At 45.4% G+C, this 72,089-nt stretch overlaps 1 protein-coding gene and 2 long non-coding RNA genes across 18 annotated transcripts; 2 read left to right on the forward strand and 1 right to left on the reverse strand.

Moving 5' to 3' along the window:
- The first annotated feature begins 21,169 nt into the window (after window positions 1-21,169).
- LOC123119115 (uncharacterized) lies at window positions 21,170-31,465 on the forward strand. Of its 4 annotated transcripts, XR_006458431.1 has the most exons (6): window positions 21,180-21,387; window positions 25,490-25,579; window positions 26,011-26,183; window positions 26,368-26,431; window positions 26,521-26,767; window positions 31,111-31,465. It is a non-coding gene; the product is annotated as an uncharacterized lncRNA (long non-coding RNA). The 4 variants fall into 4 exon arrangements; XR_006458430.1 differs by lacking the exon at window positions 25,490-25,579 and having other exon boundaries at window positions 21,170-21,387; XR_006458432.1 differs by lacking the exon at window positions 25,490-25,579 and having other exon boundaries at window positions 21,170-21,387; window positions 26,368-26,402; window positions 26,496-26,767.
- LOC123119114 (uncharacterized) lies at window positions 27,705-30,931 on the reverse strand. 3 transcript variants are annotated; one of them, XM_044538805.1, is made up of 3 exons: window positions 30,733-30,930; window positions 27,941-29,915; window positions 27,705-27,843 (listed from the first exon to the last, which is right to left on the reverse strand). In XM_044538805.1, exon 2 carries the CDS (start codon window positions 29,890-29,892, stop codon window positions 27,955-27,957), a length of 1,938 nt encoding a protein of 645 aa, XP_044394740.1. In that variant the 5' UTR covers window positions 29,893-29,915; window positions 30,733-30,930; the 3' UTR covers window positions 27,705-27,843; window positions 27,941-27,954. The 3 variants fall into 3 exon arrangements, with proteins under 3 accessions (XP_044394740.1, XP_044394739.1, XP_044394738.1); XM_044538804.1 differs by adding an exon at window positions 30,596-30,661 and having other exon boundaries at window positions 27,749-29,915; window positions 30,733-30,931; XM_044538803.1 differs by having other exon boundaries at window positions 27,749-29,915.
- A 27,049-nt stretch (window positions 31,466-58,514) lies between the features above and the next one.
- LOC123119117 (uncharacterized) lies at window positions 58,515-62,346 on the forward strand. Of its 11 annotated transcripts, none has more exons than XR_006458439.1 (8): window positions 58,515-58,927; window positions 59,010-59,097; window positions 59,184-59,271; window positions 59,427-61,162; window positions 61,327-61,429; window positions 61,502-61,564; window positions 61,651-61,923; window positions 62,015-62,346. It is a non-coding gene; the product is annotated as an uncharacterized lncRNA (long non-coding RNA). The 11 variants fall into 11 exon arrangements; XR_006458442.1 differs by having other exon boundaries at window positions 61,082-61,162; XR_006458437.1 differs by having other exon boundaries at window positions 59,010-59,093.
- Window positions 62,347-72,089: the final 9,743 nt, after the last annotated feature.

Raw genomic sequence — 72,089 nt, forward strand, 5'->3', positions numbered from 1 at the left:
TAGTTTCATCCGTCATGACTCACCTTTTGTAGCAGCATATGTTGAAGCTGACAACGAGAAGGCACGACAGGAAGCTCTTGACCTATTAGATGAGGAGCGTGACATGGCGGCAGCCCGTTCGGCGATTTATCAGCAAGATCTGCGTCATTATCATAGCCGCCGGGTTAGAACCAGAACCTTTCAAGAAGGTGATTTGGTTCTTCGACTCATCCAGGATCAGACGGATATGCACAAGCTATCCCCCCCCTTGGGAGGGACCGTTTGTGGTCAGCAAGAATCTACACAACGGGTCATACTACCTAATCGATGTTAGAGAGCGCAAAGGCTCACGTAAATCGGAGGAGGAGACCAACCGGCCGTGGAATATTGCTCATCTTCGGCCCTACTATACTTGAGCCATAGGCTCTGCTTATGTACATGTTATGACAATGTATATATTATGATCAATATAATAAACCAGAACCTCAGCTAAAGCGGGGTATCTGTTGTTTTTCTTACATCATGTGTGGTTACATGGAGCTTTTATTTATAAAGCGGCGTCCGGTTTACACCTTGATTTAGCTTCTCAAAGCTTTATGATACATCACTTGGGGGCTTGGTCGTATCCGAACCATAGCTACACCTCTTGATCGGCGTATCCCACAGCATCACTTGGGGGCTTGGTCGTATTCGAACCATAGTCACACCTCTTGATCGGCTCAAAGCCAAATCAATCCAGGGCCAAAGAGAGTGTTGAAAAACAACAACTCAAACATAGGCACCCACTGAGCACAGCTCAAAATGTTACTTGGGGATTCTTTGTTGTCGAAATGGACAAAGAATCTACACTTGTAATAGGTTATCAAGCCATGGCTTGGAAGCCTGGTGTATACACCTAAGACCCCGGGTTAACCTGCCTATTTAAGTAAGTCACTCCGCCCAGGTAAACCTGGTATGACCCTTCGAACTTTGACAAGTTACTCTAAAATGAAGACCCGGAACTTGTCAACTTAAAACGATGATTGGTTAAGGATTGAGGACCATCTTAAAAGGCTTTGCAAAAATGGTTTAACTCAGTGGCCTGGCAGCCCATGAAAAGCCTCGAATTTGGGGCCTGGCAGCCCATGAAAAGCCTCGACTACAATAGGTTTTATTTGCCTTTTGCTAAGTTTTTCTTTGTTTTCATAAGATTTGTGATGTTTTCAAACCGGTGTTTATCAACCCGGTTAGGCTGTCAACTACAAGTTGTTAGTACACAATCAAATTATAATCCGGAGACTATCATCCCGGTCTGGTTTTGACTCAAAGTCACCAGTATAGAATAAACTGGTGTTTATGATAACCCAGAACGGTTTTATTATCAACCAACATCATATAACAGGAGTTACTTATACTCCATATTAGGGTTATGACCCTCACTACGAAGTTGGTCAGCCAACATTATGCCTAAAGGTCACAGGTATCATATATTTCCATATTTGGTTATCTTTTACAAACCTTGGTTCTAAACCTTGGTCATATATATATTTGGGTATCATGACCCGCCCGGTGGTAAACCGCCAGGGCGCTTTAAGCTTCTTATCTGCAGGAACAGCTTGAATAAATGGCTATGGATTATGAACTTAACCATGGCGAATTAACAAGCATCAGTCGCAGATAAACATGCACGAATGCATAACAGACCAAGTGTTTTAAACTAGCCTATTACAAGGCGTTTCAGTGCCCACAAGGATAATTGTTTTCTCAAAAATGTGTCGCGGCATGTAGAAGACTAAACCGGCCTCCAGATCATGATTCGTTACCAGCTTGGCTAGACGGCTGCGGATCGTCTCGCACCGGTTCAACTCCCTCCTCTCTACCCAGTGGCTGGAAGTCAATAGTTGCCCAGTCGATCCCAGTTAGAGCTTGGAATACAACTTCATCGCTTATAAGCGTGGACGGTTCAATGTCAGGGGCATAAGTGTGCTTACAGATTGGTGGGATAAGATTTTGCGCTTCTGGAATTGGTGCAGCAACCCGTCTGTTCTTATCATCATAACTCGCCTGATAGTACGAGAGATCCTCTTCTTCAACCAGTTGACAAGCCAATGGGCGTACTTCCCGGTTTATGATTCAGAGATCAACATTGCCAAATTCTGTTCGGTCTTCCTTCAAACTGGGATAGCCTTGGGCCGCTTCCACTGGATCAAAGTCAGGTACCCACGCTTTTGCCCGGGTTAATGCGGCCAAAGCGCCCGTTCTTGCGGCAGACTTTTTTAGCTCGTCTACCCGGGCAGGAAGCATAGATAACCTTTCTAATGTATCCTTGATCAAAGTGGGAGGAGGATTATTGTGTGAAGTAGTATAGATGATCCGCTGCGCACCAGTATACAGCTGCTCTATCAGAGTATAGGCCGCTTTCAATTTCTTCTATACATTAGAGCCCAGATGGCTAATACGAGTTCCTGCGCCATTGTACACATCAGTAAATCGGCAATACATGGGAAGATATGTTGAAAGTATTAAGGAAAAGATGTTTACCGAACACAGCAGCAGTCATGGCATGAATCTGCCACTTTACACCGGTTAGTTCGTCAACCATCGGTTTAAGAGCTGCTTCTGCGTTCTCGGCCCTTTTTATCAAAGAGGATTCTTCAATCTCCCAATCCGCCCGCTCCTTGTTGAAGCCCTCTTTAAGTTTCTCCATAGCGCCTAGAGCGCTGGTCAACTCTTGCTTAGCTTTGGAGGTTTCGGCTTGCTGGGATTTGAGGTTCTCCTGCAGATCAGCTGTTTGGCTTTCTTTCTTGCTCAGTTCAGCCTATAAAGAGACAGATATATAATGAGTTGACAGTACATATTTGAAGTACCAAGCACATAACAAGTTATGCCCTTGGTACTTGGGGGCTAATGCATATTTGCTCTTTATCCGAAATTTCTACAAGTCTCAAGCACAATACAAGTATTAAACTTGGCACTTGGGGGCTAATGTGTGTTTGCTCATAATTGCTTATATGGGAATTCTTCTACAAAGTCCCGGTTCATCTTTATAAAGTTAAACCAGCCCTTGGGGGCTACATCAGTGAAGTTAAGATGCATTGTTGCGAACATGAAATTATTACTAAAGTCCCGGTTTAGATTGGTATCTTAAACCGTCACTTGGGGGCTACTGGAAGTTGATAAGCTGCAATTGAATATAAGAGAGGAACACTTATGGAGTTACCTCATATCGCTCCTTCATCAAATTTACCAAACCGGCTTCATAGTGACGGCTGGTGTATAGACGGTTCAAGAAGCCGGAGTGAAGGTCTTGAGCATTCAGATGGGCATAATTTGACAAATCGGCGTTCCATTTGCCTTTGGCAATTGCAGAGAGCTCGTCTTTGGCAGTATGCTTTGACAAAGAGACAGGATTGCCAGGAGCGGTATGGCCAGTGCCAGTAATCATAATATCATCATCTTTGTCATCAGCAGCCGTTACTGGGGTTGGCGGTTTGTCAGTATTTTAAACCGGACTTGCCGGTCTGTCATCAGTTCGGACAGGGCTGGTTGGCTGGTCAGCATGGCTTGTGGTGTCAACTTCTATCTGCTCAGCAACAAAGTCATGATCTTGAGGCGGTGGGTCATTCAGTATGGCGTCAACGTTGGTTTCTTCAGGATCTGGAGTTTTTTCCGGTTCAACAGCCACGTCATCATCAGCCGGTTTATTCAATCAAGCCTTCTTGCTGGGTCTGGGCTTGGCGCTGAGAAAAATAAACATGAGGATCAGTACAAGTATATCAAAATAACAATCAAGGATAAAAATAAGTGTATGGCTCACCCAAGAACTGTTTTGAGGGGTGGAAGCTTTGTGGTTGACGACTCGCCAGAGGATGAGTGGGAAGTACCCTGATAATTTGAATCAGACGGGTTAAGAGGCTGACGAAAACAACCCGCTTTGGGGCATGAAGTGTCAAGGGGATAAGAGACCTCTGATCGGCGTTTCCGAACCGGAGTGTTCGGTAAACCGGCGGAGGTAACTACCTGGCCGCTGTGCCGGGTTGTGCGGCGAGCTTCGTGCTGCTGTGTCTTCAAAAGAAAGCTTGGATCCAAGTAAGCAAGGGGATGAGAAAATTTTACTTTCCGGTTTGCTCGACGGATTTTTTATGTTGGCAGAGGATCTGAATCGGAGGAAAGAATGGTTACCTCTACATCATCAGTGTGACTGCCTTCAGCGTCGTCCTGATAATAATCATTGTCAATGAGGTGTACGAAAAATGAACCAAGAGAGTCAAGTTCTACCTCTGATTCCGGGTTACCCACATCGTCATCAGCTGGTAGCTCGAAGGATGCAGTGGTCCTTTTCTTGCCAGGTTTCTTAACAACCTTGGTCTTTGGGCGAAGTGGCTTGGTCGGTTTGTCTTGCGGCTTTGCCGGTTTTTCTTGTGGTTTCTTGTTCTAGAACGGATCATTACCCTGTCAGAAGATAATCACAATTTCAGCAACTTCAGATAAAAAGACTATATGATTCTTACAGCTGGCGGTTTGTGGAAGGTGCAGAAAGGGAGCAGTCCGGTTTGGGCACAGATAGCCTCCGGTTCATTCAGCATCTTCTTTACAGCCTCAGTAACTTCCGCATCTGTAAGCTGAATGTCAATGTGTCGTTGAGCATCCTTCAAACTCCCTGTGTACTCACACATCAAACCAGAGCGCCGGCTTAAGGGCAGAATACTCCAGCTTATCCAGCAACGAGCAAGATCAACTCCTGTCAAATCGTTCGCCATGAAGGCTCTAAGCTTTGATAGTTGAGGAGCATAGTTGGCCCTTTCTTTTGCAGTCAACCTCTAAGGAAAAGGATGTATATTGCTAAGGCGTTCAGGGCGGTAACCCAGCAGGGGGTTTTCATCAGGTGGAGATGTATCCTTGCAATAAAACCAGGTCTGGTTCCACTCTTTGGGGTGACTGTGGAGCTTGGGATGAGGAAAAGTGACTTCCTTCCTTTTCTGAACCGCCATTCTGCCCAATTCAGTATTGGGTCCATCCGTGAATTCTGTGTGACGGTTTAAGTGAAAGAAATCCCTAAATAGTTCGACTGTAGGTTCCTCTTGTAGATAAGCTTCACAGAAGACTTGGAAGTGGCAGATGTTGGTCACAGAATTTGGACCAATGTCTTGAGGGCGCAACTGAAAATTGGCTAGTACATCTCGGAAAAATTTCGAACCGGGAGGGCAAAAACCTCGACCTAGATGATCAGAAAACACGACTACCTCTCCGTCCTTGGGTGTAGGGGGATTTTCCGGGCCAGGGACCCTCCAGTGGATGACGTCTTTCTCGGCTAAAGCGCCCGTTTTAACAAGATTGTTTAACTGCTCTTCGGTTACTCGAGAAGGAGCCCAATTGCATTCATAGACTTGCTTGGCCATGGCAGTGGAAATCTGAAACATGATTATTGCCTGTTTAAGATTTACAGTGGATAGCTATACAAGGGTATAAGGATATAAGCATATTGTTAAACCGGAGTTCGTTATTCGTAAACCGGTGTCTGACAATGGAAACAGTACAATGGTGAATGCAGTGGCGGTTCAACAGGGGACTAATGGTATCTACTGGGTCATCATTTTTCTATGAAGTTAAACCGCCTAATCTGGTATTGAAGATACAAGTTTAAAGATGCGTAAGTGAAGGAAAAACAAGTTTCACAGCTTGGCATGGTAATTTCAGATCTGCCGTGCGTTGGAAAATCAAAATAAATTCAGACCTAATTTCAAGAGTATGAACAGTTCAGCAAGATTCAGATGAGTTTTGTATAAAGGAACAGATCTAACAAAAAGGGGATTATGGCTACGGCCGCGTAAGAAATATCGGATCCAGCTAGCTGTTTGTGCTAATAAAAAGAACAGGAAAGAACAATGGCGGGCATTGGATAGACTCCGATGAACATTGAAACCCTAATGGTGGATCTGGAGCAAAGGAAAGAAGAACTCACTGATGATGAGGGAACAGCGGAGGAGTGCCGCACTTTTCTAGTCCAGTCAGGTTGATGCAGCGGCCGTCGCGGAGGCAGAAACGAAGGTCGACGGTGGCGGCGGAGCTCCAAAGGTCGGGCTGTGTGAGGAAGAAGATGAGGTGAAGAGATACGGGGGGGAATGGAAAGACACCCTGGCCCTATTTATAAAGGCAAAAAGATAACCGTCAGGCAGAAAAATCGAGGAGCCCAAAATTTGGGTATGAGGCGGAGTTGTCGCCTCGATTGTCGGAGGCTCATTAATGAAGGTGGGTTATACATAGTTTTAAATAACAGATGACGGCATGGCGGTTTACCATGATCCTGGAAGGTGATGTCACGACGGTTTACAAGATTATGTGAAGATGTTGAAGAAGAAATTTTCTTAAGTATTAAGGATTGACATGAACCAGTTCAAATCAATCTGGGGCCTAATGTTGGGGATATTACTACTGGGCGTAAACCGGCCAGGAGAGGCCGGGTTAACCCCATAAGTAGTTCATTATATCTGAAGCCCATGAAGACATACGGTGACGCTTTATGAAGGCCCAGGGCCCAAAGCCGGTTTAAGGCCTGTAGACATAAACCGACATTAATATGTAAACATGTGTTGTAAGATAGAAGGAGCAGAGACCGAGCCAGACACGTTTATGAGCCGGCCTCGGGATTCAGTAAACCGACGGGCGTCAACCCGTGTATATAAGGGGACGACCCGACGGCGGTTCAAGGGGGACAGAGCACAACTCGAGACTCGGGCAAAGCGTATTCGCTCCCTGGTCATCGAAACCCAAGCAATCCCACAACAACTGGATCGTAGGCTTTTACCTTCACCGCAAGGGGCTGAACCAGTATAAACTCTCTTGCATCCCTTGTCCGCTTTAACCCCTTTAAGTTAACCCATAGCGATGGCTCCACGACTAAATCCTTTCTCTAGGACATCAGCCGTGACAAAACCACGACAAATACCACAACTTAAAACAAAACAAAGGATTTGGCTTGCGGAATAAGCCGGAAACAAACATATGATAGAGATTTCTCCCAAAGTGTTCGTGATGAGGCCCCACGGGCACGACGTACAGCGGACGTCACGAATGACAAACAAGACGTCCCCGAATCGGCATAGCCAAGGATTCTTTAAGACACCTCGCGACCACTGTAAATCGACCATGAAAAGCGAACCACTAGACGTTGGACCCCAATCTCAAATCATACATCTGTCGAAAAGATATTCTAGGAGCTACTTGAATTCCCACCTATAAACTCCCGAAACTTTCTGGTTATGCAATCTGGTGTTGGGGATACAGGGGAAGCAATATATCTCACCCAAAGTAACAATCTCTACATCCAGCTGTATCCATCTGTCAACACATAACCAAGAAAACTCCGGAAATCGTGTACCTCAACCTTCGAAAAGCATCCGTTATATGAGTTATGGCAATACTCCCGAACTCCCGTCCCAGTATTGGGTGGCGTCGAGGTTATCTCACCAACAACTACATAAAAGAGATTTTCGATGTCGGCAAACTCAGGTATTCCAGAACTGCAACGATAAAATTGTGACAACAACACCTCGGAGCTCAACTCCCCGGGACACTGCCACAACCCCTAAATGTCAGGAGGCACCAAGAACAATGTTCTCGTCACAAGAATATCAGAATGATCCCAAGATACCCGCGTGATCCTAAATTTTTTTTAGTGAAATTTGAGGAGAGGAAAGTCAAAACATCTACGTCAGGAGACCTCACCAGAGCGACGAAGGGACAGAGGAGTAAAAACAATCCTACTCTCCGATATATATAATCCTAAGACTCAAAACATTTTGTTCTAGACTCAACAACGTCAGCGATTCAATCAAGCAGGGGGCTCCTAAGTCGGGGATGGCTCTGATTACCAACTTGTAACACCCACGATGCGGCTATATCTCCCACGTGTCGAGGCACGAGCTAGAGGCATAACCGCATGGTGGTTTTGTCGCAAGAAGGGTCATCTTCACACAATCCCATGTAATGAATAAGAATGGGATAAAGAGTTGGCTTACAATCGCCACATCACACAAAACATTAATTAAACATACATCATTCAGAGTACACACATAGTCCGACTACGGACGAATCCGAATAAAAGGAAGATAACCCCAAATTCTAGATCCCCGATCGTCCCAACTGGGCTCCACTACTGATCATCGGGAAACTTCAACTTCACCTGCAACTAACAATGCTATAAGAGTGGCTGAGCAAAAGCGGTAACTTAGCCAAACAACGGTTTGCTAGGAAGGAGGGTTAGAGGCTTGACATGGCAACATGGGAGGCATGATAACAAGTGGTAGGTAGCGCGACATAGCGATAGAGTGAACAACTAGCAAGCAAAGATAGAAGTGATTTCGAGGGTATGGTCATCTTGCCTGAGATCCCGCAAGGAAGAAGAATGAGTCCAAGAAGAAGACGAACAAACATAGTCGAACGGATCCTCACAAGCGCAACATAACCGGAACTATCGAGAAGAAGCACAACCGGAAAGAAGCAAACAACATGGTAAACAACCATCACATAATCATGGCATGATGCACAAACAAGTATGATGCATGTCCGGTTTAAAAGCATGGCAAAGTGCAACAAACAATACTACAAATTAAGTGGAGCTCAATATGCAACGAGTTAAATATCGACAAAACACCACATTCATTTATTTAGATCTCTCCCATTTATGTACCCAACAATATTAAATGTTGTTAAACATGGCAAGAGGTGAAGCATAAGTAAACTAACTATTTAAGGAAGTTTAAATGAGGCCGGAACAACAAATAACAATTCCGGAAAATCCTCATATGCATATTTCGAATTTGCTACTGTTCTGCCCTAAACACAATTTTAATGTTGTTAAACAGCAAAATAAAGTGCACCATGTTAAACTAGGCATTTTTCTACCCCATTTACATATAAGGTTTATTTAAAATGGAGCTACGGTTATTTAGTTATGGAATAAATCATTTTAACATGGCATTTATGCAAATTAAAGCAAACAGCAAGTTAAACATTTTTAACATGGATGAAAGTTGCATATTATGAAACTAGATGAAATTCTAAGCACTTTACATATTTAAAACATTTTAATCCGATGCACGGTTAGTGAGATATTAAATGCATGAACAAGAGGGTTTTTCTGTAAAACAGTAAACTTCTGGAAAAATTAGCTAAATCCGTCCAGGAAAAAAACATGAGTTGGCCCGAAACTGGCTGACCCAACAGGAACAGGGGGTCTTGCGGGCGATGCTCACATTGGCTGGATCTGGCTGGGCTGGCGGGGCAGATGCGGGTGAAGAGGCCGGCTTGGGGTCGCGATCGATGCAGCGGGACGCGGTCAACGCACGCGGGTGAGCACTCGTCCTCCTGCTCGAAGCAGAGGAAGCAGGGGGCGACGACTGTGGCCGGACTTGGCGACGGGGACGACGAGGCGAGGTGGAGTGCTGGATCTGGCGAGGGGAGGTCGGCACTGGCGCGCGGCCATGGCGGGGCATGCTCCTATGAACAAACGCAAAGAGCGAGAGAGTTTAGAGAGGAGAGATAGCGAGGAGAAACGGAAAGAAAGGCAAGGGCCAGGGGACGGCCTGATGGTTCGGCCGTCGGCGATGGCGAGGCGCTGGTCTGCTCCGGCGACGGTGGGGGTCCTGGAGGTGAGGCTCGGGCGAGCATAGCACGAGGCAGAGGCAAGAAACGGCAGGCGGCGGCGGATCCGGGTCGCGGGAAACGGCAGGGACGGATGGATCCACCTCGGATCTGGCGGGGCAGGGATCAATGGCGCGAATTGGGCTCCTCTTGTTCTTCCTGAAGAAAGAGAGAGAAACCGTGAGGTTAGGGAGAGAGAAGAACCAGGGGAAGAAGGAGAGGGAGGCGACGAGGAGCTGCAGAAGGGCCAGCCTTGGAGCACTGGGGCTCAGGGCGATGAGCATCAGGGAGGCAGGAGGCCTCGGCGCCGGGCATCCACGAGCTCGGGGGCTACTCAACGGCGGGAGGACGGAGATGACGAAGCAAGGCGACGGTGGAGCATCTGGGCACGGGGAAGCGGCCTGATGGTGCGGTAGTCGATGGCTGGCCTCGGGAGAAGCTCGTTTCCTTGGGTCGATGAGGAGGCAGGGACTCCAGGAGGTGCTCGCTGGTGATCCTTGACGGTGGCGGAAGGGCGGCAGCGCGGGAAGCAGAGGATGTTGCGGCTCGGGTGTGGAATGGATCGAGGGGGAAGGTGGAGGCCGGTTAGTTCGGCGCTGAAAACAAGGAAGAGTGGCGGCGGCCGAAAGGGAATGATGGGACAGGAGGCCTAGGTTTTAGGGTTGGACCTCTTATATAGCAAATGAAATTTAGGAAGGGGCTAGAATGACCTTCCGATTTAGATCGGACGCTCAAGATAATTAGGTTGGGGAAGTCTTGACGAAGATATTTTATAAATGTTTGGGGATGATCCGGACCCAACGGTAACGATAGTCCGGTTCGGGTTCGAGGCAGTTTCGGACACGGGCAAGGGGGCGATGCACTCTGCAAAGATACTCCGGTTTAGGCAAGAGGGAAAACGAGGAACAAAGTTGGTCTCGGAACGGTCAACAAAAGCAAGGGGGACGCGGCAACTACGAGCGGATGCAATTAAAAAAAAAACAATGACGACAACGAGTGCCGATGCAATGCGGATGATGACATGATGAATGCAGCAAATAAATGAATACACATGACGATAACGAAAAACATGAAAAGCGTCTGAAGCGTCGGTCTCAGGACGTCACAGGTGAGGAAGAAAGCCCCGGACCGGCAGTCGTGCTCGGACGCGAAGGTCGAGTTCAGGAGGGCGAGGAGCTTGAGAGAGGCCAACAGCGTCCTGTTATTGGAGATGTTAGAAGTAAGTAATCCGTCATCGTAGGTCGAAGTGCCCGTAGCCTCTTGTATGTATGTACTACACACACATGTGTCTGGGGATAACTTGAGCCTACTGACAGCCTAGATGGATATGTGGTGACCTGCCAGCAGCTTGTACTATATTTGAGATTTCCATGTTCCTCTTCTGCTCTGTAGAGACTCTCTAATTGTTTGCCGTGAAATGAAAGGGAAGGTCTACCTGTGTTCTTACGCTCGTCTAACTGAATTTGCTGCTGCAGCAAACTGAATTTGATGTTGAGTGTTGGAAACGAATGTTTTGGCAATGCTTCACGATGTATTGATCGGTGCATAGCGCACGTATATATGGAGTACAAGGTGGGCCACAACCTCAACTATACAATGACTAGGAGGTGGGCCGGGCTATACAATATACATGCACAAACCATATATTCAACACCCCCCGCAGTCGAAGCGTCGCCGAAGACGCAAAGACTGGACCTGAACTCCTCGAAAACAGAAGTAGGCAGTCCTTTTGTCATGACATCGGCAAACTGTTGCGCCGTCGGGACGTGGAGGACCCGGATGCGCCCAACGGCCACCTGCTCACGAACAAAGTGTATGTCGAGCTCAATATGCTTCGTTCGTCGATGGTGGACCGGGTTGTCGGAGAGGTACACGGCGGAGACGTTGTCGCAGTAGACGAGCGTGGCCTTGTGAACATCACAAAGCAACTCCTGGAGCAACTGACGAAGCCAAGAGCATTCAGCAACGGCGTTAGCCACTGCCCGATACTCTGCCTCGGCACTCGAGCGGGAGACGGTGTGGGCTATCGCTTGGAGGACCAAGAGTTCAGAGACGGCCCAAGGTAGACACAGTACCCCGAAGTGGAGCGCCGTGTGTCCGGGCAGCCAGCCCAGTCCGCATCAGAGTAGGCGACGAGGTCGGTGGAGGCGGAGGCCGTCAGTGTAAGTCCCATGGACGGGGTGCCACGTATGTAACGGAGGATACGCTTCACCAAGGTCCATTGAGAGTCACGCGGAGCATGCATGTGAAGGCAGACCTGCTGAACGGCATACTGCAAGTCGGGGCACGTCAGAGTGAGGTACTGCAAAGCACCCACAATGGAGCGATAGAAGGCCGTCTCGGATGCAGGAGAACCCTCCAGAGCGGAAACCTTGGCCTTGGTGTCGACAGGCGTGGGAGCGGGCTTGCAGTTAAGCATGCCGGCTCGATCGAGAAGCTCATGGGCGTAACGCTGCTGGTGCAGAAATAACCCATCTGGCCGTCGAACCACCTCAATGCCAAGGAAGTAGTGGAGGGGCCCCAAGTCCTTCAGGGCAAACTCGTCGCAAAGACGAGCAGTGAGCCGCTGGAGGAGCGCGACAGTGGATGCCGTCAGGATGATGTCGTTGACGTAGAGTAACAAGTAGGTCGTGTCAACCCCGTGATGGTACACGAAGAGGGACGCATTGGAGCGAGTCAATGTAAATCCGAGCGTCTGCAGGAATGCAGCGATGCGCCGGTACCAGGCCCGAGGCGCCTGCTTCAACCTGTAAAGGGAACGGGAGAGCAAGCACACATGGTCTGGATATGTGGCGTCGACGAAGCCAGTGGGCTGCTCACAGAACACCTGCTTAGCGAGGTGGCCGTGCAAGAAGGCGTCGGAGACATCCAACTGATGCACAGGCCAAGCTCGGGAGACGGCTAGCTGAAGCACGGTGCAGATCGTGCTCGGTTTAACAACCGGGGCAAAAGTGTCGGTGAAGTCCACGCCCGCACGTTGCCGAAAGCCTCGAAACACCCAGCGAGCTTTGTAGCGCTCGAGAGTGCCATCCGGACGAGTCTTTTGCCGAAAAACCCACTTGCCCGTGATGATGTTGGCACGAGGCGGCCGAGGGACAAGCTGCCAGGTGCAGTTCCGTTGGAGCGCGTCAAACTCTTCCTGCATCACAGCGTGCCAATGAGGATCCCGAAGGGCGGCTCGAGCTGACGATGGGAGAGGGGGCGGCTCGGGGACGGAAGCAGCGAGAAGATACTCATCGCTGGTGTACCGCGTACTCGGGCAGAAGGTGCCAGCCCGAGAGCGAGCCATCGGGCGGGGCAGCGAGTCCGGGTTGGCGACGGGCGAAGACGAAGAAGAGCCCGCCACCTCCGATGCCGCGGGCGAGGCCGCGGGCGAAGCTGCCGCGGGTGTGGTCGCAATCGAGGCCGCCTCGGACGAGGTGGCAGGCGAGGGCGCGGGGGCGCCGAGGAGGCCCGTGCGGCAGCCGGGGAGGCCGATGGCGGCACGGCCGTCGGGGTGGCCGAGGGCGCAGTGGGCGTCGCGGGCGCCGGGAGGGGTGCAGCCCCTAAGGCAGCCAGTCGGGGAGGAACCTGACCCGTGGCGCGGGGGGCACCCTCAAAGCCGGGAGGCGGCCCAAGAGAAGCACGCGAGAGGCCGTCACCGGGAGCGGGCAAAGCCGCAACATCCGAAGGTACCTGCTGAAACGGAAAAACCATCTCATCAAAGTAAACGTGTCTGGAAGTGATCACCCGGTGTGAGATAGGATCATAGCAGCGGTAGCCTTTGGTGTTGGGGGGATAGCCAAGAAAAATACATGCCACGGACCGTGGTGCGAGCTTATGAGGAGTAGTGGAAGCGATGCTAGCGTAGCACAGGCAACCGAAGATGCGGAGCTCGGCGTAGGAAGGTGGCGTGCCGAACAAAAGGTGATGAGGTGCAAAATTCCCGCGAGTGTGACAGGGACGGATGTTGAGGAGTAGTGATGCGGTGGCAAGCGCGTCGGGCCAAAAACGTGGTGGCACATTGGCGTGAAAGAGGAGGGTGCGGACGCAGTCATTAAGAGTGCGAAGCATGCGCTCAGCGCGGCCATTTTGTTCCGAAGTGTACGGGCAAGTGAGATGAAAAATCGTGCCGTGTGTGGCGAGAAGGTTGTGGATCGCAAGATTATCGAACTCCTTCCCGTTGTCTGTTTGCAACGCATGAATGGGTCGACCAAACTGCATGGAGACATAGGAGTAGAATGCGGTGAGAGTGGCAACAGAATCCGACTTTCGCCGCAACGGGAAGGTCCACACATAGTGCGAAAAATCATCAAGTATAACAAGATAATAAAGATAGCCCGTGTTACTTCCAACAGGAGAGGTCCAAACATCACTGTGAATTAACTCAAACGGGTATGATGCAACATGCGAGGAAGTGCTAAAGGGAAGACGAACATGTTTGCCGAGACGACAAGCATGACAAGTGTGATCGTCGATCTTATTACACGTGAATGAAAAACTCCAAAGAATATGACGAAGGGTGGCGGTGTTGGGATGACCAAGACGAGCATGCCAAAGGTCCACTCCGGCGGAAAGCGCCATGGGTGCAGCGACGGAGGAGGTGGATGAGTGGACCGGGTAGAGCTCGTCGGGGCTGTCACATCGGTGGAGCACCATCCGGGTACGGGCATCCTTAACAGAAAAGCCAAACATGTCAAATTCAACGGTGACAGGATTTTCACGTGTAAGAGAACGAACAGAAATAAGATTTTTAATGATGTCAGGTGAGACAAGTACGTTAGAAAGATATAATGGCATGGAGTTAGAAGGAAAAGCAGCATGGCCGACATGAGTAATAGGCATGGAGGAGCCGTCGCCCACGGTAATGCGACCAGCGGTGTGAACGGGGTGAGTGGTAAGAAGGTTACCGGGGTTGGCGGCCATGTGAGCCGTGGCTCCGGTGTCCATATACCAGTCGCACCGCCAGTGTACTGCTGTGGCGTGGGGGTGGTGTGAAGGGCCGCTAGCAGCGCGGGGTCCCAAGGCGCCGGCGGGAGGGCCGGGGCCGACGGCAGCGGCTGTGGCGGCGGCGCCGCGAACCCATCGGCCGAAGGCAGCCCATAGGCCGCAGAGGGGCCGTAGAGCGGCACCGGCGGATACGAATGAGGAGCCGCGTACAGAGCCTGATGAGATGCCAGGCGGGCGCCAAAGAAGCCGGGGACGGGGGCGCGCGGTATAGGCATGGAGTACGCGTGAACGACACCCGTCCAGGGGTTCTGGCCGGCCTGCCAGGGTGCCGGTGGGAGCTGCTACTGCAGCTGGCGCGGTGCCCCGCCGTGGGCAGCCGGCTGCTGGTGCTGCTGCTTGCGGCCACCTCAGCCGCGACGCCCGCCCCGGCGCTGCTGCTGCTCGGCGGGGGGCGACGGGGGGTGGGCCTGCGGCGGTGCTGGGTAGGGGAACCCGGGCGGCGGCGGTGCCTGGAAGGGGCCCGGGGCGGGCCACGGCGGGGAACCGGGGCGGTGGGCGGTGCACCGCCGCGGGTACCAGCGGTGTGGGCCGTGTGGGTGATGAAAGGGATGTTGGAGGCGGCGTTCCCGAAGTCTTCGTTCAGGCCGGCGATGAGGGTGCTGAGAAGAAGCTCATCGGAGACCTTCTCGCCGAGGTCACGAAGCTTGTCAACAAGCTTCTTGAGGCGCATGCAATAATCGTCAATAGACGAGTCGAGCTGCTGGCACCCAAAAAACTCGCCGTTGAAAGATCGTGGATGTCGCCTAGAGGGGGGGTGAATAGGCGCTTTAAAATAATTACGGTTTAGGCTTGAACAAATGCGGAATAAACCTAGCGGTTAATTTGTCAAGCACAAAACCTACAACAACTAGGCTCACCTATGTGCACCAACAACATATGCTAAGCAAGATAAACAACTAGGTGATAGCAAGATATATGACAAGAAACAATATGGCTATCACAAAGTAAAGTGCATAAGTAAAGGGCTCGGGTAAGAGATAACCGTGGCACGCGGAGACGACGATGTATCCCGAAGTTCACACCCTTGTGGATGCTAATCTCCGTTTGGAGCCGTGTGGAGGCACAATGCTCCCTAAGAAGCCACTAGGGCCACCGTAATCTCCTCACGCCCTCGCACAATGCAAGATGCCGTGATTCCACTAAGGGACCCTTGAGGGCGGTCACCGAACCCGTACAAATGGCAACCCTTGGGGGCGGTCACCGAACCCGTACACTTTGGCAACCCTTGGGGGCGGTCACCGGTACCCGTCAAATTGCTCAGGGCGATCTCCACAACCTAATTGGAGACCCCGATGCTTGCCCGGAGCTTTACACCACAATGATTGAGCTCCGAACACCACCAACCGTCTAGGGTGCCCAAGCACCCAAGAGGAACAAGCTCAAGGGCACCAAGCACCCAAGAGTAATAAGCTTCTCAACTTGTAACTTTCACGTATCACCGTGGAGAACTCAAACCGATGCACCAAATGCAATGGCAAGGGCACACGGAGTGCCCAAGTCCTTCTCTCTCAAATCCCACTGAAGCAACTAATGCTAGGGAGGAAAAAGAGAGGAAGAACAAGAAGGAGAACACCAAGAACTCCAAGATCTAGATCCAAGGGGTTCCCCTCACAAAGAGGAGAAAGTGATTGGTGGAAATGTGGATCTAGATCTCCTCTCTCTTTTCCCTCAAAAACTAGCAAGAATCCATGGAGGGATTGAGAGTTAGCAAGCTCGAAGAAGGTCAACAATGGGGGAAGAACACGAGCTCAAGAGATAAGATTCATTGGGGAAGAAGACCTCCTTATATAGTGGGGGGAACAATCCAACCGTTACCCCCACTTCAGCCCCGCAGAGAGCGGTACTACCGCTTGGCCAGCGGTACTACCGGTTGCCCCTACAAGCGGTACTACCGCTCCCCCTCGCGGTACTGCCGCTGGGCCTAGAGTGGTACTACCGCGGTGGCAGGGCGGTACTACCGCAAACGAGCGGTACTACGGCCCCCACTGCCGCGGCTAGTACCGTAAAACCCGACACGAAAACAGACCCCTCGAATCGAGGCGGTACTAGCACGAGACCGCAGCGGTACTATGGCTGGGGGCTACCAGCGGTACTACCGCTCCGGAGCGGTACTACCGCTCTAGAGCGGTACTACCGCTTGTAGCACTCAAGCGGTACTACCGCTCCGGCCCGCGGTACTACCGCTAGGAAACCAAAACTGCCATAACTTCTGCATATGAGCTCCGAATTGAGCAAACTCAAGCTTGTTGGATAGAGGAAGACGAGTAGCATCAAAACTGCGAGCTAACAAATAGAAGAGGCAGGGGAGGTATGCCAACAAATAGAGGAGTGAAACCTCCAACCGAGAAGAACCGGCATAACCTCCAACATCGAAAACATCATAGAAGATGCGAGTGAACTCCGTTTTCGATGAACTCGAGCTTGTCATCAAGATGACCATAAGCTCCAAAACTCACAAAGAGAAGAACCAAACAAGAACCAATAAAGATGATGCAAGGATGCAATGGTTTGAGCTCTCTACGAATGATACGATCAAGCTACTCATCGAGAGCCCCCCTTGATAGTACGTCAATCGATCCTATAATCCGGTCTCCCAACTACCATCATGAGACCGGTAAAATAGAAAACCTATCAAGGGCAAACCTTTGCCTTGCACATGGTCCACTTGAGCTAGATGATGACGATCTTGACTCCCTCAAGTTGGACCACCTTTCTTGGTTGCGTTGGCTCGATGAAGACTAGTTGATTGCTCCCCCATACTCCACTATGGGTGAGCCACTCTTCCGCACATCTTCACAAGTCCATTGTCACCACAATGGACGACAAGCTTCAAGCATTTGATCTCTTCATGATGCTTCACTTGAACTTGCACACCGCAACCTAACCCCACAAAGAACTCTCACGAAGATCATGGGTTAGTACACAAAGCGTAATTGACAATGCTTACCACACCATGGGATCGCTTGATCCCTCTCGGTACATCTTCTACGCTTTGTGAGTTGATCAAGTTGATTCACTCTTGACTTAGTCTTGATCAACCATGAATCTTTTCAACTCTCTTCATTTGGATGATGTCTTGAAGATATGCATGAATGATCACACAATCTTCTTCTCCAAGACATGCTTGCAATAAGCTCAACTCTCACATGACCAATCTTTGGATAATTCCTTAATAACACCTTGGTCACCACATAAACTCCTTGAAACCAACACATGAACTTCAAGAAATGCCTATGGACAAATCCTTCAAATATAACTCAAGGCAACCATTAGTCCATAGAGATTGTCATCAATTACCAAAACCAAACATGGGGGCACCGCATGTTCTTTCAGCCGTGCAAGAAAACCTTGCGTTGGAGCGCGTTGTCGGTGAAGAGGCCGTTGAGCTTAGTCCAAATGGCGTGAGCGTCATCGTCGACGGAGACCACTGTGTGGAAGAGGTCCTTCGAGATGGTGGTGTAGAACCAACGAATCAGAGTGGCGTCGATGGACGTCCACTCCTCATCGTCCTCCATGAAGCGGGAGTCCACGGAGCCATCGATGTGATCCGGGAGATTGTACTCACGGAACACAAGGGAGAAGTACGTCTTCCAGGCATAGTAGGTGGAGGTGAGGTGATCGAGGACGACGGGATCGGGGCCTTCGAACGGGTTGGTGCGGCGGCTGCGGGTGGTACCGGTGGAACCGTGGGAGGCCATGTCCGAGAGGGGGGTGCGGCGGCGCGTGGTGAGACGGTGCGGCAAGGGGGGTGGCGGCGCGGCTTGGGGCGGCGCTGCGGTGTGCAGGCGGAAGCGCGGGCGGCGGCGGCAAGGGTTAGGGTTAGGATTGCAGGCATGATACCTTGTTGGAAACGAATGTTTTGGCAATGCTTCACGATGTATCGATCGGTGCATAGCGCACGTATGGGAGTGACTAACGCGCGCGCGAGCGTGGGAGCGCTCGATTTCCGACCGGGCGAGTTGTTCCCGATTAAGTAACTGCATCCAGGACACATTATTGCTAATCAAGAAAAGGAGGGCCCACCCGGCCACCCCGTTAAAATCAGGGGGGGCGTGATTAATTGAGGGATGGAAAGATGGGTGAGCCCAGCCGGAATTTCAGGTGCGGTTGTAGATTACACGTGCATGCATGGCTGGGTTAGTTGCATTATCAAAGGAATAGTGGGGCCATCATTTGAATACATGGAAACAACGACTGTGGTTGATTTTGGAAAGAGATATCCGTGTCGGAAGCTGACTATGGTTGCACGAAGCGGATCGCTCGTCGCCAGGCTCGGCCGCGAAAGAGTCTTTTCGCGCACGTATATATGGAGTACAAGGTGGGCCACAACCTCAACCATACAATGACTAGGAGATGGGCCAGGCTATACAATATACATGCACAAACCATATATTCAACATTGAGCAACTGAATGTGGTGATGGTTGGGCTAGCGGCGCAGGGTTGTTTCTCCAGGAAAGAGCTGTCTTTTACAGTCCTCATGCTTCTTCCTCTTTTGGCAACCTCTATAATTACTGATTTTTCCTGCAATTTGGTGAATTTGCCAAGTCATTCTGTCACATAATCATTTCTCTCTTTCTGCTGTGTGTGTGTGTGTGATCAATTTAGTTTTTATTTCTTTTCCATGGTTCTATTCATTCATGCCTGACGCATATTCATTGGATTTGATGCCCATCGATTCACTCTGTTGATTAATGATAGCCCTTCTGCCCTGGAGGTATTCGACGAAACGCCCCGCCGCTTGTAAAACCTACCTCAAGCTGGTTTGTCTATCAAGCAATTTGATCCTTCGTGCGCCCACCCTAGCACAATTTCCTGACATTAGCTGATTGCTGTCTTTGAGCTCATTGGCTGTCCGTTTACAGCAATTCCCGCTTCTGTCGTAAGTTGGTTGCTACTTTCTCACCAACGTTTTTACTAACCAGCTTACATGTACATATGTCAATTTTTTTACTAGCCACCAGGTGCACCAGTTTGGCTGTAAGCTTCATTTCATGGTCGTGCGGATAGATAGTCAGCTGACAGACGCCTTCATAAATGCCCCAAGACACTACGCCGGATTACTCATTTGCTGACATCTTCACGGACGGGCGACTTTAGGCCCGTGAGTGGAGACTGGTTAATTAGCAAAGGGCTAAAGGACGACAACCTGAGGGGCTCACAGTCCATGGTGGAGAGGTCGAAGGTTGCTGGATCCATAGCTTGTGCGGTTCTTCTCTTCTCCCTTCACACCTTGGTCGCCTCCTCCCACTTTTGGGGAGCTCGCGGTCGATGACGAGAATGTCAGAGGCTGTCGGATCTAGGACAACGACGTTGTCGGCTTGTGCCAACTGTTGTACTTGGAATGTAGTACAACAGTTTGTACCTCCACTGACAAACCTGATACTCGTTGATGATTGTTTTAAGCACCACTGACCGAAGCCTACAAGTGTTGGGTAAACTAGCGTAGTGAGAGTCTAAATCTTCATCAAGAGTAAATTTTATTATGTCTCCTTGTCTCTTCTCCCCAACAACAGTTATCATGGCAGAATTACGAGCCAGTTCATATTTATGTGCCCTTATGAGTTCGAACTATCTTTTCACCTTTCGAGTGGAGTGGTTGTTTCAGGGGAGGAGGAGCTTACGGTCGGAGGGCGGTGGTGGCAGGAGCCTTCAAGGTTGCCGTCGCCGGAGAGAACCCGGCGTCGCAAACTATGGGCTGGCACTGTAACGGCGTCACACACATATAGGGATGTATAATCCATTCGTGTAAATTTTTCATGATGAAATGTATTTTACTAGGCCTAAAAAACCAAAATATTGAACTTTGGTAGTGAATAGTATGTGCGCTAAAAATTCATATTTCATGTTTTTTATAGATAACCTGGTAAACATAGTTGACCATGAAGCTTTAGAAACATTTAGTATACTCCCTCCGATCCATATTAATTGTCATTGATTTAGTACAAATTTCATATTAATTGTCGCTGATTTAGTACAAGTTTGTACTAAAATTGTATGAAATCAACAACAATTAAAATGGATCGGAGGGGTACATCTTTTTTCATTCTTTTTTATAAAAATTAATAAGCTTTAACAAAGGGTGGCATTTTTTTTAGGCAAACAAGGGCTTGATAATTTTTTTTATAGATGTTTTTGTTAGTGTCACAAGCTAGCTTGATACTCCCTCCGTCCCATATTGTAAGGCGTTTTTTGACAGTACACTAGTGTGAAAAAGCGTCTTACATTATGGGACGGAGGGAGTAATTTTTAGGCAAAACGGAGTAGCAGTGTTTCGTCGGTGAAAAAAATGGGTGTAACATTTGCGGGTGACATTTGTTGTTCAATTTGTTTTTTTTTTTGTGCACGCCAAAATGCTTAACCTTGTTACCTAAAAATTTGCAGGTAGCATTTGAATGTGACTGTGACCACATTGTTACCCCTAAAAAAATCAATTTTTTCTTGCGATTTTTTTCACATTTAAAAAATCATTTTCCGTGCTCAAGAGCAAGTGCACCTGGGAGCCGAATTGGATATCTCCAGTGAGCCGAATTGGAGCCGAATTGAGGCAAACTCCAGTGCTGGACCGGGTCAACAACTGGTCTGCTGGCGAACACAGAAAAGGCCGAACGCATAGATGGCCCAGCCCAACTACTGCTTGCCTGCGGAGGGGGATGCGCCGGCGGAGGTCTCCGGCGAGCGAGCGGAAACCATGGAACGGAGCGGCGGCGGCGGCTGCTGCCGAGGGCGTAGTTTTCCTCCACAGCTTCTCCTACCGTGGACGCGTCGCCAGGCCGAGACCCCACAGCGGCCGCCTCAGGTAATCCACCCCCGTGAGTTCCTCTGCTCTGCATCCATTCAGTTTTTGTTCGCTGGTGCCGTAGTTGGTGCGAGGAGTAGGGTTTGGTCAGGCCGTGTGGTAGGGGTACACGCGGGCAGGCAACCACGGTGGGGAATTTGGCCGGCGACCGACCTCTCTCAGATGCCAATGCTCCCGGTGATGTTAATTTGGCCCAAAATCAACCCGGAACATGTATGAATAGAAGTTATCTGCACGCACAACACACCCAAAGATGCTAGTATAAATTAGCCATGGCTCCCGGTGATACGGGGTCAGGGGCAAACATGTTATTGTTCCTCTTCAGTGTCAGAATAAAGGCCATGATAGCTGATTCGAATTATGGAAATTCTTCATTACAGCGACAGAATAGTGAATAAATTCGCTAGACTTGTGTGGTTCCCCATGGTTTAGAACAGAGAGATGGCTACCTTGTTCACGAATTATAAGTCACAGCTTCAAAATTTCACCATTCACCTCTTCGAACATGCATACAGTCACTCATTCGTTCGTTTAGTCATTTAAATCTTTTAGTATGCATCAAGTTGTAAACCGGTCAGAAAGTCATCATCTCAGCCTCGCAAACACAGACCAAGATTTGCTTCTGCTGCCACAGTGCCACGCACTAGGATTGAGGATGCAAGTAGCGAACTATGCCACATCGGAGGAACTATGCTAGTCAAGTAGATGAGCCAGCCTAGGATGTAGGGAGTGACAGAAGGCCACGTTTACTGGAGTTCTACAATTACACTTACTCATACAAGTTCTCTGAAAGCATTCTCATGCTTTTTCCATACCCATTGATAGTTTGCGCATTTGCAAACAAATTACGGCTCAATATACCTTTGCTTACTGATAAAAATCTTCGAAGGTTTCTCTGCCCAATATATCACTGACATGATAAAGAATTCAGTACATTGATCTCTGTTACAATTTTTTTGGTACAATGTTGCTATACTTGAAACATATATGTATATATATGGTCATTCAAAATAATTAGTTCTCATAACACAAACAGAAGATGACACCAACAAATTATGGTATGACAGGTTTCTCTGTCTAATTTCACCTGGGGGCAGAGAGCAATGATGCATTTCGCAGGGTGGAGAGATTGGGTTGACAAACTGGCACAACGATCGCAGGGCTTAGATCGAAGAAATTGTAGTTCAAGTCTGATTCCACATTTCTTTCTCCTTCCATGACCTTCACACCTTCACCACCACTGACATGGAAGGCCTTCTGTTGCTGTCACTCTGCAAGCACCACATTGCAAGCCTCATGATCTCAATCACTTCCTCCTTGTTGCATGAGCGCATATCTTGGCTGTTCTGGTCGATCATATCTTCCAGTTGAGAATTCATTGCCTTCTCTCGTAGTACCATAATGAGCTGAGCACCCTCATCGGGCTGAGAGTAGTCGATGTTCTTTCTTCCACTTAAGATTTCAATGACCACAATACCAAAACTGTAGACATCCACCTTCTCAGTGATTTTTGATGTCAGCCATTCTGGTGCCATGTATCCAGGTGTTCCTCTCATTCGTGTCACCACACGACTCTCATCCCTATCTATCAGTTTGGATAACCCAAAGTCTGCAACTTTGGCATTGAACTTATCATCTAAGAGGATATTCTGTGGTTTAATATCTAGATGAGCAATTCGCTGCCTGCACCCTTCGTGAAGGTAGTGTAAGCCCCTGGCAATATCAGTGATGATCCTACGCCTTATGCACCAACCAAGAGGGGCATTGTTACCCGATTTATTGGAATAGATCCACTTGTCCAGTGATCCTCCAGACATGTACTCAAAAACCAAGAGCCTGTTTCTTTTATCCGCACAGAACCCAATCATTTTAACCAGATTGATGTGATGGATGCTGCCAATTGTCTGAACTTCTGCAGAGAATTCTTTCTGTCTGTGAGCATGTCTGTCCAAAAGCTTTACTGCAACCCTCTCATCGCCAAGCTGTCCATCATAAACTGACCCAGATCCCCCTTCCCCTAGCTTTCTGCTGAAGTCATCTGTTGCTCCTCTCAGCAAGTCAAAAGTGAACCTTGTTGGCATTCCTGGCACTTCACAAAACTCTTCTTCATCATCATCTTTCCTTTGATTACGTATCCATCTAACGACAACAATGACAATACTAGAAAATACGACTGCGGCAGCACTAGCACCAGCTATTTTGTAAGTTACAGCCCCTTTTCTTTTCTTCGCAGAAGCAGATGAATTTTGAGGAGGCAATGAATGGTTGGTGTACACTTTCAGGTACGCTGTTGAGTCTGTCTCGTATCCCTGCATTGAGAGGACCTCAGAGACCAATAAACAAGATTCGCTGGGACCATTTAGGGAACTGTGAAATGCAGCCTTGCAAGAGCAATTTCTCGAGCAGGCTTGCTTGCAGCTCTCTTCATCACTTATTATCACAGCATCGGGGTCACTGAAGCTGAAGTAGGAAACATCAGAGAGAGCTACGAGCTGGTGATCTTGCTCAGCTGGAACAGAGTGACAAGAAGAAATTGGGCGCACTGGAATGCAGCCAAGGCCAGGATTCCAGATGTCAGCCTGCTTGAAGTATAAGGTATCACCGGCCCCAATCGGGCAGATGCACTGCCCATTCCTGCAGATCCCATACTCTCCACAGACAGTTGGGTACATGCAGTAATCTAGTTCGAAGATGTCCTGCACGAATGACCACTGCGAGTACCTTTGATTCCACTCATACAGCCTGAGATGTCCGTCAGACTCGAACCTCATGTACTGGAGTGAGCGCGCATGAGGCAGGTCGATCCCAGCGTTATTGATTGAGTCTGTAGGCAGGGAGGAGGTGGCAAAGACGGACATGCTCCCATTGAGGAGCGCGATGTATGTGTGTTCATCGTAGGTGAAATGTCCTGCTTGGTTGTATTCGTAGTAGATCTGGTGCTGTATTGACCCTACAGACGCGTGCAGACCATATTGATGGACGGCTAGATAGAACTGATTGCTGGCAGCAAAGCTGACGTTGTCGATGCTGGGCGTCAGCTTCATCCCTTCCATTAATGGCTGCCGGGGAAGCATAGTGTCAGTTGGGTGATCGAAGGACTGCCAGACTGGCAAGTTCTTGTGGTTGAAGAGAACCAGATTGCCGGACTCTGTGATTTTCATTCCGATGATGGATTGGCCGGAGGTGTTGGTTGACCAGACGAGACTGCCATCAGAATCCCGAAGAACCAAATCCCCGTCGGCGGTGAAGTTGAGGGTGGATCCGCGCTGGACTGGGCGGTCACGGTTGGCGGACCAAACAACCACAACATTATCGCGGTTCCAGGAGCCAGGTGCAAAGACACATATTGCAAAGAAGTACTTGTGGTAGTGGGAGTAGATCGTTGCAGCAAAGGATAGGTTATAACCTCCTGGGACGGAACGGAAGAGCACATACGAATCTGTGCTCCAGACAGTGGACAATTTGGCGGTCGTGTTGGAGGCTTGAGATGATGAACATGCAGCGAGGATTAGGAGCAAGAGCAGCGGTGCGAAATAGCTCCTGGAGCATGGAAGGAAGGAGCCCATATTCGTGCAGCGACAAAGGGCAAGCAAGTGATAACAAACAAAGCAGGGAGCTGGTCTGAGTAGCAGCAGCTGCTGATCAGCGAGGCAAGGAGGAGGGCTTTGGGTATGGCCAAGAGACAACTCTCAACTGCTCTTCTTGTACTCTTCTTAAGTTGACCGGCAGAGCTGTGCTGTCTTTTTTATGTTTTATGCTTTCAGTCATCTAATAGAACATATTTGTGTATGCGTGCATACTCTCAGAGTCCCAATCTCTGCCAAACAACTGCACTACGTACGTCCTTGAAAGGGTAAGATATGCACCTTTGGTGGATATGCACCTGTCTTTTTTATGTTGAGATGTATTTGTTCGGGCCATAAGCCCATAATGCTCTCAATTCTCATGATGATGACAGAGACACACACTTTGACTCCCGTGACTTCTCCACTTAATCGATGCCACGTCGTTGACATTGACCCTGTTAAATACCACTACTATTTATTAAGCGTAACCCCTGATGTGCAATACCCCTTACTATTTTTCTGTTTTACCCTTTCAGTCATCTAAATAGAACAGATTTGTGTACACGTGCATACTCTCAGAGTCCCAATCTCCGCCAAACAACCGCACTACATACGTCCTGGAAAGGGTAAGATCAGAATCATGCCTACATGACCTGCGATCTATGATTTTTGAAGTTTCCACGGTCTTACGGCACCAGCATGCTTTAGATTGCTATAAGGCTGGATTTCCCCATAGTGTCAATTATTTTTCAAAAGCTGGTCTTTTACCTTCGGTCGATATGCACCTGTCTTGTTGATATTGAGATGTATTTGTTCGGACTATTGTGCTCTCAATCCTCTTACGATGATGCTAGAGACACACACTTTGACACCTAGTGACTTCTCCACTGAATCAATGTCACATTGTTGACATTGACCCTGTTAGATATTTATTAAGTGTAACTCCTGATGTGTAATAGCTCTAGATCTGAATAGACATGGTGGGGTATGACAATAGCTTTGCACTGACCTTTTTTTGGACAGGTCATGTTCAAACCTTTTTTTGTCCTTTGAACAGGTCTTGTTCAAACCTTGTGCAAAATCAAGGCAGAAAAGCGTCCCAACAAAGTGTGGCAAAAGGGCAGGATCCGGAGAGGTGATCCCCGGTTTCTGTGCAATTTAAGGTTGCACATGACGGGAAGAGTAATTTGCTAAGGCCTAACAACCCACGTCCTCTTAAAAGCACTACAGGTCTATTATACGGTCTGTCCATTTTTAGCAGCTCAGCTAGAAGAAAAAACTTTACTCACTCCGATCCAGATTAATTGACGCTAGTTTAGTACAAAGTGTACAACTTTGTACTAGACCAGCGTCAATTAATATGGATCGGAGGGAGTATGTTTTTGCTGACAGCAACTTCTGCATGTGTGAGCAGACTGGTGCAGAGGCTGCATGCCCGTGGAGGATTTGGTAAACTTTTTGTGCAAAATTTGTAGCAGGTTTATTTTCTTTTCCTTTTCCTTTTTGGAACTGGGCATCACACCTGACTGGATTAAGCCACAGACCACTGAACCAGCACATAATTCAGATGATGAAGAAGAAGAACGAAACACAGAAAGATAGCTTCTGGGGAGATACCCGCCTTACAGAGCCTCAAGGAAAGTGTTGTTCATTCCCTTGCATTTTCTCATTCGTCTCGAGTCTTTTTCTGTGAACAGTCATTTGCTCACTCTTGTCCTCTCCAGGTGTAGCCTGCATCACGAAGCGCCGTTTCGCAGGGAAACAAACTATCTCTGGAGGAGAGCAGCCAAACAAAAAGCAAAAGCATCAGTGAGGTGAGCCATGATAAGCTTATAGTGTTAAAAAAGCAGCTTGTTCCTCCTACAAAAGCCAGATGTTTTTTTTTCGTGCCATCTACTTTTAGAACAGCTACGGCCGAGTCATAGATGGAAATAAACAGCGAACTTCCGTTCATGAACACATCTCAAGAAAAGTACATGGGTCTCCTAAAAAAATCACAGGGTCGGGGAATGATAAAGCTTTTCTGGCACTACCTCCTTGTCGCAGAAAAGAGCACTGGTGCCGGGCAATGGGACGATTGCGGGGAGCAGGGAGAATTCACCGGAAATGGCCTGACAGTGGCCAGGGTTGAGCTAGAATTGTTTTGGCCAAGTGCATAATATAAACATGCACATAACCCATGCAGGCTTGCATGCAATTTTTTTGTTTGTGCTGGTGCATTTTTCTTAGCCTAACATGGTGCATTTGCTAAGTTTAGGTCCTAATCAGTACTAATAAAAATTCTTGGCCTGGGTGCCTGTGCACCGGGGCCCACTCTGATTGGCCCCCGATGGTGGCGGTGCCCATGGCTACTCTCATAAAAAGGAGTGCACAGTCTATTAAGAAGAAATGCCTTCTGAAAAGCATATCTATTGCCAGTCAAGACCGTCCATCGTTCGAAACCAGAAAGATTTAAAACCTCATGTTTTTTCTCTATGGGTGGCAGCAGCTGCTCGATATCTGAGCAGAGACTGTGTGCCTTAGGAGGATTCAAGCATTCGATGCTTAGCAAACTTAACTTAGAAATTGCTCATGTTTCCTGGATGGCAACCGGCAAGCATCAGTGAAATCTCCAATTGCGAAGGCCTCACAGACAGTATAGTGTACATCGATCTTATGTGTCTCTCTTTTTTTTTGTTAAACACTGATTCGTCAAGAGAACAAAAAACGATATGATGAATAATGACAACAGCAGAGAAGATATTTGTGTCCAATTATTACAACACATGCTAGATTATTACATGGATATGGGTGGATTAAAAGATCCAGAGAGGGATGACAAAGCAATGGAAGGATCTGCAGATGCATCTGGTATGAAGTTCCTCCAGCGTAACAACAGGTCATCTCCAAGCTGTGAGCCATGAGCAACCAACATAAGCAAGGTAACCAGAAACAAAGAAATTAGCCTAAAATGACAAATATATAAGCCTAATTTCCAGTTTCCACACCGCTTAATTTGTCGTCAATCATGTCGAGGGAAATCGAAGGCGTACAGTATCTCAAGGCTGGGAGCAGTGCGTGTATTTATAAGCTCGATAATGTGCTCCCCTGCATCACCGAGCATCTTGTGCGCCATCTGCAGCCAGACAAAGGTGAGGAGCTCTCCTCCTCTGGCCAGCTGCGCTGCGTGCATCTCTGGCCGGGACTTCCCGGCGGTGTACACAATGAGCCTCACCCACATATCTCTTATTTCCTCTAGCGCTTCTCTGCACGTCGACGTCAACATGTCCTGAATCGCCTCGCCGCTGAGGAAGGCCTCCTTAAAACTTCGCAGAACGGCAGCCTTGTCGCTGTAGTTTGATCTTTCCTTAACAACCTTCCGCATTGCTTCTAGTGCTAGTTCCGGATTGCCGGCGGTGGCCTGCACCATGGAAGCTGGGTGTGCAACTACCAGGTAGAACATGTAGTTGGATAGTTTTCGGCAGACACCAGCCAGAGCAACCATGTCCTTATCCATGGTGCCAACGTGGCTCATGTATACCTCCGTGAAGATATGCAACCAGACTACGAAACCACTGAAATCGGCGACGCCCTCCATCATGCGATTCTTCAGGAACTGGCCGAGATGAGGCCAGTGTTGCTGGCTTGCACTGCTCGATCTATCCATGCCGCCATATGATGTGATCCACTTGGCAATACATTCTGTGATCTCCTTATCGACGGCCTCACACTTGGTATCTAACAGCTTGCTGATCCAAAGCACCTTGTCCTCGCCACCAGCTCCAAATGCTCGTGCCACCTTCCTGATCAGTCTCATCACACATCCTGGCAGGCTACTCGGCTTCTCCTCGCATCCCATGTAGCTCAGGAAGCTGTATTGCCCCATGCTGTTCGACCACAATGGCCTCTCCTCTGGCCATCCAATAATGTTGCTGGATACAAGAGTCCACGATATGTTGGCGAGCCAACGGCATTTCTGTTGGTCCTTCAACCAGGCCCAAGTCCAAGGTGACACCATCACCATCATTAGCACAGAACAAACTTCCAGCAACAGGACTCCGGTAAATAATATGTAGGTGATTAAAATGTCGACTCTGTTGTGCCGTCGCTTATCGCTGGTACAGAAGAGCACAAGAGCAACTGTAGCCGATACTTGAGAGATGCAGCGGAGCACAGTGACGCTCCTTGTCCGCAGCACCGCAGCCTTGGTGTAGAGATCATGATACATGATACCAAGTTCAACATTAACCAGCTTGGCCAACTGTGCTTCATTCAGTACGTGTCCTGCGAGAAAGATTGCTTCGAAGCCTTGTATCTGGTATGGCTTATGTCCAGCGAATAGATGTCGGATGCTCGGTGATGAATCCAGGGCAAAACGAACAATGCTAGAGTAGCTAGCATCCTGATTTAGGTTAGGCTTCTTTCCTCCTTCGCCTTTGAAGCCACTGATGATCCCGTACTTGAGAGCCAATGTCCTCTCCGCATACTTGATGATTCCAGCAACAAACAGAAATACGCCTGGAACAAGAAGCTGCACATTGCGCCAACCAGGTGACTTCCAAAAGACATACAGGGCTAGGACCACTTGGATTATCAAATTCAGCAAATGCCTTAACCACAAGTTGTTGTCCTCGATCGCAAAAGCAGTTATGGTGTCCTGTCCACCAAGATGAATGAGGAGGAAAGGAGCCCAGAAGAAGGCCAGCGGATGGTTTTCTGTTAGTGTGCCAGACTCTTGGGTGGTGTGCTCTTCATTCTTTGAGAGAAAACCCAAGGCATAAACTGCTACCATGTCTGCCCCGAGGTAAGCTATCCAGATGGTGCCTCTAAGGAGCGCGTTGCTGCTACGCTGCCGAAGGTTGCCGCCAGTACCAAACAAGAACATCTGTAGCATAAAGCTAAGAAGCACAAGTTGTTGGATCTCCCACTCATTAAATACTTCCAACAAGCTCTTCATCATTTGGATTTTTAGTCACCGAACCCCTGGGGTGAAAATAGTAAGTACATTAGTGTGGCTTTCACGAAATATGAAAATCGTATTCGCAAGTAATGAAGAGCCATATGCATGGTTGTTGTAGTTCTTAATAAAGAAATAAAAAAAATCAATTAGCATGCAGAACTAACCTATATCCCAAAGATGCAAGCATAACGCACTAAAACTTAAACTATCATAAGTTGTGGTATATGTCAACATTCTAAACCTTACTTTACCGTGTATCATATTTACATGAATAAAACACAGAAAGACTACTGATTTTTTGTCAAAGTACATGAGTTTAATGAACAAATAATTGTTATTCCATCCGATCCATGTTAGTTGTTGTTGATTTAGTACGAAGTTGTACTAAATCGGCGACAATTAATATGGAACGGTGGGAGTAATAAATATTGTCAGTAACTTCATAGTTGTTATGAATCTATTTGCACAAAATTCTACATATTTATCTAATATCACATAGAAATGCACTGATGACTCTATAATTGCCCATCTGAGGCAGCTGAAGTTCTGAAATTTAAAGCCACACATGCTGTTCTAATATTACATACGAATAGCCGGTTGGCTCGATACTTCTATCTGCTAGATGTGCAAAGCTCTTAGTTTTGTGCCTTATAAAAATTGATTGCATCATGTAATGCTTGGCCATCTGAAATGTGATACATACTTGTTTACTGAATAATTTTAACGGAAATACGCATACTCAGGCTTGGTCATTCCTAAATCCTGAATCCTGCACGGCAGTAGGACTTAAGAGTGCGACAACAGAAATGAGAATAACTAAGCCAAGATGAATGAGCATACCTTAGAACAGATGCGTGGATGCTTCTGCTACTTCAAGACAGATGCTGCAATATTTATTCCTCTCCTATTATGGCGTGTGGAAGAACCCCGTCAGCATAAATAAACTTATATAAGCCGAGAAGTGGCCATAGGTCTCTGTTTCTTTCTTCATAGAAGCAGCAGCCAGCAGAGGAGTAAACAAAGCACAAGATCTGGAGTAATGTCCCTTTGTACGTTACTTGCAATAGGAGCAAAGGATAAAGAACTAAAGGTGCGCCAAAGGGGAAAGAGCTAAACGTCTGCTTACTAATGCCTGCTCACTTTATTTTGGGCCATGCAGTTTTAATTACCATTTAACCTTGGCTTATTTAACATAGGTAATAACCAACTTGTTTCCAGCTGACATATTTCTTGCAGTAGCTGAGGAGTAAGATGGAAGCACTAGACCCAGAGGTACTTGCCCTCGAAGCCTTCGTCCAAGAAGATCAACCAGTGAATTGATACGCCACAGTCCTCCTTAGATCACATTTTTTGTAGGATATCCGAGATGGTCGATAGTCATTCTTTAAGAGGGGGGTCATTTACCCTAAAGGTATGCATCACTATTTCCTGGACATTCTGTTCGCCATGTTTCTGTGGATCAATTGTCTCTGTTCATTGATTGTTGTCCAAAGTTTACTTCCAGATTTGATTGGATTCAATGCTACACAAACAGCATGTTATTTTGCTTTGTATCGGACAATTTGACTAGCAATTAAGCACTATTTGGATGGTGGAAGGCAAGAATTCTATGTGGTGATGTGCATTAACTAAGCACCAATGATCAATGTGCATATATAAGTTGTCTCCTGATGGATTGGTTTTATAATGTTAAGTGGCCCAAGTCAAGTGGATCCAGTGAGTGGCATACTCAGAAACTCGGGAGGACAAAGAGGGCACATCCTAAACGGCGCACACCCCTCGTCCATGATGGGCCCAGCCCATTTTTGTTTTTTTTCTTTCAGAAAAAAACTGCTGCAAAACACGAACAGAGATGGGACCGAACCCGCGCCATGGGCGGTTCCCTGAAACACAATACCAACTCGCCCACTTCACATTATTTGATCAGACGCATATTCTTGCATCCTTTGTTCTTTCACTTTTTTTTCTTTTTCCATTTTTTCTTTCCTTTTTCAAAGTAGCGAGTTTTTCTTAAAAGTTGCTGAACATTTTGTCAATTTGATGAACCTTTTTTCAAATTCGCAAACTTTTTTTATACAGAAGATTTTCTTTTCAAATTCAATGACCTTTTTTAAATGCAATGAATTTTTCCAAGTATGATGAACTTTTTAAAATTCAATTAACTTTTTTTTAATTTGGATGAAGTTTTTTGAACGTTTTTTCAAATCCAGTGAACTTTTTTTCAAATTTGATGCAATTTTTTCAAATTCGATGATCTATTTCTAAAAATCGATGAAACTTTTTTCAAATTTATGTTTTTTTTCAAATTTGATGAACTTTTTTAAGTTTCTGAACTTTTTTTGAAAACCGATGAACTTTTTTCTAAACCGGTGAACTTATTTCTCCAAATTCAATGAACTTTTTTTCAATTTTCTTGTACTATTTTGTATTTCCTTAACTTTTTAAAATTTCATGAACTTTCATATCCGTGAACTTTTTCTCAAATGAGTGAACTTTTTTTAATACGTGAACCTTTTATTTTATAAACAAATTCATGAACTTCTTTTTATTGTCCGTGAGCTATTTTTTGGAACAGCGCGGATGGACTGTTTCTTAAGATTTTCGCGGTACTGTTGGTTAGTAGTATCGGGTAGCTCTGGTGGTTACCCTGCGCGCGTGGCAATTCAACGGCGCGAGTTCGATTACTCGCTGCAGCACGGGTGCTTCCTACAAAGAAAATCCCTAAAAAAAACGAAGAGAGTGAGAGGAATCGAACCTCCACTGGAGCTCAACAATGCTAGTGTCTTAGAGCATCTCCAACAGGCCCCCAGGCCCTTTTTTTAAAATCGGCCCAGTCGCGCTCTCAGAAGCCCAAATTTTGCCGCTTAGGGCCGAAATTGGCGCCGACGGACCCAGGCCGAACCCGGGGCGCTGATGGACGGCTGGGGGAACCAATTTGGAGTGAAAACTGATGGACCCGCCGAGTCAGCGACTGGGCGACGCCGGGAACCTTCATCGTCGTCCTCATCACCTCGGTTTCCCGCGGGAATCAATGCGAAGGCTGCCACCGGTCAGCCTTCCATTGATTCATGGGCGGCGCACGCGCCGCCGTGCGTCCCGTCCCCTCCCGCCATGTGTCCACACTGTTGCTGCCCGCTCGCCGCCCACTCGCCATTATAAAAGCCACCCTCCTCGCCGCTGGCCGCACACTCACCTCCCCACAGCCTCTCTCTCGCCGTCGACGCCCCTCTTTCCTTCACTGCTGACGCCTTCTTTCTCTCCCCATCTCGACGGTCGAGCGTTCCCCCGGCGACGGTGCGGCGGCCAACGGCTTCGGCCGCCGCGCACCTGAACGAGTGGGAGGTGCGCCGCCTCCACGAGGCGGACTAACCGGCGTCGCCCGACATGCGCGTGCCGGGCTCGTGGAGGCTCAGCGTGGGAGGATTCCCCGTGCACCTGCTGCCCGCCGGCACTGACCGCCGCGCCGAGATCGCAAGGATCCGGTCGGCGCTGCCAGAGCAAGCGCCGCAGCATGCGAGGTACGCCCCCGACAACACCAACCTGTGGACGGCATACTTCGAGCGCCGCCACGCCGACCAGCTCGCGTCGACGAACGACGCTCCGGCACCACGGGGGCGGCACCACTCCGACGGCCGCCGCCAGTGGTGGGGCGTCCCCGGGTGCATCCTCCATGCCGTCCTCGAGTACATCGAGGGCGGCAACTCGCCATGGATGGAGTACTCGGCGCCGTCCTTCTCACGCCGAAGCGGCAGCTCGTGGCTGCCGAGGCACATGGCAGGTGCCTCCTCGTCTTCCTCCGGCTCCCACTCCTCCGGCACCCCAACGCCGCTCGGTGCCATCAAGGCCGAGCCCCAAGAGACGTCGGACTAGAAAACGGCGACGCCGCCTGTCGTCGTCAAACAGGAGCACATCGACATGGCCGCCGACCTCGAGACCGGTCTGAAGTGGGCGCGGGACGACTACGTCTGGGAGAAAATGGAGCGCCAGCGCCGCGCCCTCGAGGAGATCGCTGCTCGGCGCCGCGGCCGGGACGAGGACGGCGTCATCATCCTTGATGACAGCGATGAGGAGGCGCCGGCGCCGTCCAACCCCGTCGGTGTCGGGCGACCCAGGACAGGACTGCAGCAAGGACCGCGGCGTCCAAGATGGCGATGGCGACGGCGGCGGCGACGACGCCGGCGGCGACTACACCGCCTTCTACCGCCTCCTCGGCATGCAGTAGGCTCGGGGTGGCGCCGGCAGCGTAGTTTTTTAGTTATGTCTTTTAAATTTGTACAAATGAATGAAAACCGCGTGAATTTGGTCCTAATTCGTGTCATTTTCGTCAAAATTTAGCCAAATTTTAATTTCAAATAACGGCGTCTGGGGCCAACTTGGGGCGGCGGCTGGGAACCCAACCGCCCCCACGGCGGAAATAGCGTGGGCTAGCCCCTAGGAGGCCTTATTTCAGTCCCTGGGGCGCCGAAGCGGTTGGAGATGCTCTTACAAGTGCGAGAGGTCGGCTATTATCTGTTTCTTTTTTTTGCGTTTTTTTGTTTTTGTTTTTATGTTTCTTTCTTTCTTTTATTTTTGTTTTAGAAAAATCACAATTTCAAAAAAAGTTCAATATATTCAATACTTTGGTCAGTTTTTTTAAATGTTCGAATTTTTTTGTCCAGGTTTCAGAAAACATTTCGTTCTTTTCAAAAATTATAAAATTTGTTTGTGATTTTCTATTTTTTTTCGCATTTTCAAATTTGTTCAAATTTTTAAATAAGTTTTGAAATTTCTCATTTGTTCCCATTTTTGAAAAAATTCGTGATTTTAAGAAATGTTCGCGTTTTCAAATTTGTTCAAATTTCCATTTTTTTTGGAGTTTCACATTTTTTCCCAGTTTTAAAAAATTGTTGGTGTTTTTCAAAAAATTGTTGGTTTTTTCAGAAAATGTTCACTGATTCTGAAAATGTTCACGTTTTCAACTTTTGTTCAGAAATTTTCAAAAAATGTTCCTGTTTTTAAAATTGTTCACATATTCAAAAAATTTGTTTGGAGTTTCAAAATTTGTTCGCGTTGTTAGACAAATGTTCGAACTTTGAAACATTACTTACCTTACAGAAAATCGTTTATAATTTCCAAGATTTGTTTGAATAAAATCAAAAAGTGTTAGAGTTCTGGCACTGTTGTTAGTTCTTACTCCCTCCGTTCCAAATTAGTTGACTCAGATTTGTCTAGATGCGGATATATCTAGACATGTTTTAGTGTTAGTTACATCCGTATCTAGATAAATCCAAGTCAACTAATTTGAAACGAAGGGAGTAGATATTAGCGTTGCAAATCAGTCACTTAGAATCATCAGCTCCCACAGCCCATGAGATGAGCATGGTGGCAGAAAACGGAGACTATTGGGCTGGGCTGGCCGCATGGGGGAGAAATTCTGTAATTCAGTTCTTACCGAAACATTGCTGTTTTGTAGCGAACTAACCGAGCCCAAGATAGTGTTATACTTCATCATAATATACACGAAAATAGAATAGTAACAACAAAATCCAGTTTGGTTCAGTTTTTCTTTTGTCAGTTTCGATATGCATGACCTTAAATAAAAGTGCCTAGTGCTAAAATGTGTGTATGCGCTCTCTGGCGTTGGTCAAGCTTAATTTTTTTGCGCAACATCTCCTTTAGACTATCGGATGTGTCAAGGTTTCCGCTCAAGTTTGATAGATTGCCCTTGCCCAGATTTGGTGTATTTACTTAAATCAAAGGAAGGTATAAGTGCCATCTTCAATGAATCTACAAAAAACCAAGAAAATATGATCAAACCCCATGCCCCTTCTGGCTATAACCTAATGATGTTGTAGGTCGTCTTGTGCAAACTCTAGACATAACTGATAAACATTCGGTGTACACGGACACGACCGAATGGCATTCCATGAGAACTGGCTGCAAAGTAATTCTGCTGTCGAGTCTGAGTTGTTTCCTTTTACTTCATGCGGCATCTAGAACAATTTGTATGCCGATTTCACAAAGAAAGCTCCTTTTGGATCCGAGTGTCATGCCCAAAAATTAGCCATATCACCACATACTGGAAAGTCATGTATTTCCCATGCACCTTGGAATGCCAGGTATTTCTCGTGCACCATCACGACATACTAGAATGGCAAGTATTTCCCACGCACCATCCAACCACAACTAGTCATTTACTAGCTCTCTGTTTCAAGTGCCGGACACTGGACTGATGCATTCGGATGCATAGTAGATCATCATGTTTTTCTTTGGAGTGATGGGCATTCGTCCTCCTGTGTGTGGTATCTACGAATTTCTTCGCACGTCCACCATACTGCCATCTTCGACAGGTTTGATCACGCCTACTTTGAGGAGTTGTACCCCTTTTAATTTACTTCTTCGAGTATATGGCATAGCTCTTTTGCCTGAGCTTACAACACATCAGTGTGCAGAAAGTACTTGGCCTTCAAAATGCTAAATTTCTTCAGAAACTTGAGTTTATCCCATCTTAGCCAAAGAATGTTTCTTGTTGTCCTCGTGCACCCACCAGTAGAGAGACACCATCGCGCTTATCTGATTACATAGGACATTGGTCAAATCAAAGCAAGACATAGCAGAAAATAGGGATAGCTTGACGCATGCTTTAACCAACACTTCTTTCCCAATCTTGGACAACCACTTCTACGTTCACCCACTTAGTGATATGCTACTATTGTGTTTTTGCTGAATATAATCGGCCATTTCCAAACATCTATAGTTTCACTACTGCGGGAATGCCTAGCAGTGACGGGTGGGAAAAGCCCCACAGTGGCGAGCGGGGCTCCCAGGGGCGCCCGCCACTGCTATAATGGCATCAGTGGCGGGCAGGCGCCCGCCATTGATAGTGTTTGTGCAGTGGCGGGCGTGCCCTGCTACCCGCCACTGTATTATATTGTTAGTTGTGGCGGGCTTTATAGGGTACCCGCCACAACTACTTGTTCAGTCGCGAGCACAAAAATCTGACAATTGATAGTACACAGCAGCCAATACACTAGGTCATACACATTACATTTAACATAACAATAATCTAAATTCAATACATTACACATTAGAGTACAACAACTTACCTCACATCGTTAGTACATATAGCCTTCTCAGCGAAGCCTTCGACATATTACATACATACAAGACCTCATAATAACAATAACACCATAAAACAATGAACTGGATAAAGATAATCAAACTCTTTATTCGTCCACTTGTCCACACGGTCTTGCATACTTCATAGTTGATTTTCTCTTTGCGGATGTAGTTGCGTAATGATTCTCTTCTTCTTCTTTAGCCATATATCCTTTATAGCAGTTGTTCTTGTAACCGTCCACTTGTTCCTTGCATATCTTCCATGAATCATAAGCTCATGGATTCCTCCCGGTGTACACCACATACCAGTTCCACTTCATCTACGAAGATAAATAAAGAAGCTAACAAGTAAATTTCATAGTTATCCAATCACAGGGCAAAGTCATATAATAATCTTCATAGCATCATAGACAATCCAAATGACCACGTTGCACTTCACTAGTAGTTCAGAAGCAAAAGTTTAGGTCCATCATAACAACTTAGAAATTAAGTTCACACGCATCAATCATACAGATCACATGAAGGCAGTGCACTAGTTGTTCAGAAGTAAATGTTCAGCTCCATCATGAGCTCTCCTCACATTCCATCATCTTCGTGATCTCGGCTTGGGTGGTCCTCGCAGCCTTGACGGCTACTCGCGCGCTTTCGGCGGCTGCTCGCGCACTCTCGGTGGCTGCTCTAGTGCTCTCAGTGGCTGTTCTAGCGGTTTCGGCTATGCTGCATCACTCTTGATGTATGCCTGAGCGCTCTTGGTGGCTGCTCGAGCACTCTCGACATAGGCGAGCACGATCTCCGTGTACCGAGCCACCCTCGTGACGATGTCTATGGCAGTAGGAGTTCCGTCTACGGGTGTACGAGTCCTAACGAGGCGTCTCAGCTTCTCCATCTAAATCGTATTAAACAAGTTGATATTTAGATAAAAAAACATTTTTTGAAACCAAATTGATGACAATTAAAAGACAAAACTCTTACGACAACAGTACTTCATATTTGTCCTTCGGGTTGACATTTCTCGCTCTTATGTTGGTACTTCGACCATCGGTGATGGTCGTTCTTCCCCCTCTCCTCCTGCTTTACCAAGGTACTAGAGGAAGAAGAGGGAGAGGAACGACCCTCTACGACAACAGTCGGTTAATCTCTCAAGTGGTTGTATAATGGTGTACACTCACTCACTGTATTTACGACTGTCGGTGATGGTCGTCCTTCATCTTCTCCTCCTGCCATACCAAAGTCCAAGAGGAAGAGAAGAAGAAGGACGACCCCTACGCCAATAGTCGGTGTCCTCCGCCATAGAAACAACTCTCATCTCACTTTGTGGATTAAGAGTAAGTATTGTCCATCCGAAGGAAAATACAATTAAGTAGTTTTTTCATAAAAAGTAATAAATTTACAGAGAAATTGGACATATTGAGTGCCGGAAATTAAGTGAAACGGAACTTAATCCATGTTTCGTGAAAACATTGGTACTCATTATGAATCCCTGCATCATGAAGAAAATATTGTACTATATGTTGATCTAAATGTACTGCATAGTACTCTAGCACAAGCACTCAAATTTAAGACATCTACTTACGAACATTCAAGGGTACATCATATAACTACACTAGAGAACAACTAAAATCGGGCATGTACAGAGAGAAGGGAGGTGTGCTTACCAGGCTGGAGTCGTACGACGGTCAGGACGGGGTTGTGGACGATGGTGGAGGCGTCGGCAGACGGCGAGTTCGACGGACACGCGGACGACGTTGGATGCGGAGGAAGGCGCGCGCGATAGTGACAGGGAAGTAGTTGGAGGTAGCGTTTCACGGTGAGGCCGACGAACTTCGAGGCGGTGATGGACGACGCGTCCAACGGGGAAGATTGGGTCCGTGGCGCCGTTCGAGGCTGTGGACCACGACCTCGCCGGTGGCGACGGATGACGCCATGACGCTGGCGATGGCGGTGAAGCAAGAGAGACAGAGGGGAGAAAGGAGATGTGTGTCCGAATGGATCTGACTGGCTATGGGTGGGCGGGGGGTGGATAAGGTTATGTATAACAGTCGTGGGGGACGTATAGTGCCTGCCACAACTATATATGAGTGGTAGGTGGCAGTGTGACAAAACATAGCTGTGGCAATCGCACAACAGAACCCGCCACTGCAGACTCTGATAAAATTTGAAACCGGTTGGCGCGTGGGTACCCAAATATAGCTGTGGGGGACGCTCAGAAGAGCCCGCCATTGTTTTGCGTTTAGCTGTGGCTGGCGCAACTACGTGCCCGCCACTGCTGCTTTTCGCTCATGAAGAAATTAGAAAGCGTATAGCTGTGGCGGGTCCCCAAAAGTGCCCGCCACTGTTACGTGTGTAGCTGTGGCGAGCGGCTCTTAGGACCCGCCATTGCTTGTTTTCCAAAATAGCTATGGCGGGTGTGCTGCCGTGCCCGCTACTTATTTGAGTTCGCCTGTAAGGCTTTTCGTAGTGTTTGCCTCGGGCACTCATACAAACTAAGGATATTTTTGAAATGGTATCCAATCTTTTCTCCCACTTTCACTAGTATTAGAATCATCCACAAAGAGTAAATGGTGGAAAGTAAGTGCATGTGGCGCCACCCTAACACCCTCCAACCTTCCATCATCTTCTACACCAAGTAACAAGCAGGAAAACACCTTGCTGCAAATCAAAAATGTGTACAGGGAAATGGGACCCACCCTTGTCGTAGACCTCTACCCGAAATCACAACCTCTGTTAAGCCTCCATTAAGCTTGAACCAATACTTCACACTATCACAACATTTCACAATCCAAGCTATCCACCTTTCACGAAAACTGACTTCCCTCGTCATTTCCTCCAAGAAATGCCATTTCATCCAGTCATGTGCCTTGCTCATATAAAGTTTTAAGGCGGCTTACCCAATCCTCTCATGTCACTTATTCTGCATATAATGAGTTACGTCATAACCAAGGAGGGTATTATCTGTCATTAGGCTGTCGGGAACAAAACCACTTTTATTTGGAGAAATATGATCAGGCAAGATGATATTTAGTCGGTTAGACAACACCTTGGGTATGAGCTTATACAAGACACTACAAATAATTACTCAAGCATACCTTTGACTAAGGGTGTTTTACCTTTGGGATTAGGGTAGCCCGCATGTCATTCCATGTCTTGCGCATAGCACCACCACTAAGTGGATTGCAAGAACCTCCTCCACCACACGTGGTTAGACAATATTCCAGTGATGTTTACAAAACATAGACTACATACATATAGAGCCAGTGCCTTGAGATTACCAATCCCCTTAAGTCTTCTTTATCTTTAAGCAAAAATGTCATTCATTTCTTGTGTGACTCAAGCTTTACTTGGGGGGGGGGGGGGGGGGGGGTTGATCTCGTTTGTAAACATTCAATTGCAGTGGGAGTAAAATAGGATGAAAATAATTAGTAATCATCGTCGCCATCTTCTTCTCTCCCTCCACCACCACTCCGTCATCTCGTCATAGTCTCTTTATCTTATTTCCCCTCCTCTGTGAGGCATAAGCAAGGAACTATTTAAAGTTCCTACCACCCTTTTGTGACTAGTGAACATGGGCTCGCTGCCCCAAGGTTCCTAGGAATCCCTTGCCACGTCACCTACACTGCCTCCCATGCATTCAACTTCTCTCTCCCATGCAGTTGTCACCACTTCTCGATATCTCTTATCCTCCAATCACCCGGATTTCAAAAGAAAATAGTGAGCCCCCACAACCATCCTCCCTCTTATCTTCTCCTTTAGGTTGACTATGATTTAAGTGTTTTGGATCTCCATTCGGCACCCTAAAGAAAGAAACTCTAACACCAATTCTTTATAGAAACAACTCGGTCGAGTTATTCTCTTATGTAGCAACTACTGTCATGAGTTCAAGACTATTTTTTCTACACATAAACAAACCACAGAAAAAGCCCAGATCTTGCAACCCACATACCTCCAATGCTTACTTAAACTTATCCATGTACTCTTGGGGCTGAGCCACCACACCTTCTTTCTCCCATGCACACAAGACATTATTGAAAGCACCGACACAAATTCAAGTCAGATCATAGTGATGTCGAATTATCCTGAACAACGTCCATGTCGCCTCCTTTTCATCCATCTTTGGCTACCGATAAATACCAGCAAATCACCACCTAAAGCTACCCATCTCTATAATTTATACTTTAGAATGATATTTATTTACACCTGCTCCAGGTTTACTGAACTCTGCTAGAAAAGAGCCAGCTCTCCACTCTGGCTAACACAATCCTTTGCCACTATATTTGTTAAACCAAGTTTTTGCCCCAAAAGTTCCAACCACTAGCTTCGCCTCCATCTTTGTATTAGACAGAAAAAGAACATCCGGGTCCTCCCTCTTCCAGACATCCAGAAGAAATGGATTGTCGGGTCATTCCCTAAACTCTCGCAATTCTCCTTTATCCTTGTTCCCAGTTTATTTTTCAAGTAGCACCATTCTTCTATTCATTTTCTATTAGATTGAATCAATATCCATCGTCAATCCCTTCGAAGGACTTGAGACCTCCTTTTCATCCTCCCGATTCTCTTTCTCTTTCTCATTATTTTTCCACATTAGGGCATCACTTCCTATCCTACTGCCCTTCTTTGAATCTTACTAGTATTTTTCAACGAACCATTTCCACCTTTATCCAACTCCACTGACTTTGGTGGTATGAACCTCATAGCACTATTTTACTCCTTGTCCTCCACCGGCTGCAGCTTTATAGTACGCTGCCTCTCATGGTGGCCAATCACCCCACAACTATAACAAAAATTCGGCTGGACTTCATACTCAAATGACACTACCTGTCCCGCATCCTCATTATTCTCGTCCTTCTCCTTCTATTCTATTCTTGTTTGCTTATCATCCTCTTCATGCAAAAACATGTCTCTTCCCAGCGGTTCGGTGATATGAATATGTTTTCGCACACCGAGCACTGGTCCATATGTTCTGCCATCTTCGTCCACGTCAACCATCAAGGCCTCCTCCACCTCAGATCTGTCCCTTTCCCCGCTCCACATTCATCGTACCCATTGGTAAGTTCCACACACACACACAAAGAGAGAGAGAGAGATAACTCCATCTCTTATCTCTTCTAAAGATTTGCTCACGTCCAAATCCCTCATGACTAACATTTACTAATTAAGAGTCCATGACCCCTCATCGAAAGCCTCCAATAACCCGATGCCTGCCTATGTGAAGAGGAACAAGTTCTTGCCTGCATTGCATCCTTTTGATGGGCAACCAAACCTTTTCCACGGTGTACGCCATTATGTCAGCTGACGCCAACATATCGGACACTAAATCTTTTAGTGTCTGCATATCATTCTACTTCAACAGAACTTCATTCCTCCTCCATATCAATTTGCTTCTTCCCAGGTGTCAACAAGGCCATCTTCTCAACCCCATGTATCATGAACTAATCTAGGACAAACATAAATACCAGGATGGCTAGGGATGTGTGGCGTATGATTTCATGCCGTCTAGGGAAATTTCATGCCGTCTAGGGGAACATGAAATGCTCATGGAGTTGAAGGGCTCTATAAGAAAACCCATTTTACAGTTTCAAGGGGAACTAGGGTTTTCAGGATCATTTAGAAAATGACCTAGAACCTAGAGTTGGAGAGTGGGTGGGTAGGAATTGCAAAGACGGTCTTGGAGCAAAGGGAGAGGGAAAAAAGTGGCAAGAGATCACCATAAGTCTCCGCTAGAAGAAACCTGCTTCGCTAGGGAAACCATGGTGCCAGGATCCTACATCTGTTGCCTTGTTTTATGAGGGGCAATCGATGAGGGACTTACCACATAAGTTATGATGGGGATGAAGATGTTCCGAAACAATTCCTTCCTAATTACCATCCCATCCCATGCTACAAAAACGGTGGAAGCTAGACTCTTAACTCCCATACCAAATTCCCAAAAAGCTACCAAATCTTTAGTAAGTTCTGCTTCCTTCCAACCAAACAAGTAGTTAGTGATGCTATAATAAATCTAAATCATGGGAGATATACGACTTGATTCCTCTGTACATTTTGCCCACTTTTATTTAGAACATGTACTTGTCCTTTTTCTGACCCTTACAAAATTTCCAGAGGCATTTCCTCCTAATTAATCAGATGAATAAGCTAGGATTATAGATGTCGAAGTATTGAAATGAGAAATGTCATGTCTTTTGATATACACTTTTTCAATAATAAAGGTCAAATTCATCTATAAAATATTGAGAACTATATGTACATGACTAAAATATAACCACCCCCTTTATAAACTTTGTTTTTTTATGCTACAAGTAAGTTGTCAAAAAAATATTTGAAGCTGTATCCAAACAGTACTTGCACTTTATACGCAAACTTTTCCTTTCTTTCATATTTTTCTCAAAGAAGGTTGCTGCAATTTGGCTAAGCTTCTACTTGCTCTAGGTGTTTGTTCTAAGCTCTTATGTCCTTCTGTAGGTGTTAGTAGGTTACTTTTGCATCAATGAAGATTACCTACAAAACATGACACTTTAAGTTTCTGCACCTTGCAGCTAGCTGCTTCATCATCACCTTGGCTATGATGACCTCATTGCTTATTGCTGTTGGAACATGTGTTTAGAGCGCAACAATGGGATCTGTATAATAATTGTTTCACAGTGCATATGGTGACTGCATCATGTACTTTGCTTTCCTTTAGGAGGCTTGTGATTTACGACAATGGCAAGTCTCTTCTGATGCCTTATTCATGTACTTTGCTTCCTTATTCTGACAAAATGGGCACCGGTCCCACCAATGATACAAAGAAATCGTTGTATCAACTTCAACTTCTTTCAAACTCCTCGTAAACAAGTTTCCTCTAGTCCAGGTTGCAAGATTTTTTTTTATGATACTGACCATTAGGCATACTCTTTACAGAAGATAAACATAATTTTCCTTTTCCTCTATACCTCCATCTTTTCATCTTATCAGTTTTGATACTTTCGTGAACACAAAATCAATTAGCTAGGTAATTCAACTCTAATGTGTCTATGAGTATTTATAAGTTGCCCCATGTGATATGAGGGTGCAAACCTACAAGTTGATATGTAGGGGAACGCAGCAGAAAAAAAAATCCGACCTACGCACCAGCCCAGGACCACTATGGAGACTGCATACAAGGTTTGATCTTTTTCGTTACCGACTCGTAGCGCAGCGGGAAGTAGAGTCGATGACGATCGGCGGTGCAGATCCCCGCAGCTAGGATTTACAACCTCCCAACCGCGAGGATGTATACCCTCATCTGCTCCTCAGATAGCCCTCCGGGAGGTGGTCGAACAGCCCCCCGGACGGTGTCGCGGACAGCCCTTCGGGAGGACCTTCGAAACTCGAACGGTCACTCGGACAGCCCTTCGGGAGGACCTTCGAAACTCGGACGGTCACACGGACAGCCCTTCGGGAGGCACTCACCAACTAAGACCGAAACTACGATCTCTCTACAGAGTTGCACACATACGGTGTCATCTATCCGGCAGGGCTTCGCCGTCTAGAACTAGTTCCTGCCGGAACCCAGACAACCTTACGGCTCTACGAAACTCTTTTCGTGGGAGGGAGAGAAGAAGCCAGATAATGCATGGCATGTGTATGAGAGCAAGGGATTAGTGTGGAGGGCTGCCCCTCCACCTCTATTTATAGGAAATCCCAAGGGGTAGGGTAGTTTCACAAAAAACCCAAAATGCACATGAATGAAGTCCTTCCACAAGGACCTAGGAGTGAAACCAAGGAACAAGAGGGTCCCCAAGGGGGGATACCCCATGTGGCCGGCCACACCCCCATGAGGGGCCCAAAAAATGGCTCCTATCCATCCATGTCATCCCCAAGATCTTTTGGAGCAAAGCCCCAAAAGGTGGCTTTCCATAAAGTAACCATAAAGCTGATTTTCACTATTCACGACGACATTTTTCAGCGTCTGATCGAACTGAAAATATTTATGTGGGCTAAGAACATTTCCAGTACCCACTAAAATGATTTTCAACGCGTTCCGAAACAATTCCGGTTTTAGTGATTTTCATCTGCGAAACGCATCTGAAGTGGCTCCGGCAGCTCCGGAACATTTCCGGTTTTTATCTCAGAAAATTCCAAAAAGCTTTCAGAATGATTCTGGCATCCTCCAAGAATTATCAGGCATGTGCCGAAACCAATTTGACTTAATGGTGTATCCCGAAACAACTTTTCGGTATCATCGAAACTTATCCGATGACCTCTCTCTGCGGTACGATTCCGCTGTCCGAAACTTTTCGGTGTCCGAAACTTTTTCGGTGATTTTCTCTCAGACTCCATGTCTAGTATTCAGCAGATAGATGACCCTTAAGCGTGTGACCCTATAGGTTCGGTGAAGTATAGACATGACCCGGAACCCCTTCCGATCAATGATCAACATCGGAGCCGTGGACACCCATATTGACCCCTATATCCACACGAATAAATATTCGAGTGAACCTCCAGTTGCCGTGTGCTATTCCTGTTGCTTCGCGATATGTTACAAATACCCGAGGTGAGACATGTTGGCATTCCCGTGGATCAACAACTTGTCCACTATGCTAGTTACCTCGTTACCGGTATTGTTCTCTTTTCTCGTTATCGTGTTCCGGCATCCCCGTGATCAAATCACAAAGTGTCTGGCCAGACGATGATGGATACCGTAACACCGAGAGGGCCCAGAGATATCTCTCCATCGTCGGAGGAGCAAATCCCAATCTTGAGCTATCAAGTTACTTGACACACTTTTCCATGAACCCGTAAGCCGCCGTAATAGCCACCCATTTACGGATGACGTTTAACAAACCCCAAAGTTCATGAAGCAAGCATGAAGAAACTCGATACTCTCATGGTCTTAGGAATCATGCAAACGTTAACCATCTCTGTGTTATGTACCAATAAACTTGTGACGAATGAATCTCATAGCATAACATCAATCCTGGTCGATTCAACACAAATGTTCTCTTAACATTGTGCCCTCAAAGTTGCTGGCATAGACATGCCCATGACCAGGAAAACAGAATCATCATGCAACACTTGAGCTAGTCTTAGAGGCGAGACTAGGAATACTTCTTACCGTTTATTATTCCACACGTGCATTTGAGTCTTCCTCCGAGCCTCGTGGATATTGCAGACTCGAGAATCATTGCAGTTATAGCATGGAACATAAACATAATTATGAACTCGGAGATAAATAATATCATTTATTATTGCCTCTAGGGCATATCTCCTACAGACTCCCACTTGCACTAGAGTCAATAATCTAGCTTATGCTAATGCACTTCACACCTGTGGCACACCGGTGTAAATATGCTTCGCTTGTGGTATAGCCTGATGTCCAATGGATCTGACGACTTCAGTTCCGTGTGTATCTTTGCATGTCCTCGCGTTTTCACGTTTTCACAAAATTCATATTTTGTGTGGACTTGGCTTTGTATGTATGTGAATCACAGGTCGAACCTGGATTCCTCAGACTGAGTTATGGAGCAACTACCTGCGGTAGTGTCCCATTGTCAAAAGCCATCTTGGAACTATACTAAGTTCATGAATGAACTATATGATTCAACATCTTCTTTGTCGCTTCTAAAGCGTCAACATACTTAGCCCTTGTTATAGAATTCGCCACAGTAACTAGTTTGAACAAATTCCAACTAACTGTGCCACCACATTGTGTGTTACACAAAACCCTTAATTTAAATCGAAAATCGCATGGAGAAAAGATGAAGACTCTATCGATGTAACATTTTACAACGAACTCTTCATGATCTCTGCTTGCGAGAAAACCATGTCATCAGTACTTACTCTAGTACTCTGTGACATCTTTCACTGTTGTCCCATGATCAGTAATTTGATCACTTTGGTATCCATACTCGCAACACCTTGGGAGTATCGGACATATCTGGTTGTTTTACATACCATGGAATACATGATTAATCCAAACACAAAAGTGTGTGGAATCTGCATCATGTATTTTACTCATCAGTGTTTTGGGACACCGAGTCTTGCAAAAACTCTTTCCATGTGACTTTGGCAAGAATCACTCCTTGGCGTTTTAAATGCTAAAAGGTTTTAGCATCTTGTCAATATGTATTCATTGCTTAGCCCCATTAGGTAAATCTATCTGCATAGATCATCATGGCTAATATTGAGGCTATTTAGCCTAAGCACTTCATCGAAAAACTATTTTCAAATGAAGTCCTAATTTGTGTCAAGAAATTTATTTCCAATTACCAATGTGCCAAGCACATAAGGTTTTTAGAAATATTATTACGCTCCCACTTACTTTCTTGAATTACAAGCATCTTCGTTACCCATTGATGAAGTCAAAACCCCTTTAACCATTTCATCAAAACACGAAGATTCCAACTCCATTTTGCTCTCTTCTGTCTATTGCTGGAACTCTGAAGTTTGCATACCTACTAGCATCCTCTGGATTGACAAATTACTTTGGACTGTATCATAGACAAGTCCTAGCTTTCATTTCCATCAGATGGAAATCCTTTTATCATCCATGTTTCATATCTCATGATTGAAATATGTATTAATTGCTAGTTCAACCCGAACCGACTTTAAGCATCGCTACGATGAAAACAACCTCATCGTATTATTTCAACAAGTCGAGCTTTATGGATAAAACATTTTATCCGTATCAGTTTTAAGTTCCATAAATATTCGTTAGACTCTAAGTCTTCCGAAAGGTGTATCAAGGTTTTAATCTTGAATCACTTATATGGAAACTAACTCGGGTTGTATTGGCATTTAGCCAATTCCGGAGTCAGGGCCCATCAACGCTTCCTTGTGTATCGTAGGTATAATGTTGTCTAACAACAATATCTCGTTTGCGCACCTGAGAGGTTTGCACGAGCCTTGCCTACGTGGTTCAGCTGCAAGTTCGACCGAAGTTCATACATTTTATTGTAGAGACTTCTGTATCAGTCGCAGTAGGAAACTCTGGAATTTCTTCCAAGGTCTCTTTCCTTTGATCTGATGAAGATACTGTTTATCTCGTCGAGTTGCACTATTCTCCCACTCACCTTTTAGAAAGAACCATTCTCTTTAAAAGCACACCGTTTCGCGGCAAAACTATTTGCCTCGGTATAGTGAGGGAGGAATACCCAACATTTTGGTATAACCTACAAAGTAGCACTTGTCTGATTTGGAATAGGTTTGTAACCTTTTACACAAGCCCCATATTCCAAATGTTAAGAAAAGATATAACATGGTTGGGCGTACCATACCATGGCTTCATTTCAACAGACCCGATGTAGCTCTTTTCAGTGTAAAAGCCGCAGTCTCTAAAGCATCACTTTAAAAGGGATAATGGCAAATTTATTTATGTCATCTTTGACCTTACCATGTCATAAATGGTTTGATTACATCTCCACGGACTTTCCACTTGCAGTGGTGTTCCGGGAGGTGCAAGTTATGAAACCCCTTTCACAACTCATCAGACATTCGCTAAACATGTAACTCAAATATTCCTTTGTGCAATCAAATTGCAGAAATATAATTTTCTTGTTACAATAACTTCTACTTCATTTTTGAGAACCTTTCGAATGATTTCAAAAGATCCAGACTTACGTCTCATCAAGTAAATATCCATATATCTACTTGAGTCATTTTTGAAGATAAATAAATCCACCACTAACAACACTTATCGGACTACACACATCAAATGTATGATCACTAATAAGTTTGTTGTTCGTTCCTTATGGCCTGTGAACGGTATTTTAGTCACTTCACTTTTCGGAGGAAAGTTGCAAGTGTCAGATGATTCAAAATCAAAAAGACTTCAAAATCCATCATAATGGAATTTTCCATGCGGGTTTCTCCAATGTGACCAAATGTAGTGCCACACTTGTGTGGTATTCTTTTAGTCTTGCGACATTTAGCGTCAGTGTTATGGATGTATCATATTATCCTCAATATTCATAACATACGTCCCATCGATGATGGAAGTATGGCCCTTCTGTTATTCGTAATACTTAACAACAATTGTTGTTTTTATGAACAACTCTTTTGCAACAAACATTGTGCAATGGGCTAGAGTGTATGAAACTCTAAAATGAATTATGAAAGTAAACCCAGAGGTATTGTATTATTATCAATATTCATAACATACATCTCATTCATAATGAAAGTATGGCCCTTGTGTTATTCATAACATCGAACATAAAAAGTTCTCTTATGAACAACCTTCTTGCAAGATACCTTATGCAATGGGATAGAGTTTGTAAAACTCTAAATGAATTATGAAAAAAAATACAGACGGCAATACACCGATGGAAGGTATAGTAACATTTACTATGTTCCCTGTGTATACCTTAATCTCATTTCTAGCTAGTCTTTCAGGCCATAGTAGTTCTTACATCGAGTTGCAACAGAATGCAATCGAGCGGGCATTTTTGTGATGAACTCACAATAACCAAGAATTAGTGATTAACATGTTTAACCATAATTCGCAAGAACTATATCTTTGACCAGCCTTCTATACATCAAAAACTTGTATGACATTCATACATGAGCTGGATATTCCGGTCTTCTTTCCTTTTGCCTTTATACTTCTAACAGTTTAACTTTTAGTACTTCTCCTACTCTCAGAAGAAGCACCCAACTTAAGAGTGGCATTAGCCCCGGACTTCCTAGGCGTATAAGTCATACTAACACCCTTTGGACACTTCCTTTCTCTTTAAGTTGTTGTTTTATTCACCTTTCATTATATGACAGGCGTTCTTCTGGATCCCTTTCCCAACAGTCAAATGCATAGTAAACACTTTTACTAATACTTGCAAACAAACATTGCTTTGTTTGTATCTGAAAATGATTTTCAGTTCCATGAATATAATATAACTATCCCAACTTTCAAAGTTTGGGTTTCATGGAAGCAAACATATTCCACTTGACCGTAACAGAATTCTAGCTTTTGGATCGAAGGACGAGAGTCACATGATCCATAGCATTAGCGGGAGGATACGGAAAGCATGCGATAGGACAAAGTCCTTCTCGACACTTTTGAGGACAATCCTCATATTACGTTACCAATCGTAAAGTTTTAACCAGATATTTAACAGCTATTCAATTTTAATAGGGAAGGTGGAAATGCGAGCCATTATTCTACAACTATTATGCAAGAAACACTTAGACAGTGTTCATAATTAATTGCACTGAGAATTAAACATGTTAATTCAACAGTGCGCTCCCACTCAAATCAATATCCCTCACAATTAATTTTGAGTGATACAAGATCCAGACTTCAATTCATCGCCATAGAATCATCATCTCATAACGAGAATTTTAATCGGTAGGCCAACTTGCCGATCACATCTCTATGTGACTCTTGCTCATCTTTCGATGCGTGTGTTCCGAGCTCAGGACGATCCTGCCATGAACGTCAAGACAACCAAGTGATCTTGCTGCGAGGTCTGACCTCACCCGCCTCACACTTCTCTAATCGTTCGTACCCATGCATCCATGGCGCACCCCAAAAAGATAGGTGCCGTGACGGTGCTACACTTGGGAGAACACTAACTACTTGATATTTTAAGTGAGAGATCACCCTAATAAAAGCGACTACCGCGCAATCAAGAAGGGTGCATCATAAGGGATAAACATCTCAGGCAATTCATAATAGCATGATATGGTAGCCCTTTCTGACGGAGAAGTATTTCATTTCTTCGTCTTCGGCATTCGCGTCGGTGTTCACCTTCGCGAAGATTGCCACCACCTTGTCGATGCACCAGATAATATTGCTATCTCTATAGCTAACAAAATAATGCATTACAACAAGGTTGACACGCAGGTCATTAAAGTGCAATCATATGGCTCCAGCCATCATGTCGAATCATGACACGCAGGTCATGTTAATCAAATTACATCATATAGTCATCTCATACATAATCGAATTAGTATGAGCACTGCTATACCACATCACATGCACATCCTGCAAAACCTAGTTAGACGCCTCTAATAGGTTTATGCAAAATTTTATTTTACGTGGCTTCTAAGGTTTTGACTTAAACCGCAGCTACCAACGTTTTATCATCAAGTATGATTATTCAGGTTGCTAGATTAACATCTCGGGGTGTATGAAACACGGGATAGTTAAATCTCGAGCCCCATACTAAACTTCGTCATACGCATGACCCCCGTGCAGATCATATCTGCAATGCCCTTTCATCTGCGAATTTCATCTTTCTTTTGACTACGGCAGAACCCAAAGAACTGATAGCACTTCCATGATCAATCAGGATCACGGATTGCCAGAACTTTGTCAAATTCCACCATGCTGTCTCGAGATTGAGCAAACGCAAATTCTAGGGAAGCAACAAGAACCTCGGGTAACAGATTTCATCTGTCACCCGCATAAATAATTTTCAGCAATAGATCTCATCTACTACAAAATTATATTATGCAATACCCATACATCTCTATATATTCTAGATCGCAACCTACATCTACGCATAGCACGGCTCATGATGCTACTGTAGGGGAACGCAGTAGAAAAAAAAATTCCGACCTACGCACCAGCCCAGGACCACTATGGAGACTGCATACAAGGTTTGATCTTTTTCGTTACCGACTCGTAGCGCAGCGGGAAGTAGAGTCGATGACGATCAGCGGTGCAGATCCCCGCAGCTAGTATTTACAACCTCCCAACCGCGAGGATGTATACCCTCATCTGCTCCTCAGATAGCCCTCCGGGAGGTGGTCGAACAGCCCCCCGGACGGTGTCGCGGACAGCCCTTCGGGAGGACCTTCGAAACTCGAACGGTCACTCGGACAGCCCTTCGGGAGGACCTTCGAAACTCGGACGGTCACACGGACAGCCCTTCGGGAGGCACTCACGAACTAAGACCGAAACTACGATCTCTCTACAGAGTTGCACACATACGGTGTCATCTATCCGGCAGGGCTTCGCCGTCCAGAACTAGTTCCTGCCGGAACCCAGACAACCTTACGGCTCTACGAAACTCTTTTCATGGGAGGGAGAGAAGAAGCCAGATAATGCATGGCATGTGTATGAGAGCAAGGGATTAGTGTGGAGGGCTGCCCCTCCACCTCTATTTATAGGAAATCCCAAGGGGGTAGAGTAGTTTCACAAAAAACCCAAAATGCACATGAATGAAGTCCTTCCACAAGGACCTAGGAGTGAAACCAAGGAACAAGAGGGTCCCCAAGGGGGGATACCCCATGTGGCCGGCCACACCCCCATGAGGGGCCCAAAAAATGGCTCCTATCCATCCATGTCATCCCCAAGATCTTTTGGAGCAAAGCCCCAAAAGGTGGCTTTCCATAAAGTAACCATAAAGCTGATTTTCACTATTCACGACGACATTTTTCAGCGTCTGATCGAACTGAAAATATTTATGTGGGCTAAGAACATTTCCAGTACCCACTAAAATGATTTTCAACGTGTTCCGAAACAATTCCGGTTTTAGTGATTTTCATCTGCGAAACGCATCTGAAGTGGCTCCGGCAGCTCCGGAACATTTCCGGTTTTTATCTCAGAAAATTCCAAAAAGCTTCTAGAATGATTCTGGCATCCTCCAAGAATTATCAGGCATGTGCCGAAACCAATTTGACTTAATGGTGTATCCCGAAACAACTTTTCGGTATCATCGAAACTTATCCGATGACCTCTCTCTGCGGTACGATTCCGCTGTCCGAAACTTTTCGGTGTCCGAAACTTTTTCGGTGATTTTCTCTCAGACTCCCTGTCTAGTATTCAGCAGATAGATGACCCTTAAGCGTGTGACCCTATAGGTTCGGTGAAGTATAGACATGACCCGGAACCCCTTTCGATCAATGATCAACATCGGAGCCGTGGACACCCATATTGACCCCTATACCCACACGAATAAATATTCGAGTGAACCTCCAGTTGCCGTGTGCTATTCCTGTTGCTTCGTGATATGTTACAAATACCCGAGGTGAGACATGTTGGCATTCCCGTGGATCAACAACTTGTCCACTATGCTAGTTACCTCGTTACCGGTATTGTTCTCTTTTCTCGTTATCGTGTTCCGGCATCCCCGTGATCAAATCACAAAGTGTCTGGCCAGACGATGATGGATACCGTAACACCGAGAGGGCCCAGAGATATCTCTCCATCGTCGGAGGAGCAAATCCCAATCTTGAGCTATCAAGTTACTTGACACACTTTTTCATGAACCCGTAAGCCGCCGTAATAGCCACCCATTTACGGATGACGTTTAACAAACCCCAAAGTTCATGAAGCAAGCATGAAGAAACTCGATACTCTCATGGTCTAAGGAATCATGCAAACGTTAACCATCTCTGTGTTATGTACCAATAAACTTGTGACGAATGAATCTCATAGCATAACATCAATCCGGGTCGATTCAACACAAATGTTCTCTTAACATTGTGCCCTCAAAGTTGCTGGCATAGACATGCCCATGACCAGGAAAACAGAATCATCATGCAACACTTGAGCTAGTCTTAGAGGCCAAACTAGGAATACTTCTTACCGTTTATTATTCCACACGTGCATTTGAGTCTTCCTCCGAGCCTCGTGGATATTGCAGACTCGAGAATCATTGCAGTTATAGCATGGAACATAAACATAATTATGAACTCGGAGATAAATAATATCATTTATTATTGCCTCTAGGGCATATCTCCTACATGATACACAATGTGTAATGATCAAATTTCAAATCACAGGGATCTAGAAGGAAGAGTATTCCTAGTTTTCTTCTCTAGCTTCAATTCCCTGGAATTTGCCATAATTTCAACTTGAAATGCCGCATCAACGGACGTACTTCTTTCCTGATATATGTCAAACACATGGTAAACAAGTTTCATCTAGTTCATTGTGCTAGATTTTTGTTGTTATTGATACTGAGAAGCAAGCACACTTTTTACCCAAGCTAACATCGAAGCTTATGTTCCTCCATATCTCCACATTTGTTCTGACTAATTTTGATGCTTTCATGAACACTAAATCTACTAGCTAGGTGTTGCAACTTTAGCTGTCAACAATTGTGCCTTGTGTCATGTCAGATTAGAGGCAAACCTAGAAGTTGATAGAAATCATAATATGATGAAAATTTTAACTCACAAGGATCTAGAGAAAATAGTATTCAATTATACTTCTCTGATTTCAATGCCTTTCAATTTTCCAGAAGTAATCCGACCATAAGTACAAATTACAACCATGGAGTTTGCAGTAGTCAAAATCTGTCATGGTAGTAAGGGCAACTCACAAGCGCCGACGCATTTTGTCCACCCGCGTCCATTTGGGTCCACACAGAAAAAACACAACCCAACGCGCCGACCCAAATGGCCTGGTGTCTGTTTTGCTGTCGCTTGGACCCATATCCAGCCCAAATTTGGGTTGGATTTGCACCCTTGTGAACATGCAGTGGACGCCCGTGGCGTCTTCGCTTTGTCCTCCCCTGGCCCGACACACATGCCATTCTTCCCACTCCCCAACATCCTGGCCTCTTCACCATCGCCACCGCCACCCAACTTTCGGCCTCTTTGCCATTGCCCTAGCCCCCGCTGCCGCATCCACCGACGGTCGCACCGCCACCACACCCACCAGTGCCCACTCTGTTGATGCCATGGCCGCCTTTTTCCGCCGATGAAGTAGTACAAGGACCGCCTACCTAGGATCGTTGGCAGCCCTCGGCATACCAACACTACTTCCATGGTCACCATCGCAGGACGCAAGTTTTTATAGCCCTGCAGCCTGAATGTGACAAGTAAGAGGCCACTCACCGGCTGCGGCTCATCCACTCCCACGTCCATCGCGGCCCACAAGGTGTTCGGCGGTTTCTCTGGCCAGGTCGAGGCTCGTCCATGCCCGACGCTGTCTAGTAAGGTATCGATTCATCACTCCGAAGGATCATGACGGATAGCTCAGATGAGTTTTTTACAATAACACCACATGTTCATCATGGTCCAACGATGATGACGCTGTGGTTTCTCCTGTCATTGTCAATGAGCACATTTCAAGGAAACGACCATTGTTTAGGGGATTGATCCCGGGCCATGCTCCAGGGTTGAATCGTATCAGAGAAAACGACCATGTCCTACTCTATAAGATTATTTCGATTTCACAGACCCACCATTCGCTAACAAACATTTTTGACGATACTTCTAGAGGGCGAGACCATTGTTCAGCCGTATTAAGAAGGGATTGATTTATTTGTTTATTAATGTGCAATTTGATTTAGTTGTTATTTGTTTTTGAATGACAATTCAAACAAAAAAAGACAGGCGGACAAAATGGTTCACCCTGTTGGGTTTGTTACCTAGGAAAGCGTGGATAGGGGCGGACGCCTGCCTTTCCGGGACACAAACGCACACAAAGCGGACAAAATCTGCGTCCGTTTATCCGTTTGGGTCGGTGCGTTGGAGTTGCCCTAAGAAAGATGTGTTCATGTAGAAGTGTATCTAGAGCTTGGGACTTGCCCTTAAATGACCAAAATAATTTATTGTGGCACATTGCTGGCCCGAAAGCGGGAAATGGCCTACTTGTTTCAAGAGAGCTTTGTTGGGCTTCTGAGTGCTCTATAACCAAACAATTAGTTGGCGATGCTCCAATATCTCTTAACCAAACGATTGTTTAAATTAATTACCTCCAATCAGAACAATTAGTTCCAACCAAACAATTAGTTCGTGATGCTCCAATATCTCTAACTCATGGGAGATTTACCACTTGATTCCTTTGTATATTTTGCCCACTTTTATTTAAAACGTTTACTTGTCCTTTTTCTGATCCTTACAGAATTTCTAGAGGCTTTTCCTTCTAATGAACCAGATGAATAAGGATTATGGAAGTGAAAGTACTGAAATGAGAAATGCGATGTCCTTCGATATGTTCTTTTTCATTACTAAATGCCAAATTCATCTATAAGAAAATTGAGAACTATATGTACATGACAAAAAATATCTTTCACACCTTTACAGAAAACATTTCCATGCTGCAAGTAAGTTTTCAAAAATATCCATTGTATCCAAACTGTACATACACTCTACACACAATTCACCTCAACTTCGCCTTTCTTTCACAGGTTTTTCAAATAAGGTTGCTGCAATTTGAGTAAGCTTCTACCTTCTCTAGGAGACATGACACTTTAATTTTCTGCACATTGCAGCTAGCTTCTGCATCATCGCCTTTGTTGTGATGACCTCATTGCTTATACGTCTTGGAATATTTGTTTAGAGCGCAAGGACCTGTAAATAATTGTTTCAAGGTGCATATTGTGATTTGAAGGACCCTTGTTGGTATAAGGAAGTATAAGCTTGCCTTTAGGAGGCTAGTGATTGATGACAATGGCCAATCTCTTCTGGTGCCTTATTCTATAAATATTTCTAGCATGTACTTTGCTTCCTTCTTCCAAAAAAAGTGGGCACTGTTACCGCTAATATCTTCTGATGCTTTGTTCCTACAAATTGTTCTATCGATAGGTGAACTTCTTTCAAAGTCCTAGTAAACAAGTTTCCTCTAGTTCTGGGTGCAAGATTTTTCTTGTGATGATACTGACCATTAGGCGTACTCTTTACTGAAGACAACATGTAATTATTCTGTTCATGTATATCTCCATTTTTTTATCTTATCAGTTCTCATAATTTCGAGAACACAAAATCTAGCTAGATATTTCAACTCTTAGTTGTCTATGCACATTTACGAGTTGCATCATGTGATATGGGAGTGCAAACCTAGAAGATGCAGAACATGTAATGATGAAATTTTAACTCAGAAGGATCTAGAGGGAAGAGTATTCCTAGTTTTCTTCACTAGCTTTATGACGAGGGTCAAGATGCTCTGTCTAAAACAATTCACTATAAGTCCCAACCCCTCCCATGTTATTAAAATGGTGGGAGGTAGACTCTTAACTCCCATAATAATATCCCTGAAAAAGCATACCAAATCTCTAATAAATTCTCGTTGCCTCCAACCAAATACGTGGCTTTATATATCACAAGTAATTAATTCATATTCTTCTTATTAGTTACCTCCAACCAAACAATTAGTTAGTGATGCTCAAATATCTATATATAACTCATGGGAGATATACCACTTGTTTCCACTATACATTTTGCACACTTATATTTGAAACATGCACGTGCCCTATAAGAAAATTGAGAAAAATATGTACATTTCAAAAACATCACGACCCCCTTTATAAAAATTATTTTTTATTCTGCATGTAAGTTGTCAAAAACATCATAACCAAACTGTACATACACTTCGTATGCAATTAACCTCAACTTCTTTCTTTCACATCGTTTCATAGAAGGTTGCTGCATTTGAGTAAACTTTAGACAATGCCCAGAAAAATTATACCACTACTGAAAAAAAAATTAGCAGTTGTATTTGCTTGTGATAACTTCAGACCTTATATTGTTGATTTTAAAGTAACTGTTCACACTGATCATGCTGCTATTAAATATCTTATGGAAAAGAAAGATCTAAACCTAGACTTATTAGATGGGTTCTCCTACTACAAGAATTTGATTTGCATATTATTGATAGGAAGGGAGCTGAGAACCCCGTTGCAGACAACTTATCTAGGCTAGAGAATGTTCTTAATGACCCACTACCTATTGATGATAGCTTTCCTGACGAACAATTAGCTGTCATAAATGCTTCTCGTACTGCTTCATGGTATGTTGATTATGCTAATTATATTGTTGCTAAATTTATACCACCTAATTTCACATACCAGCAAAAGAAAAAGTTTTTCTATAATTTAAGACATTACTTTTGGGATGACCCACACCTTTATAAAGGAGTAGATGGTGTTATTAGACGTTGTGTATCTGAGCATGAACAAGAGCATATCCTACGCAAGTGTCACTCCGAGGCTTATGGAGAACACCACGCTGGAGACAGAACTGCACATAAGGTATTGCAATCCGGTTTTTATTGGCCTACTCTTTTCAAGGACGCCCGTAAGTATATGTCTCGTCTTATGATGAATGTCAAAGAATTGGTAATATTAGTAGACGTCAAGAAATGCCTATGAACTATTCACTTGTTATTGAACCATTTGATGTATGGGGCTTTGATTATATGGGACCATTTCCTTCCTCTAATGGGTATACACATATTTTAGTTGCCGTTGATTACGTTATTATGTGGGTAGAAGCTATTCTAACTAGTAGTGCTGATCATAACACCTCTATTAAGATGCTTAAAGAAGTTATTTTTTCGAGGTTTGGAGTCCCTAGATATTTAATGACTGCTAAGTATGATGTTTTTCACAAAATGCTTGCTAAGTATGATGTCAATTATAGAATTGCATCTCCATACCATCCACAATCTAGTGGTAAAGTAGAACTAAGTAATAGGGAGATTAAATTAGTTTTGCAAAAGACTGTCACTACAAGGATACCCCTTATAAAGCAACAAATTTTTTACAACAGTTTGACTATATGTTGCAAAATTCATAGTAGATACGTATATAAGGGTTGGAGCATATGCGTTGTACAGTTACAGCCCATGACCCTTTCATGGTACATATATGAAAAAAAAACAGAGAAAAGGAGAGAGAGACGCACGAGAAACAGAGTCCTGGATTCCCCTCATCTCTCCCAAATCGCCGCCATCCATCGCCTCGTATCCCTCCTCCGACCCACCTCGCCGCCGGCCCTCCCCCTCCGCTCCTCCCACCTCGCAGCTCCAGTGGCTGCCGGATCCGCCCAATCCCAACCCACTCATCCCTCTCGCGTCCCATCTCCCTCTCTTCACGCGGCTCCTTCTGCGCCACCTGCGGCGGTTGACTCAGGCGACGTCCGGCGAACCCCGCCACCGTGAAGCACAGCCTGAGGCGCCCTCGCACCGCGGCGCCCTCCCATCCGGTTAGATCCGGCGCTCGCGGTCACCAAAGCCCACCCGCGACCCTCCCCCCATGGCTATTAGGGTTTCAGGTGTCGGCTCCGGTGGCCGTCGTCCACCTCCCGTCCGGTGAGTGCATCCCCTCCCCTGGCTTCATCCTCTCTCTCTCCCTTTCTCTAACCTGCTCTTCTCTTCTTCTGTACACGTGCAGGGAGGAACCGCCAGTGGACATCCTTGCAGCTGCTCGGGACAAAGCAGCCATGGAGCTTCCTCCTGCTCCTCTGGCCTCGGGCGAGTTGGTCCACTCCTCCCCTCTGCTCTGGTTCGTAGCACATCAGGACCAGTAGTGGCTTCAAATTAACCCCGAGTTGCATATTCTTTCTAGGGCAACAACATTGTAGGGAACGATTGTCTTTCTAGTAAGCTATTCTGAAGCCCATCTACGTCTTGGAGCAGCAACCAGTGTGTTTGAGGTAATTTGTACAGAAAACACCAGGTATATGGTTAGGAATCAGGTCGGAGTCTAATTACAGTATCTCCCCAAGGCCCCAATCCTTTTCTTTTCCAATCTATAATATTCTACTGTTAAGGTTTTTACAATGCAAAAATCCAACATATGTTCTTTTAGGCTAATTACTAAATAAATCTAACGATAGTCCATGTGGCGGCGGAGGTGTAGCGATGGTAGTTTGAAGCAGATTAGGCGGCCGCAAGCGTCTTTGGCGCCAAGGCTGTTGAGTGAAGGAACTGGTCGTGTGGCGATTCGTTTTCTATTCTCCATCCTTTAAGGTCATAACAGAAGAAAGAACTATGTGTTGGAACCGCAGCGCTCTAGCTACCTCTCCTCTCACTCAAACGGAGGTGGAAGAAGAAGAACAGTGCACACAAGCCGGCCGGCGCACGAACGCCCCAATCCTTTTCTTCCTTACAATGGCTACATGGCTACACCCGATTCACGCAACCAGCACAAAGGCAGGGGATTTATATCCGGTCTAGCACAGACGCACGCACAGCACTAACCCCGGCCACCACGCACGCACGCCTACCGGCCACCTACCTGCTGACTCCTACATGCATGCACGATCTGTCCGGCCGCGCGCATAGCGCGCCACACTACAAGCACTACACCACCAGCTCAAACAGATTGACTGGCTCCCCGCTACTCCCGCTCAGCTGGACGCGGCCACACACCGGCCTCCGGCTTGAGCCTAGACACACATATGCGGCACACATACGTGCACCTATGCGCCATCCACACACACATGGCTTATTGCCAACACTATGCAATTGACTTGATCACTATTGTTTTATCTAGAAAAAAAATATGTTTTGTACGCGTGTATTGATGAGTACTCCTCTTGACTCGATTGTGTTGCACGGAGTGAAAGGAAAGCATCCAGTTGGGGTGGTCTGCAGCTCTGATCACCTCCAGCAGCACCACATAATCAAAGTTCCAAACAGTAGTGCTGCACTTCTGCCTCCAGCCAGCATTTCACTTTCATGTTTATAGGTGGCTTAACATGATCATTTGATGTGTATCTTATGTAGAAGATTTGAATGATGTACGTGTTTATTTCAGAAAAAATTTCTTAATGACGCCTTGCATATATACAAGACAGATATTCATGTACATTAGCTTTAGTTTTGTTTGTTAACTAGAAACTGTGGTTTCCTTTTTTAACCGAAATCACTAAAGCATGGGATGCATTTGGGGTTTCCAGATAGCTAATATTAGGAGCACACAAGATTTAGACTCCTGCTATGTAATTAAAGGAAATCAGAACATTCACCAATATCTTCTGTATATTTTCTAGCCTTGGGTTCCTGACTTTTTCATACAAATTATAATTTGGAAACTTTATTTATAGGAATGATAAATAGTATGTACAAATGCCTTTACTAAAATTAAATTTACTTTAGCCACATGGAAGCCAACACAATATCACATGTAATATTTCTCAGTTAGTCAAAAGTATGCTTCTTTTAAAATTTATGGTTCTAATATTGTTTTTCTCACATAAATATGTTCCAGTTATATATGGTAAACTAAAACTGTCTAGCCTATGCAGAAGCACGGGTTAATGACTAGTCTAGCTAACTCGGGGATAAATTCATTGAGCCAGATGTAAAGTTGCCAAGGTAGTAACTAGTACACATAGAACATGAGGAATATAGGTTGCTCTTCTTTTATTAAGTACGAATTGATCTTGATGAAGTTTACTTCTTTTGCACTGTTCTAGAGATGCATGAGACACCTGTAACCTTTTTCCCTTGGTTTTGAAGCTACACGCACGAACTCGATGTACGGTGACTCCATGGAGCAAGTCGAGTTCGTGGAGCAAGTCATGGACGATGCCATGGAAGGTATACTCTCTCCCTCTCCCTACCGTGGTACTGCTCATTGTGTCCACGACCATTGAGCCATGCTAGGTTCTATGCTGCTGTCCATGCCAATTTATAGCATTTGGGGTGTAGGTTTCAGTGGATTTATTTAGCAATAAATAATTCTGTTGGTTCACACAAAACAGTTTGACTGTAGGTGTACAGAATTAGCAATGGATCTCTAGGCTGGTGATGACTATGTAAATTTGTTTCAGTGGATCTGGGGCTGTAGTTTTGTTCCAAAGCGTGGTGAGCACCTTTAGGTTTGTTTGTTTCCTGTTGGATGACTGAAACCAACTAGAGCTAAATGTTTTGGTTCAGTTTCAGATGACTAAAACCGTTTTGGCTCAGTTTGCTAACTAAATGGAGAAGAGAAAAGAAGTGGTACTGTCACTCACAATTGCCCTTGAATGCACATCAGCACTTAGGCTACTCTCCATATAATTTTATTAAGCCATGTTTTTCTGCAGGCTGTGTCATATATTGTGGCGTCCTGATTAGTCATCAATGACAACTAACACTCATGCCGGTATCTTTTCACAATCATAATAGGGACGTAGCTCTTGCTATAGTTGTAAGTTGTGATCCTAAATTTAAACATGATGATGCTAAAATGACAAATGAATTCTTGGTAGTGCATGTCGATATGGCACTTGTGAAAACTGAAGATTTGGTACGGAGTCGCGAAAGCTGCAATACTCTCGATAATGCAGAAAAAAAAGATTGCATGGCCTTCAACCTTTGTACGTGCCTAATATCCTGCTGCCTCTATCACTACATTCATCATGTCAATGCATTGTGTATTAACAGTTCATTTTGTTATTTTCTTTGTAGATTCAAAAGATATATGGATGATTATAATGGTGCGTGGCAAGTATATTGCAATGACGATGATGTTCCGGTTCATGATGATAATGATGTTCCGGTCCATGATGATGATGATGGATGCTATCAGTTTTAGTTAAGTTGTAGGGATGATGTTTCTGTCGGATGGTGTTCCCCGGTTAAGTTTAGTTAAGTTGTAGGGATGTTGAAGGATGCTTTCTATTTAAGTTTCGCTGTCAAGAAAATATTTAGGTTATGCATCACATTTCGATGATGTTTCCCTTGTAATATCAACCATTGTAATCCAACAGCTTTATCCAATATATGATTTCTTTCTCTAATGAGTATATTCTTTTATTTTTTTTCCACACTTCATATACATAATTATCACTGTTATGTTGAGCATTAATTTAATTGTTATATAATTTACGTTATATATGTAACAACACATGAAGCGTTGAAAATTCCTAGTTGCCAGAAATGAGATTTGGATTCGTGTACGTTAAGCACCAACATATAAAACTGTTGTAAAGGTCGGCTTTATGTGTTGTACTCTTGCAACGGCTCCTTTTACAAACGGCGGTATAAGCGTTGCATTATGCGCTAGCAACACTGGCTACGCATCCCAAACCGTTGGTAAAGACAATTACAACGCATATTTGGACTTATAGATACGGAAAAATGCGTTGCTATTGGTGGGGTATTGTTGTAGTGTGTTAATAGATCTAGAAAGAATTGGTCCAAAAAACTTGATGATGCATTATGGGCCTATAGAACTGCATATAAAAATCCTATGGGTATGTCTCCATATAAAATGGTTTATGGAAAAGCATGTCACTTACCTCTCGAACTAGAGCATAAGGCATATTGGGCCATTAAAGAGCTCAATTATGATTTCAAACTTGCCGGTGAGAAGAGACTATCTGACATTAGCTCACTTGACGAATGGAGAACCCAGGCCTATGCGAATGCCAAACTGTTTAAAGAAAAAGTTAAAAGATGGCATGACAAAAGGATACAAAAGCGTGAGTTTAATGTAGGTGATTATGTTTTGCTATACAACTCGCGTCTAAATTTTTTTGTAGGAAAACTCCTCTCTAAATGGGAAGGTCCTTACGTTATCGAGGAGGTTTATCGTTCTGGTGCCATAAAAATTAGCAACTTCGAAGGCACAAATCCGAAGGTGGTGAACGGTCAAAGAATCAAACATTATATCTCAGGTAACCCAATAAATGTTGAAACTAATGTTATTGAAACCCCCAGAGGAATACATAAGGGACACTTTCGAGAACGTTTCAGACTCCGAAAATGAATAGGTATGTGGTACGGTAAGTAAACCGACTCCAAAACAATTATAATAGCAATTTTTCTCCGTTTTGGAATATTTAAGAAAATAGAAAAATAAGAAGTAGTCGAAAGAGGACACGAGGCATCCACGAGGGTGGAGGGCGGGCCCTACCCCCTGGGCGCGCCCCCTGCCTCGTGGGCACCTCGTGGGCTTTCCGGACTCCGTTTTCTTGCATGATACTTCTTTTGGTCGGTAAAAATTCATTATATAATCTCCCGAAGGTTTTGACCACCGTACCACGCAAATATCTTCTGTTTTTGTTTCGAGCTATTTTCTGCCAGAGTTGTCAAAGTCAGGCATCATGTCGTCCCCCTCCTCCAACAATGAGGGCAACGATGCTTGGCTAATGAAGATAGAGCTGAGGAGAGAAGAACCCGGGGAGATCAACAAGGATGATAGGATCTAGGAGGCCACGGAGGATCAAGCTCCGGCAGCAGAAGAAGAAGACACCCTTCAACCTCATTACAATCTTCTTACCCCAACTGAGATTGAAGCTTTCAAGATGATTGAGTTCGCTCGCATACAAAACAAGTATCTCACACGTGAAAATATTTTGTTTTGACCAGAAACAGTAGGAGTACCTCCCACTGTAGTATATATTAATATAAGTTAGTGGTTCTGTACATTGTAATTACAATCCATCCCCCTTTTGGGGGTGGGATGCAGGAGCTAGTTTACAGGGATGCAAGGATGAGTTGAATGTATTGTTTGTGTTCGTCCCTAACCCTATGAATGAGCAGGGAAAAATCAGCCTTAAGTCTATCCAACCAGGATGTTTTGGAGGGTATGATCCTTCTAAAGTGCTTGTTATTGCGCTCCTTCCATATACTCCAGGCGGCCAACAAAAATAGTTCCATAAAGAGTGGCCTATTCCAGTCCTCTTTTGCTTTGGAGATGTTGTGTAATCTTGTGTTGCCCGGAAGCCAAGAAAGACCAAGGTGGGACCAGTAATCAGAGCTGAAGTGGCACTCGAAGAAGAGATGTTCCAATGTCTCTTCAATTGGTAATCCACAAAGAATGCAGTCATGAACATCTCCAATATTGTAATGTCGTCGTTTGAGCATATTCTTGGTGTTGAGACGGTCAGAAAGTAACAGCCACCCGAAGACTTTGATTTTCATGGTTGACTTAGATTTCCAAATCCATCCGAAAGCTTCGTGTGCTTGAATTTCTCTGAAGTAGAATGTATAGTATTGTTTTGTAGTGAAGAGGCTGGTGTCCCAAATATATGTCCACCGGTCAAGCTCATTGGAGAGCTGCACCTCCATAACCTCCAATTGTAGCTGTCTCAGTTCTGCATGCGTGAAAATATTTTGTTGAAGGAGCATATCACCGCACTCAAGGGCATTATCCGCAAATTGGAGGATCTCCTACGCTCGATGTGCGACACTACATCATCAACAACTCCTTCATCACCACCTCCGAGGAAGGAGACATAATCACATGGGTATGGGCACTCCCCTTGGCAACTGCCAAGCTTGGGGGAGGTGCCCCGGTATCGTGTCACCATCACACTCCTATCTTTACCATTTTTCTTAGTTCGATCCTTTTGGTAATATCTTGATCTAGTGGAATAAAGTTTTAGTATGATCTAGTTTTGAGTTTTGCTTTATGATCCCTCTATGTAATCGAGTCCGTGAGCTATATATAATAAAGTTTAGTTTTGAGTCAAGGGCTTGATTATCTTGCTATGATCTTGAGGGAATAAAAGAAAGAATAAAAAGAATTAAAGAGATCATATTGTTCTTATAGAGAGTAATGACTTCACATATAAAAGAGTATGATGAATAAAAGTTGTTGAGAGTTGACAAACATAGTTTTGGTCAGCATTGCAATTAATAGGAAGTAATAAAGAAAGAGAGGTTTTCACATATAAATATACTATCTTGGACATCTTTTATGATTGTGAGCACTCATTAAAATATGACATGCTAAAAAGTTGATGTTGGACAAGGAAGACTACGTAATGGGTTATGTTTTCTTATATCCGAAATAAAGTATATCATCATGGATCATCCAACATGTTGAGCTTGCCTTTCCCCCTCATGCTAGCCCAATTCTCTGCACCAAGTAGAGATACTACTTGAGCTTTCGAATATCCTTAAACCAAGTTTTGCCATGAGTGTCCACCATACCTACCTATGGATTGAGTAAAATCCTTCAAGTAAGTTGTCATTGTTGCAAGCAATAAAAATTGCTCTCCAAATATGTATGATCTATTAGTGTGGAGAAAATAAGCTTTATACGATCTTGTGATGTGGAAGAAATAAAAGCGACGGACTGCATAATAAAGGTCCCTATCAGAAGTGGCAATATAAAGTGACGTTCTTTCGCATTAAGATTTTATGCATCAAACCATAAAAGCACATGACAACTGTTGGAAATATGCCCTAGAGGCAATAATAAAATGGTTATTATTATATTTCCTAGTTCATGATAATTGTCTATTGTTCATGCTATAATTGTGTTATCCAGAAATCATAATACATGTGTGAATACATAGACCACAACATGTCCCTAGTGAGCCTCTAGTTGACTAGCTCGTTGATCAACAGATAGTCATGGTTTCCTGACTATGGACATTGGATGTCATTGATAACGGGATCACATCATTAGGAGAATGATGTGATGGACAAGACCCAATCCTAAGCATAGCACAAGATCGTGTAGTTCGTTTGCTAGAGCTTTTCCAAATGTCAAGTATCATTTCCTTAGACCATGAGATTGTGCAACTCCCGGATACCATAGGAGTGCTTTGGGTGTGCCAAACGTCACAACGTAACTGGGTGGCTATAAAGGTGCACTACGGGTATCTCCGAAAGTGTCTGTTGGGTTGGCACGAATCGAGACTGGGATTTGTCACTCCGTATGACGGAGAGGTATCTCTGGGCCCACTCGGTAATGCATCATCATAATGAGCTCAATGTGATCAAGTGTTTGGTCACGGGATCATGCATTACGGTACGAGTAAAGTGACTTGCCGGTAACGAGATTGAACAAGGTATTGGGATACCGACGATCAAATCTCGGGCAAGTAATGTACCAATTGACAAAGGGAATTTTATACGGGATTGATTGAATCCTCGACATCGTGGTTCATCCGATGAGATCATCGTGGAACATGTGGGAGCCAACATGGGTATCCAGATCCCGCTGTTGGTTATTGACCGGAGAGTCGTCTCGGTCATGTCTGCATGTCTCCCGAACCCGTAGGGTCTACAACTTAAGGTTCGGTGAGTTGTAGAGATATTAGTATGCGGTTAACCGAAAGTTGTTCAGAGTCCCGGATGAGATCCCGGACGTCACGAGGAGTTCCGGAATGGTCCGGAGGTAAAGATTTATATATGGGAAGTCCTATTTTGGCCACCGGAAAATGTTCGGGATTTTTCGGTATTATACCGGGAAGGTTCTAGAAGGTTCCGAAGTGGGGCCCACCTGCATGAGGGGACCCACATGAACGTGGGTAGGGGGGGCAAGGCCCCACACCCCTGGTCAAGGCGCACCAAGATCCCACCTTAGAAGGAATAAGATCATATCCCGAAGGGATAAGATCAAGATCCCTAAAAAAGGGGGATAACAATCGGTGGGGAAGGGAAATGATGGGATTTCTTTCCCCCACCTTTGCCAACGCCCCAATGGACCTGGAGGGAAAGAAACCAGCCCCCTCCACCCCTATATATAGTGGGGAGGCGCATGGGAGCAGCACCCCAAGCCCTGGCGCCTCCCTCCCTCCCGTGACACCTCTTCCTCCCCGCTTGCGCTTGGCGAAGCCCTGCCGGGATCCCGCTACTTCCACCACCATGCCGTCGTGCTGCTGGATCTCCATCAACTTCTCCTCGCCCCTTGCTGGATCAAGAAGGAGGAGACGTCCTCGCTCCGTACGTGTGTTGAACGCGGAGGTGCCGTCCGTTCGGCGCTAGGATCATCGGTGATTTGGATCACGACGAGTACGACTCCATCAACCCCGTTCTCTTGAACGCTTCCGCGCGCGATCTACAAGGGTATGTAGATGCACTCCCCTCTCTCTCGTTGCTAGATGACTCCATAGATTGATCTTGGGGATACGTAGAAAATTTTAAATTTCTGCTACGATCCCCAACAGTGGCATCATGAGCTAGGTCTATGCGTAGTTTCTATGCACGAGTAGAACACAAAGCAGTTGTGGGCGTCGATATTGTCAATTTACTTGCCGTTACTACTCTTATCTTGATTCGGCGGCATCGTGGGATGAAGCGGCCCGGACCGACCTTACACGTACGCTTACGTGAGACAGGTTCCACCGACTGACATGCACTAGTTGCATAAGGTGGCTAGCGGGTGTCTGTCTCTCCCAGTTTAGTCGGATCGGATTCGATGAAAAGGGTCCTTATGAAGGGTAAATAGAAATTGGCATATCACGTTGTGGTTTTACGTAGGTAAGAAACGTTCTTGCTAGAAACCTATAGAAGCCACGTAAAAACATGCAACAACAATTAGAGGACGTCTAACTTGTTTTTCCAGCATATGCCTTGTGATGTGATATGGCCAAAAGGATATGATGAATGAAATATATGTGATGTATGTGATTGATCATGTTCTTGTAATAGGAATCACGACTTGCATGTCGATGAGTATGACAACCGGCAGGAGCCATAGGAGTTGTCTTTATTTTTGTATGACCTGCGTGTCATTGAATAACGCCATGTAAATTACTTTACTTTATTGCTAAACACGTTAGCCATAGAAGTGGAAGTAATCGTTGGCGTGACAACTTCATGAAGACACGATGATGGAGATCATGGTGTCATGACGGTGACGAAGATGATCATGGCGCCCCGAAGATGGAGATCAAAGGAGCAATATGATACTGGCCATATCATGTCACTATTTGATTGCATGTGATGTTTATCATATTTTGTTTCTTATTTGCTTAGTACGACGGTAGTAAGTAAGATGATCCCTTATAATAATTTCAAGAAAGTGTTCCCCCTAACTGTGCGCCGTTGCGAAAGTCCGTTGTTTCGAAGCACCACGTGATGATCGGGTGTGATAGATTCTAACGTTCACATACAACGGGTGTAAGACAGATTTACACATGCAAAAACACTTAGGTTGACTTGACGAGCCTAGCATGTACAGACATGGCCTCGGAACACATGAGGCCGAAAGGTCGAACATGAGTCGTATAGGAGATTCGATCAACATGAAGATGTTCACCGATGTTGACTAGTCCGTCTCACGTGATGATCGGACACGGCCTAGTTGACTCGGATCATGTTTCACTTAGATGACTAGAGGGATGTCTATCTGAGTGGGAGTTCATTGAATAATTTGATTATATGAACTTAATTATCATGAACTTAGTCTAAAATCTTTACAATATGTCTTGTAGATCAAATGGCCCACGCTAATGTTGCCCTCAACTTCAACGCGTTCCTAGAGAAAACCAAACTGAAAGATGATGGCAGCAACTATACGGACTGGGTCCGGAACCTGAGGATCATCCTCATTGCTGCCAAGAAAGATTATGTCCTAGAAGCACCGCTAGGTGACGCACCCATCCCAGAGAACCAAGACGTTATGAACGCTTGGCAGCAGCGTGCTGATGATTACTCCCTCGTTCAGTGCGGCATGCTTTGCAACTTAGAACCGGGGCTCCAAAAGCGTTTTGAGCAACACGGAGCATATGAGATGTTCGAAGAGCTGAAAATGGTTTTCCAAGCTCATGCCCGGGTCGAGAGATATGAAGTCTCCGACAAGTTCTTCAGTTGTAAGATGGAGGAAAATAGTTCTGTCAGTGAGCACATACTCAAAATGTCTGGGTTACACAACCGCTTGACTCAGCTGGGAGTTAATCTCCCGGATGACGCGGTCATTGACAGAATCCTTCAGTCGCTTCCACCGAGCTACAAGAGCTTTGTGATGAACTTCAATATGCAGGGGATGGAAAAGACCATTCCTGAGGTATATTCAATGCTGAAATCAGCGGAGGTGGAAAGGAACATCAAGTGTTGATGGTGAATAAAACCACTAAGTTCAAGAAAGGCAAGGGTAAGAAGAACTTCAAGAAGGACGGCAAGGGAGTTGCCGCGCCCGGTAAGCCAGTTGCCAGGAAGAAGCCAAAGAATGGACCCAAGCCTGAGACTGAGTGCTTTTATTGCAAGGGAAGTGGTCACTGGAAGCGGAACTGCCCCAAGTACTTGGCGGACAAGAAGGCCGGCAACACCAAAGGTATATGTGATATACATGTTATTGATGTGTACCTTACCAGCACTCGTAGTAGCTCCTGGGTATTTGATACCGGTGCGGTTGCTCATATTTGTAACTCAAAGCAGGAGCTGCGGAATAAACGGAGACTGGCAAAGGACGAGGTGACGATGCGCGTCGGGAATGGTTCCAAGGTCGATGTGATCGCCGTCGGCATGCTACCTCTACATTTACCTACGGGATTAGTTTTAAACCTCAATAATTGTTATTTAGTGCCAGCTTTGAGCATGAACATTGTATCAGGATCTCGTTTAATTCGAGATGGCTACTCATTTAAATCCGAGAATAATGGTTGTTCTATTTATATGAGAGATATTTTTTATGGTCATGCCCCGCTGGTTAATGGTTTATTCTTAATGAATCTCGAACGTAGTTTTACACATATTGATAGTTGAATACCAAAAGATGTAAGGTTGATAATGATAGTCCCACATACTTGTGGCACTGCCGTCTTGGTAACATTGGTGTCAAACGCATAAAGAAGCTCCATGCAGATGGACTTTTGGAGTCTCTTGATTACGAATCATTTGACACCTGCGAACCATGCCTCATGGGTAAGATGACCAAGACTCCGTTCTCCGGAACAATGGAGCGAGCAACCAACTTATTGGAAATCATACATACTGATGTGTGCGGTCCAATGAGTGTTGAGGCTCGCGGTGGCCATCATTATGTTCTCACTCTCACTGATGACTTGAGTAGATATGGGTATGTCTACCTAATGAAACACAAGTCTGAGACCTTTGAAAAGTTCAAGGAATTTCAGAGTGAGGTTGAGAATCAACGTGACAGAAAAATAAAGTTCTTACGATCAGATCGTGGAGGGGAATATTTGAGTCACGAATTTGGCACACACTTAAGGAAATGTGGAATAGTTTCACAACTCACGCCGCCTGGAACACCTCAGCGAAATGGTGTGTCCGAACGTCGTAATCGCACTCTATTGGATATGGTGCGATCTATGATGTCTCTTACCGATCTACTGCTCTCATTTTGGGGCTATGCTTTAGAGACTGCCGCATTCACTTTAAATAGGGCTCCGTCGAAATCCGTTGAGACGACACCGTATGAATTTTGGTTTGGGAAGAAACCTAAGATGTCGTTTCTAAAAGTTTGGGGATGCGATGCTTATGTCAAGAAACTTCAACCTGAAAAGCTCGAACCCAAGTCGGAAAAATGCGTCTTCATAGGATACCCTAAGGAAACCATTGGGTATACCTTCTACCTCAGATCCGAAGGCAAGATCTTTGTTGCCAAGAACGGGTCCTTTCTGGAGAAAGAGTTTCTCTCGAAAGAAGTAAGTGGGAGGAAAGTGGAACTTGATGAAGTACTACCTCTTGAACCGGAAAGTAGCGCAGCTCAGGAAGATGTTCCTGTGGTGCCTGCACCGACTAGAGAGGAAGTTAATGATGATGATGATCAAGGTACTTCGGATCAAGATCCTACTTAACTTCGTAGGTCCACAAGGACACGTTCCGCGCCAGAGTGGTACGGCAACCCTGTCTTGGAAATCATGTTGTTAGACAACGCTGAACCTTCGAACTATGAAGAAGCAATGGCGGGCCCAGATTCCGACAAATGGCTTGAAGCCATGCAATCCGAGATAGGATCCATGTATGAAAACAAAGTGTGGACTTTGACAGACTTGCCCGATGATCGGCGAGCGATAGAAAACAGATGGATCTTTAAGAAGAAGACAGACGCGGATGGTAATGTTACCATCTATAAAGCTCGACTTGTCGCTAAGGGTTATCGACAAGTTCAAGGGGTTGACTACGATGAGACTTTCTCACCCGTAGCGAAGCTGAAGTCCGTCCGAATCATGTTAGCAATTGCCGCATACTATGATTATGAGATATGGCAAATGGACGTCAAAACGGCATTCCTTAACGGCTTTCTTAAGGAAGAATTGTATATGATGCAGCCGGAAGGTTTTGTCGATCCTAAGAATGCTAACAAGGTATGCAAGCTCCAGCGCTCCATCTATGGGCAGGTGCAAGCATCTCGGAGTTGGAACATTTGATTTGATGAGATGATCAAAGCGTTTGGGTTTACACAGACTTATGGAGAAGCCTGTGTTTACAAGAAAAGTGAGTGGGAGCTCTGTAGCATTTCACATATTATATGTGGATGACATACTGTTGATGGGAAATGATATAGAATTCTTGGGAAGCATAAAGGCCTACTTGAACAAGTGTTTTTCAATGAAGGACCTTGGAGAAGCTGCTTATATATTAGGCATCAAGATCTATAGAGATAGATCAAGACGCCTCATTGGTCTTTCACAAAGTACGTACCTTGACAAGATATTGAAGAAGTTCAATATGGATCAGTCCAAGAAGGGGTTCTTACCTGTATTGCAAGGTGTGCAATTGAGCACGGCTCAATGCCTGACCACGGCAGAAGATAGAGAAAAGATGAGTGTCGTCCCCTATGCCTCGGCCATAGGGTCTATTATGTATGCCATGCTGTGTACCAGACCTGATGTAA

The sequence above is a fragment of the Triticum aestivum genome, chromosome 5D (assembly GCF_018294505.1).
Source record: "Triticum aestivum cultivar Chinese Spring chromosome 5D, IWGSC CS RefSeq v2.1, whole genome shotgun sequence".
Taxonomy (NCBI): domain Eukaryota; kingdom Viridiplantae; phylum Streptophyta; class Magnoliopsida; order Poales; family Poaceae; genus Triticum; species Triticum aestivum.

What these genes read in the sequence shown, in the direction of transcription:
- LOC123119114 (XM_044538805.1), bottom strand. Translation starts at nt 29,892, where the DNA reads ATGATGAAGAGCTTGTTGGAAGTATTTAATGAGTGGGAGATCCAACAA.